This window comes from Perognathus longimembris, chromosome 7 (assembly GCF_023159225.1).
Source record: "Perognathus longimembris pacificus isolate PPM17 chromosome 7, ASM2315922v1, whole genome shotgun sequence".
NCBI classification, from domain to species: Eukaryota; Metazoa; Chordata; class Mammalia; order Rodentia; family Heteromyidae; genus Perognathus; species Perognathus longimembris.
In genome coordinates this window covers 26,333,816-26,404,791 of record NC_063167.1, presented here as the reverse complement: position 1 = coordinate 26,404,791, position 70,976 = coordinate 26,333,816, and the positions used below count along the sequence as shown (strand labels likewise).

Genomic DNA, 70,976 nt, shown 5'->3' with positions numbered 1-70,976 from the left:
AGTGGTGCCCACCTGTAATTTTAGCTACTCAGAAGGCAGAGAGATCAAGGACAGCCCTGCAAAAAAAAAAAAACTTTTGAGAGATTTTTCCATCTCAATAAGAAGTCTCTCATCGTAATAAAAAGCTAGGCATAGTACTTCACACTTGTCAACCTAGCTACATGAAAACTATAAATAGGAGGATCGTAGTCCAGGCCAACCCAAGTAAAAAGTGAGACCTTATTCGGGAAATAAAAACAAAAAGGCCTAGGGGGCATGGCTCAATTGGTAGAGTGCTTGTCTAGCATGTGTACAAATGTCTAGCCCTGAGTACAAATCCCAGTACCGCCACCAAAGGAAAAAAAAAAAAAGATTTACAAGACAGATGCAAACATATAAAAGTATAGGAGAACATAAGCAGAGGACTTCACCTTAGTTCTTTCTAAATGTAAGACTGGTCAAAATCAGCTTCTTAGGAGACTTTTAAAAAAACCTTAAGAATAGAAGCCTACAAAAACAAAGCAACTATGCAAAAAGGCTTGGGAAGGCTGTAGTTTGGTATGGGGCAGCACCACACTGAAAGATGAAATACTAAATACACCAGACTAAAAGTTGAAAAGTTAATGAACAGGAAGTCAGGAATGGTGTCATACATCTATAATCCCAACAGTCAGAGCTGTGACAAGAGAATCAAGAGTTATGGTCGGTCAGTCTGAGCTACATAGCAAGACCGTATCAAGAAGGGAAAAGCAAAGGAATGAGAAGGAAAGATAAGGGAAAGAAGGAATGCAGAGGGGGAAGAAAAGGAAGGACAGAAAAAAAAAGGAAAGAAAAGAAATGGAAAATATTAGGAATATGTTTTTTAAAAACAGTAAGACTCATTGGTTAATACACATGTAGGATAACAACACTACTTAATAAACAATGACTGCTGCTATTATTGTTATTATTATTATTAAACTGAATCAAATAACCTTTGAAGTCATATTAGTCCTAAAAGTCTACTTCACTTTTGAGACATAACTTGCTCCAAGGAAAGTACTTTTCAACTATAGGCCAAGCTATCTTCTTGTACAGCATAATTCTTTTTAAATTTGTAGGCTACAAGAAAACTGCTCATCTGGGTTCTACTGGACACTAGTCATATGAGATGTTCTCACAAATATGATTCCATGGCTAAGAAAGGCTTATAACACTAAGGGTCATAAGGCACATAAGCACAAAGGCTCTGAACAACTGTTGAATAAAGAAATACATTTCCCACTGGGTGCTGGTGGCTCACACCTGTAATCCCATCTACTCAGGAGGCTGACATCTGAAGATCATGGTAGGAAGCCAGCCCAGGTAGACTAGTTTACAAAACTGTTACTGTCAATTAGCCAACAAAAGGCTGGAAGTGGGGGGTGTGGCTCAAGGACTGGAGCACTAGCATGAGCAAAGAAACCAAACAGAGCACTGGTGCACAAGGCCCAGAGTTCAAGCCACAGTACTTGAGCCACACCTTCACTTCCAGGGTACTGTAATAATTTTGAGACAGTTAAAAATGGTAAAGATATTCAACTGTAGTGATAGTGTTGTGGGAAGACAGACTGGAAAGAAACCAAGTGATGGGCTGGGGATATGGCCTAGTGGCAAGAGTGCTTGTCTCGTATACAGGAGGCCCTGGGTTCGATTCCCCAGCACCACATATACAGAAAATGACCAGAAGTGGCGCTGTGGCTCAAGTGGCAGAGTGCTAGCCTTGAGCAAGAAGAAGCCAGGGACAGTGCTCAGGCCCTGAGTCCAAGCCCCAGGACTGGCCAAAAAAAAAAAAAAAAGAAACCAAATGATATTTGGAAGTAGAACTCAAGTTTACTTCATGCTGGCAGATATAGATGAGCTCACACTTGAAATTCTGGGTCCCAAGTAGAGGGGTTACAGGGTTTTTATAAGGCAGTGCAAGGGGCCAGGCCACAAGGACTGTGCTAGCTACTAACAGGTGGGTTTAAATTGGGGGTTGCTCAAGAGAAAACAGGGGTTAGAGCAGTGAAGGAAGCTTGTGGAAGGAAACCTATTTACAGAGCAGAAATGGCTGGTTATCTCTTGCTCAAAACAGGCTTTTAAAATGCATCCTGGGTTTATCCCTGGTACAGCTAATAACTTTCTGTCTTCTGAGGCCTACCAGCCTATACCTGTTTTAAATAATTTTTCCTGTTTATTCTCCCCTTTTGATGTCTAGGCCCATGAAGGAATGATGCCCCTCCTTTTCACTTGGGTTCCTCCTTGTCCGGGGGGGCCTATACTGGGTTACTAGCAGTTGTAGCCTGATTGATTCTACTTATGAACTGATAAAGCAAATAAGAAGACTGAGGGTGGCCAGGTACCAGTGGCTCACATCTGTAATCCTAGCTACTCTAGAGGCTGAGATGAGGATCAGTATGAAGCCAGCCAGAGCAGAAAAGTCCATGATCCTCTTATCTCCAATAAACTACTCAGAAAAAGCTGGAAGTGGCGCTGTGGCTCAAGTGGCAGAGTGCTAGCCTTGAACACAAAGAGACTCAGGGACAGTGCCCAGGATCTGAGTTAAGCCCCACGACCAGCAAAAAAAAAAAAAAAAAAAACGATTGAAGACACAAGGGCCAAATAGCAGCCAAGGGGAGGAGCTAGGATGTCCAACTCCAGATGTTATTCCACTGACTACAGGAATTTGCTAATTCCTGTCTCCTGTGTTTAGCTTGATCTTGTTAGTTGTTGGACCATATCCCTGACCATTCCTGACTGATTTACATAAAAACATCACTCTTCATCTAGGGAGAAAGTCACCCCTTCTTGGCAATGAGCAGGTCCAAGCCCCTCGAGTTCTGTAGGACTACTGTACTGCCACCAGTGAGTCCATCTGGTTTTGAAGGGACATTCAGGACTTAGCCACCCATTTCATATCTTCCATAACATCTGCACACATTGAGAATAATAAGATGATGCAGTTCCTCCTATGCCTGTATGCACTCCAGTCACTATTCCCAACTCGATGAGTAGCATATGGTATAAGGTAGATGGCCCACTTTGATCAAGTACGAGCAGTCAAGGAAGACTTTGATTATTAGGCACTATTGTCCATGTGAGGAATGAGAAAGACTAGTGTGCAAGTGGCTGGTAGGCAGTGGAAAGCATTATGTTCTGCATACAAAGGACTGGGATTGGGGAATACCAGGGTTAATGAACATACAATTGCTAAGTGTTGTGCAGGTATGGTTTTGGATGCACTGGTCAGTGGCCAAACTTCTCACAGAATGTCCTTCTCCCACGTTGTGAATACAATCAGAGCTATTCGGGACAACTGTACATCAGCTGATTTAGAGCTCATCTCTGTGGAATTAGGGATGCTACCAGACGTGGTAAAAGAGGTTAAAGGGGGGCTGGGAATATGACCTAGTGGCAAGAGTGCTTGCCTCGCATATATGATGCCCCGGGTTCAATTCCCCAGCACCACATACATAGAAAAAACAGCCAGAAGTGATGCTGTGGCTCAAGTGGCAGAGTGCTAGCCTTGAGCAAAAAGAAGCCAGGACAGTGCCCAGGCCCCGAGTCCAAGGCCCAGGACTGGCAAAAAAAAAAAAAAAAAAAGAGGTTAAAGGGGCTTGGAAGCAGGCAGAGCCAACAATCACTTACTAGTTGGAAAGGCGGTAGATTTAGCTTAATAATTGATTTCATTGGGGTTCTTAGTTATAAGGCCCCATGTAGAAAGGGAAGGAGCCTTAATGGGGTGGGGAGGGGCACTCTTGGAGGTGTTGGCAGTGGGCATATGAGGCTGGGCCTATCCAGAAGACCAGAGGGCTTAGGAGGGTGAGGCTGACAGTAACAGGTAATTCCCCAAGTTCCACAGAAACCATTCTGGTACATACATTGCCTGTATGTTTGCATGATTGCCTGGAGTGGAGCAGGGTACATGTGCGTGGTTGTGTCGGTGTACTGGGAGCATGTGCAGGGCAGAATAAGGGAGGCTCCTACTGCCACATCCACCTGTACTCCAGGCTCATTTATGTTTAGCATCATAGTTGCCAGTACCAGCATCTGGAGTTTCATATTAGTGCAAAGGGGAACAGCAGCCACGGTGCTCACCCACACTGGCAGGAGGATGTGGGGGAGATGATAGGCTATGACCGCCCGGACACATGGCAGCTACCCTGACACCACTGGGTTCAGGCATTTTGATAGTTAGGCTACAGGCCACTGCCATGGACCCATTGTCTGGGTGAGGACTCCTAGGAGCATGTGGTTCTTTATATAGACAAAGAGGCTGAATAATAGCAATCCTAATACAGGAGCACTGGTCAACAGTCTCCAATTTAGGGGATCCCTGCTTGATCCTTCCAGGGTCTCGTATAGTGGTTTTGCCAGGTTTGCAAATCCAGGTATCTAGATGTGACAGAATCCTGTCCCTCCCAGGAACTCTCAGACTTTCTTCTTGGTCTTAGGCTATGACATAGAACAGATGGCCTGCTTTCTTTTTGGGCCTAGGGTGTGTTGCCCTTCAGAGATGACAAATCCAAGGTATTGGATCTTTTGTTGGCAGATCTGAACCTTCTTCCAGAAGAGGCTGGGTAAGCAATGTAATTGTCTCTCTCCAGCATTACTCTTTGGCTAGAGCTTTCCAGGAACAATTCAACCATGTATTAGAGCAAGGTGTGGTAAGGGTTTTCCTCTGGGAAGGTAGATAGATAGGTCCACTGATAGGGCTTCTCCCAATAGTGTGGATGAGTTCTTGAATCCTTACAGCAACCTATTCAAGCTCACCTGTGCCTTTTTCCCAGTGTGAAGATATTCCTATTCAAAGGCAAACAGTGGTTGGCTAGCCAGAGCCACACAGAAGCAGAAAAAAAGCATCCTTCAGATCCAAACAGGTAAATTACCTTGCTTGTGGCAGCAGAAAGCTCGGAAGTATACAGGTTAGGAACTGCTGGGTAGTGTGATAACGGTATAGTGGACTGCTCGTAGGTACTGAACAGGTCTGTAGTCGTTTCCTCTTGCTTTCTTGACAAGCAACAGTGGGATGTTCCATGGGCTCAGACTTGGGCTTTGGGCCGGAGAAGGCTTGGGAAGCCACCCAGGCTGGGATGCTGCTGAAGGGTTGAAGGGGACTCACTGAGGGCAGTGGGCTGTCTGGGATGTAAGGTATCAGCAGCTCTGTGGTGCGGAATTCTGGGGACATATCACAGGGCATAAGTGGCTCATCTTCTGAGTCCCCTTGCAAGACAGACTTGGTTGTCTCATGGTCTCTGGCATTCTTTGTCTGGGCCACAAAAACTCTGCTCTGTCCCTTTTTGTTGGCACAGAATTGGATCCAGTGGGGAACGGGGTCTAGGCTCTCTCTCTGGAGCCAGGGTTGATTCAGGGAAACGGATCTGGTGTCCAGGGGTTCCTATAAAAACCTGACCGTGGGGGGAGAGGGGGTGTGGTTCTGCTGAGCCCTGAGCCAGAGTCAGTCCTTGGGACTGCTCTGGAGGAAAGAGGCAGAGAAGACAGGTAGGAAGGGCAGGTGACCAGGGGCCCTGGCAGGGACTAAATCAGCACCTTCACTCTCCTCCTTTGCAGGCCCTGAAGGCAGGAAGGAGAGCTGGTGTGTGCATACTGAGTTCAAGCCCCAGTACTGGAAACAAACAAACAAAACCTGACAGGCGGGACTGAAATCTGAGGATCACAGTTCAAAGCCAGCCCAGGCAGAAAAGTCCATAAGAAGCTTATCTCCAACCACCCACCAGAAAACCAGAAGTGACACTATGGCTCAAGTAGTAGAGAATCAGCCTTGAGCTGAAGAGCTCGGGGACAGTGCATAGGCCCAGAGTTCAAGCCCAATGACTAACCAAAACAAACAAACAAACAAAAAAAACCTGACAGCCCTGACAGTAGGTAAATCTAGGGTACCTCCAGAGAGCCACCTAACCCCCAAAGTCAGCCATTCCAATTCACATTGCATACACAATTTTCTTGGAGACATTTTGGTCCTATAGGCTCCTGAAAACCCCTTTTTGGAATTTTAAAGCATATACTCTAGGACTGTATGTTCTGAAAAACTTCTGCTATGGTGGTCAAAAGTACTCCATATGTCCTACTCTATGTGTCTTCCCCCACCTCCTTGCATCAGTAGCACAAATACAAGATTGGATGCCCCTTCAAGAGAAGAAACCAATCAAATGTCTGCCTGGCAGCCTCCAAAAGGAGCTTAGGTACCTCTTAGCACCAGTGGTGTGGTCAGCCTGTGACTCTCGATATGGTTGCTCCAACAACACCCTAAGCTATTTGAGGATACCCAGGGAATCGCAAAACAGACCCACCTGGACCCCACAGCTTTTGGCCATGGAGCCAGAAACTTGAACTTGAGACACAAGCAAGTCAGGCCACTCATTCACATGCACATTCATGCACCAGAGGATATTACAGTTCTACTTCCTCCTCCAGGAAGTCCCTGACCAGTGGAATTCCCTTCAGAAATTCCTGGGTAGTGATCAAACTCCCTCTGATAGGACCTAAAGACTAATTTTTCCTGGTGGCTGAGACAAATTGCCAGGCAAGTTGGTCCACTTTTTCTTGGAGTCCAGCTGGAGCAGGACTACCAGAGGGTTAGAACTCCAGGGTGAAGGAAGACCCAGAATACCTTCAGGTAGAGTGTCTCCTCATTCAGTACTGAGTCCTACTGTGGAGCCTTCAGGCCAGAATTAGAATCTCACTAGGACCTCCAGAAATGTTGCAGGAAGACATGCTGGCAAGAAACAAAACTACACTCAGAGAAGTAGGAGAACTCCAGTGGGCCCAGATGAGCTCACACTAGAAATTTTGGGTCCCGAGTAGCAAGGTTACAGGATTTTTATAGGGCAGTACAAGGGGTGAGGTCACAAGGGCTGTACTAACTACTAATAGTTGGGTTTAAATTGGGGGTTGCTTAAGAGGGAACAGAGGACAAGGCAACAAAGGAAGTTTGTGGGAAGCCTATTTACAGAAGAAGAAATGGACAGTTTTCTCTTGTCCAAGTAGGACCTTTGAAATGAGTCTTGGGTTAATCCCTGGAACAGCCAGTAACTTCCTATCTTCTGGGCCTGCTAGCCTATGCCTGTTTTGAATAATTTTTCCAGTTCATGTCATATGCTTAATTTACTAGCTCTTTCAGTTCTAAGGTAGACATAGTATGTTAGCATTAGAGGAATGTTTTCCTAATACTGGGCAAAGACTCTTACTTTGTATACAACACTGAACAAATTATGGCTTCTGAGTTTATAGATAACAATTATGTATTGTGAAAAACTTTAAGAAACTTCCATCTTTAAGTCAATGACATGATACAAAATATTCTCTACTCCAGTACCATTTCTTATATGAGTTATCCCATTCCTCCTCTTTCCACTCTCAACAACACTGCTCAAGATCACTAACTGTGGTTCATACTCATAAACTACTTAAGAACCCGGCTATTCTGGAATCCTTACTTTTAAGGATATACTATCTACTTTAACTGGAGACTATTCATTTAAGACATTTTTATTTATTTATTTACTTACTTATTTGCCAGTCCTGGGGCTTGGGACTCAAGAGCCTGAGCACTGTCCCTGGCTTCTTTTTGTTCAAGGCTAGCACTCTGCCTCTTGAGCCACAGTGCCACTTCCTACTTTTTCTGTTTATGTGGTGCTGAAGAAGAAACCAAGGGCTTCATAAATGCTAGCACTCTATCACTAAGCCACATTCCCAGCCCACAACTGACAATTTCTATAGTCAGAAAAACTAAACTACTATATGCAAATCTCTCCTTCTGGACAGAAGGACAATACTGGTTGTTCCAATTTTAAAAAGCACTGCTTTTAGCAAATATAAAGTTTTCATTTCATCAGCATCAATACCACTCAGCAAATGGGAATTAATAGGAGAACATGAGACAACTGTTCCCTGAAACAAAGCATTTTACTACTTGGAAGTATTTATAAGTTTAAGACTGACCTTTCATTAGCCCACTGAAAATCAGCTCCTAAACCACAACAGCATAACTAAATTATGTTATTTTATTTCTTTCATATCAAGTGGGGAAACCTTGATGTGCATAACAGCAAGTAACTGCAAAAAGACTTTTTCTGTCTATCAGAACAGATTTTATGCTGTTCCGAACAGAAAATAGCCAGGCGCCAGTGGCTCACCCCTGTAATCCTAGCTACTCAGGAGGCTGAGATCTCAGGATCACAATTCAAAGCCAGCCCATGAGACTCTTATCTCCAATTAACCATCAGAAAACCTTAAGTGGCACTGTGACTCACGTGGCAGAGTGCTAGCCTTGTGCTGAAGACCTCAGCGACAGTACCCAGGCCCAGAGTTCAAGCCACATGACCAAAAACAAACAGAAAATAATGTTTTCTCTCATGTATTAGGTCCACTCAGTGACAACTACCACACACTATTGGAGTCATTTTCTGTAATTACTTTGTTAGACATGCATTATTGCTACTTTACAGAGGCTTAAGAAACTAAGGCACAGAAAGAACTACCATGGCGGTATATATTGCCAGTTGTAGGGCTTGAACTCAGGGCCTGAGCACTGTCCCTGGCTTCTTTTTGCTCAAGGCTAGCACTCTATCACTTGAGCCACAGTGCCACTTCTGGCCGTTTTCTGTATCTGTGGTGCTGGGGAATTGAACCTAGGGCTTCATGCATGCTAGGCAAGCACTCCACTACCAGGCCACATTCTCAGCAAGAATCAGCATTCTTTGAAACTAGACTGCAGAGTATTGCTGCCATAGTCCTGTATAGGGGAGTGATAATGCTAAGTTGTGAAAAACTATACCGCAAATATACCGCAGAAACAGAAGTCCTTCCTAGTTTTGACTACAAAATCAGCAACTACACTACCCTTCCCAAAGGCACGTTGTGGTCAAAGTTTTTTAAATGACCTATAACCTTCTAAACCTGTTGCAGTGCACACATGAAAAATTGAGTAAACAATGAAAGAGAGATTGTAAGACATAAAATAACTCACAGTTTCCTCTGAGAACAAGAAATAAAATGGAAAGTAACAACTTGCTGGCTAAGGAATATTCTTCCTAAATTTTATGTGTGCCTGAGGCTGGAGTAAACCCTCAAGGTTATTTGTAACTCTAATAATGTCCTCTGCCATTCTCACTACAGTAGCCTCCTGAGGTGACTTTGTTAGTCACCTCTGGTGATACATGCCTTAATCCCAAAGCTCAAAAGGATCACAAAGTGGAGGTGTTATACTCTTTAAGAACTATCAGAGTAACAACAGACACAAAAACAAAGAATTGTCTCAGCAAGGCAAATTTACTTTGGAGCAGAAGGGTGTACCATCAGCCAGAAATCAGTAAGAAAGCACACAGAGCAGGCAGGCTGCTCCCTACTTATCCCTAACACAATAGGCCTGCCCCTCTGCTCAGACTGGTTGAGCTCAGGTTCTCAACCTGCTCATGATGAGCCAGTGTGAAGAGGGTAAGATGCATTTATATAAGGTGATCATTAAGACTTTGAAATAAGATTAACAGCACACAAGCTATCTCAAAGCATACCTACGTCCTCTGTTTCTTGAACAATCAGAGGTATGTCTTCTGAGGTATATCTTAATTCCAACTTGGAACAACCAGTTAAAAACAAAACTTTTATTTCAAAAATACTTCCTTATTATCCAAAACGGTTCTTATCCTTTCTTTATTTGCCAACATTGTCTAAGCAGAATAAGCAAAAATAGCTAAGCCACCAGGTCAAAGCAGGAACTTTTAAGCAACCTACTTTGATAGAAAAGACTTTTTCTCACAGAGGTCAGCATGGCTACTTGCAAACCTAGCTACTCAGGAGGTGAGAAACAAGGAGAATCAAGATTTGACAGCAAATAGGGTGCTCATGCCTGTAATCCTAGGTACTCATATGGCTGAGATCCAATGATGGACGTTCAAAGCCAGCTGTGGCAGAAAAGTCTGGGAGGCTCCATCTTCAATTAACCAGCAAATGGCAGACTAGAAGCATGGCTCATGGATAGAACACCATGCATGTGTGAAAAAGCCAAATGGGACCTCTTTCAGCATACACACACACAAAAAGCCAGTCTAAGTGAAAAACGTAGACTTCCATCTCAACTGATACTTTTTAAAGAGCGTGTGTGGTGGTACGTGACTGTCACCCAGCTACATGAGGAGCATAAATAAGAAACATGAATGGGGGAATCTTGGTTCAAATGGCCCAGGCATAAATGTGAGATCCTGCTGCACAAGGGCCTAAGTTCAAACTCTAGCACTACCATTTAAAAAAAAAAAAGGAATGGGTAAGTCATCTTGCCCATCGAGTCAACACTTCTCCAGGAAAAGGTAATGTCCTGCAGAATGAGCATCTGTGTGATCTAGGCTAGATACATCTCTGTCCTTGCAAAGAAAGCTAAAGTGACCTTACCAAGAGTATCTCATCCTTTTGGGCTTCAGTTCAAAGAATACGCTTGTTCTGTGGAAAATCAGAATTGCAAAATGTTTTGACCTATCAAATCTGTTTAATTTTACATATTGTTCAAAAGAAGACTAGATATCCTACAATCAGTATCCCCACAAAGATACAGGTCTCTTGCTTCTGAAGACACTCTAAGGAATAGGTGATACATTAAAAATCTCACTAATGAGCTCTTACACTATGTACTTGGTAGTTTTTCACAACTTAGCATTATCACTCCCCTATACAGGACTATGGCAGCAATACTCTGCAGTCTAGTTTCAAAGAATGCTGATTCTTGCTGGGAATGTGGCCTGGTAGTGGAGTGCTTGCCTAGCATGCATGAAGCCCTAGGTTCAATTCCCCAGCACCACAGATACAGAAAACGGCCAGAAGTGGCACTGTGGCTCAAGTGATAGAGTGCTAGCCTTGAGCAAAAAGAAGCCAGGGACAGTGCTCAGGCCCTGAGTTCAAGCCCTACAACTGGCAAAATAATAATAACAATAATAATAATGAATGCTGATTCTTAAAGTTTCTGTCCATTTATTCCTATTATCTGAGTTTGGGAAAACTTCAAAAATTTATTTTGTAAATCTTCCCTTGCACAATAGAAACCAAGGGATACAATTTAAACACCTAGTTGAAGAACTCATATTCTATATGACTACAAATCTGTGATCTAGATGCTTGAAACAATACAAAAACACTATTAACTACAGTATTTCATCTAATACATCTTTGGTAGTACTAAATAAAGTTTGAACTCAAAGTCACCTACAAGGTAGGCAGGCATTCTACCACTTGAGTCATGCCCTAACCCTTTTGTGCTTTATTTTTCAGATAGGGTCTCAAGTTCTTACATAAGCCAGCCTCAAAACTGAACCTTCCTACCTATGGGAAGGCCATAGGTATTGATGTGAACAATCAGTTCACCAATTTGTTGGTTGAGATGGGGTCTTGCTAACGTTTTGCCTGTCATAATCTTTATCTCCACATCTGAAGTAGCTAAGATTATAGGTATGAACCACCACACTGAGCCTTTACACACTTGTTTGTTTCTATTTTTTGTTATTATAAAGGTGACATACAAAGGAGTTGCAGTTACATAAGTCAGATCAAGAGGATAGTTCTTTTGGGACAAAGTTTCCCCTTCCCTCCCTCTCTCCCAGTTTTTCTCTCCCATTCTCACCCTCAAGTTGTATAGTTCCTTTTCAACATAGTGTCTACTGAATATCACTGCTACACTTTTCCACCCTTTGTCCCTCCATTTCTATGCCTCCCAAGACAGATAAACAAATAAGACAAAAAGAAAACAAAACAACACCAAAAAAAAAATCCTCGTTTCCTGGAGTTTGTTTTTTTTTTTTATTGGTTATTTTCTGGGCAGGGCCTTACAATCTCCCTACTTGCATTTCCCTGTGACACTGGGATGACAGGTGCACACTACTTCACCCAGTCACTGTGCTTCCCCTGGAGCTAGAATACTACGCTCAACACTGCACCAAGTCATTCATCAGTTAAGATGGAGTTCCATAAACTTTAATGACCAGGCTGGCCTCAAACCATAAACTCCTGACTTCTACCTCCCAAGTAGTTAGGATTACAAGCTTGAGTGACCATACCTGGACATTTAATAAACAACACTCATTCAGGCCTTGGTGGCTCACACCTGCCTATAATACTAGCTACTCAGGAGGCCAGGATCTGATGATCATAGCTCAAAGCCAGCCCACAGAGATAACTCCCTGCAACTCTTATCTCCAATTAACTACCAAAAGGCCGGAAATGGCGCTGTGGCTCAAAAGGGTAGAGCACAGCCTTGAGCACAAACGCTCAGAGACAGTGCCCAGGCTTTGAGTTCAAGCCCTAGGACACAGACATACACAGACACACACATACGAAAAGAAAGAAACAAAGGAAAAGAAAAAGAAAAAAAGATAAGACTATCTACTTGAGGGCCATGTACTTGAGACATGATGCAAGTGGCAGAGAGTACTACTAGCACAAGGCTCAAAATGCCAGTACTGCCAAATTGAAAACAACAACAACAACAAAAATCCCTTGGAAACAAACTCTCTGGGAATTTGCCTAGTCAGACTTACGTTCATAATTTAGGTAGAGCTATGTGTTTTGACACTAGGAAAAACATAGGTTTCAACTCCAGCCTAAGTACTGAGAAAAACTGGACAAGTATATGCAGTATAAGAATTGGAATAAGAATGACTATGGTATTATTTCTAAATATCAATTCTCACTCTCTACTAACTTCCCCTTCTCTCTTGAAATTTAGTTGCGTACTCACATAAATGACACATTTTTCTTTTCTTTGCCAGTCCTGGGTGCTGTCTCTGAGCTTCTTTTGCTCAAGGATAGCACTCTTATCACTTTGAGCCACAGTGCTACTTCTGGCTTTTTCTGTGTATGTGGTACTGAGAAATTGAACAGAGGGCTTCATGCATTCTAGGCAAGCACTCTACCACTAAGCCACATTCCCAGGCCATAAGTGACCAAATTTGAAAAAAAGCACAGGTGTTTCTTGAAATTGTTATGAAAACATAAGTGTAACATCTAAAGCTAAAAAGAACCACTTAAAGACTAGAAAAAGAGGTTTACAATAAATGTTTTCACAAACCCCACATCCTAAGAGGAGCAAGTGAATACCAATCCAAGCAACACTAACAAACTTGATTAAAACAAAAGCTTTTTGAAATAGCAACCAAAAAGTGTTGATAAGTCCTCCTAAGGCAAGATGCAAGATGTTATGTACTGGTTTATTTTCATTTGGGGGTGTTACTGAAGGATCTACTCAAAGTACAGGACTGAGATCATAGCCTAGCAAGCATGAAGCCCTGGATTCAATCCCCAGTACCAAAAAGAAAAAGAATTGCATACATACGAGAATTTCTTCAGGCATATGTAAAAGGAAATAACCCAAGATTCATAATCTCTAGTTAGCTCTTCCTCCTAAGGGGGAACAATATCTAGTAACAGTCAAGTGCATAACAGGGCTGGAAAATGTAGCACTCACCTGTATCTTTCTTAGAACAGAAAAATTTCATTCAACCATCTCAAAACTGGCACCATCTTAAAATCCAAGATCTATAACTGCTCTTAACATACACCCCAAGAATGCAAACACTTCCCCAAAAATCTAGAAAGTTGTACATCAGATTTTCTCACTTGGGGCTGGGAATGTGGGTTAGTGGTAAAGTGCTTTGCCTAGCATGCATGAAGCCCTGGGTTCAATTCCTCAGTACCACATAAACAGAAAAAGCCAGAAATGGCACTGTGGCTAGCCTTGAGCAAAATAAAGAAAGAAGGTCAGGGGCTGGGAATATGGCCTAGTGGTAGAGAGCTTGCCTGGTATACATGAAGCCCTGGGTTCGATTCCCCAGTACCACATATATAGAAAATGGCCAAGTGGCGCTGTGGCTCAAGTGGCAAAGTGATAGCCTTGAGCAAAAGGAAGCCAGGGACAGTGCTCAGGCCCTGAGTCCAAGCCCCAGGACTAGCAAAAAAAAAAAAAAAAAAAAAAAAAAAAGGTTTGCTTTCGGGCTGGGGATATGGCCTAGTGGCAAGAGTGCCTGCCTTGTATACATGAGGCCCTGGGTTCGATTCCCCAGCACCACATATACAGAAAACGACCAGAAGTGGCACTGTGGCTCAAGTGGCAGAGTGCTAGCCTTGAGCAAAAAGAAGCCGGGGACAGTGCTCAGGCCCTGAGTCCAAGGCCCAGGACTGGCCAAAAAAATAAATAAATAAGGTCAGGGACAGTGCCCAGGCCCTGAGTTCAAGACCCAGGACTGGCAAAGAAAAAAAATTTTTTCTCATTTAGAGCTGATAGTACTTAGGTTTGCCCTCAGTTACTAAGAGCCAGCACTTGTGGATCAAATATAATCTAGAACCCCGCTCTCCCCAATTACTTGGTGTGGTAACTGCCAGGGCTCCATCAAAACCTGTTTTTTGAAGCTCACACTCTATAGCAAATTCCCTAATCTGATTTGGTCGCGGGAGCTCAAATGTCCTCCTCTTCCCATATCTAATTCTCAGACCACAGGTTTCTAAACCACTACAAACAGGGTGACACTCCAAGCCTGCCACCCCTGGATCTGGGAATCCTTCCTCGATCCTTAAATCGGGTTTCAGGGTTTTCACACGGGAGGAACCTCAGAGCCTCGCATGTCCGTATGCTGTGCATATATGTACCAGGGAGAGCACCTCTGGAATTAGAAGCACCCTCTACTGCAGGCCATACCCAGGTCACTCCCAAAGGGCCTGCCAGGCCACCACCCTCTCCTGGGTCCTGGGACGTCCAGCCTCGCCTCCAGCCTGCTTCCTCAAGCCTCCACCACAAGTGCCACGGCCCCCACTAACTACCCCAAACCCAAGCCCCGCGCGTCCCCGCAGCCGCCCATCCTGCCTCACCCCCCAAGGCCGCAGCCGTCGCGACCAATAAGGTGTCAGGTCCGCGGCCTCCCCGCCACCGACCAATCACGAGCGAGCCCCCCCGCCGTCGCCTTCCGCCAATGGGAGAAAGCCCGCGGGCCCGGTCGACCAGGCGCACCGGCCCCGCGAGCGCAGCGGCGGCGGCGGCGGAGACAGAGGCGGGTTCAGCGACCACACAACATGGCGGCGGCAGGCCGGCGCGAGCTGCAGCGACGGGCGCGGAGGGAAGTGAGGTCTCCGCTAAAGGCGGGAAAGGCTTCCCTCCCCTCCCCCCCCGCAGCCACCCCCCTACGCCTTCCTTTCCGACGCTCCCGCGCGCACACACACACCTCAGCTCCGGAGTCTAGGGAAGAGCAGGAGCCGCCCCCCGCGCTCCTGCGGTGTCCGGCAGTGCAGAGGCCCGGGCACGGCGGAGGGGCGGGGAAGCGTGTGTCACGGAGAACGGAGCGCGCGCGAAGTGGGGTCACAAACAAGATGGCGGCCGCGCCGTTCGCACCGTCTCTCCCCTCCCCTCCCCTCCCCTCCCCTCCCCCTCCCCGGGCGCCTTGACTTCCAGTATTGTGCGGTGCGCAGAAGCTGAGTGCCCCGAGGTCTCGCGAGAATTGGGAAGGAAGGACTGCAGGCTGGGGTGAAAGGCTTGAGTTCTCTGGCTCCGCCCCTTTGCCCTGGGCATCCGGAGGCGTGGCCCGGTGGCCTCTGCGGGCGTTCTGCCCTGGGGCTCCTCTTCGCACCGCGCTCGGTTTTGAACTTTACCCTTTCCGTTTGGAGAGGTAGAGGATGAGGAGGAACGAAGGATGACCTCGGCTGCCGGGTTGAATTTGTCCTTTAAGAAGATAGCCACCGCCGGGCGCCTGTGGCTCGCTCCTGTTACATTTGCTACTCTGGAAACAGGACCTGAGGACTGGGGTTTGAAGCCAGCCCCTCCCACCCCAGGAAGGCCCGAGAGACTCTCTTCTCCGATTAATCACCAAAAAAGCCGAGAGTGGAGCTGTGGCTCAAGTGGTAGAGTGCCGTCCTTGAGCAAAAAATAAAGCTCAGAACCCAGTCCTCAAATTCAAGCCCCAGGACTGGCACCAAGTGAAAAAAAAAAAAAAAAAAAAGCTACAGCCAGCTGCGGATGGCTCACACCCATAATTCTAGCTGCCTGAGAGGTTAAGATTTGGGGATTGCATTTCGAAACCAGCCCTGGCGCAAAAGCCTAAGGGACTCCGTATCTCCTGTTAACTGTGTTTTTTTGTTATTGTTGTCTTTTTTGGTACTTGGGATCGAACCCACGACGTTGAATTTGCTAGGGAAGCGCTGTGCCACTGAGCTACATCCCAGTACATCCCAGCCCTGCATCTCCAGTTAACCAGCATAAAAGCTGGGCTGGAGACCTGACTCAAGTGGTAACATGCTAGCTTTGAGCCTGAGGCCCTGTGTTCAAGCCCTGATACTGTCTCACACACACACACACACACACACACAAATCAAAAAAGTCACAAGCAATATAAATTCATAGGGAGTCCTTAATGAAAGCATGGGTCCCGGCCATCCCAGAGGACCATGTGGAGATAATCACAGGAGAAGGTTCATAAGGAGGTTTATTAGTGGGGCCATAGTTCCCACGGGAGAGGGGGCTACATGGCATCTGCACCTTATCCAGGTGGCAGCTTCTCTCTCTGGGGGTAAAGGGGAAGTAGTTAGGTAGTGAGTAGGAGTGGCTCATTAGGTATGGGTGGATCTGGGGGCTAGTGGGAGGAGCTGAGGACCTGAGGCTAGGGAAATGCTAACACTTAACCCCAAAAATATAGCGATATGTTCCACATTTGGGGGAGGGAAGGACAGTTGAGGACCGAACTTAGGGCCTTGTACTTGGTATGCAAGTGCTCTTCCACTGAGCTAAATCCCAACCCCACAATTTAAAAAAAAAAATACTAATATGGACAAGAAGTGGTGGTATACACCTGTAACTCCAGCACTGGAGAGGCTGAGTCAAAAGGATCATGAGTTTGAGGTCAGCCTAAGCTATATATCCTGGCTCTTTTCTTTAAATAAAAAATGCCAAGAATGATAAATTTGTAACCCTATGGGCATTAATTTTTGTCATTTGAATGCAGAGTGAAGAACATAAATGATAATTGGAAACCACAGTTACAACAACCATCTACTTTTTCATCGTGTCTTCTCCATGGTCACCTAATATAAGGCATTAGTAGTATTTCCATTTTACAGAAAGGAAAACTGAACCTACAAAGGGTAAAGCAACTTGATCAAAACCCCACAGCTACTAAGTGTCACACCAAATTTGGACCACTTCAAAACCTATAGTCATACCCATCAAATATGTATTGGGTAGACTTATCTACAACAAGTAACATTAGTAAGTGCACAAAGGAATGGGACCACCTCTACTGACAGTAACCTTACAAATAACGTGGAACTTTTTTATTTGGTTTTTGAGACAGGGTTTTGCTATGTACCCAGGCTGTCCTTGAACTCACTATCCACCATTTACTTCAAGAATGCTGGGATTACAAAGTAATTTACAAGTGTATGTTGAGAGTCTCCAGACAAGCTCCATGGCATAGTCAATGATTTGCATTTTAGAGGCCCTGGGTTCAGGCTCCAACACGGAGGAAAAAAATTGCATGTTGAGATCTCAGAGAAATTAATGTAGCTAGGTAAGTCTTTGTATAAGTATTTACTGTGGGATTATTACATACAATGATTTGTGAAAAATGTAAAAACGTGGATAAAGCAGCTCAAATTAGTCCTAAAAGTAATTATTGTTAGGGCCGAGGACTTGGCTCTGTGGTAGAGTGCTAGTTTAACATATGCAAGGTCCTGTGTTCACAATCCCTAGAACCACAAACAACAACCAGAAGATCCAAAGGAAGAAGTAGTATTGCTACACTGTAATAAATATCACAAACATATAGGAGCAGCCATTGCTTTCCCTTCAAGAACCTGAAAATATATTGCCCTCAGAATTAAATACAAATCTACATAGTAGAGAAAACTAGCCCAGGGTGATAAATTTTAAGTGTAAGAGGTGCTTAAAAGCTACTTTTGCTTGGCCCATAAATTGAAACTTTTTTTTTTTTTTTTTTTTTGGCCAGTCCTGGGCTTGGACTCAGGGCCTGAGCACTGTCCCTGGCTTCTTTTTGCTCAAGGCTAGCACTCTGCCACCTGAGCCACAGCGCCACCTCCGGCCATTTTCTATATACGTGGTGCTGGGGAATCGAACCCAGGGCTTCATGTATGCGAGGCAAGCACCCGTGCCACTAGGCCACATTCCCAGCCCCTGGGCCCATAAATTAACTAAAAGCAAGAGCTTAATAGCTCTGCTTCCATTTTGTATATGTCTTCGTTTTAAACCATTGTGTAGTCACTTGGAATCCAAGACTTTATCACTGATCGATACATCTTTATGGGGACAAAATGACCCCTAAGGAATAATAGCGCTTCCTCAGATCAGAACACCCACTAGGCACTTGTTTATTCTGACCAGTGATAAATTCTCTAGAGCCCCTCCCAAAACAAGGACTAAAATAATTATCAACCAGGTTATACTTTGACCTTCACCGTTTAATAATTATGGATATTTTTTCCAACTCCCAATTTCTTGTCTAAGTGTATAGCTCATGTCTGTACCCCAAAAAGACAGATGAAGATGTACTGACTAAAGTGCTGTCTTCCCATTACTGCAATATAATAAATCTCCTTTCTCTGTCTTTCAACATGTCTCTATTTGGAGTACAGGGGTAAGTGGCTACACCTAACATAGAACTCCTGAAGTTTGAAACTGTGGTCTAAAACTCCAGTTTTGTAAGTATCAAGCACTGATGATACAGATTCGAATGAACTTCTAGAGCATGTATGTCCCACGCACAAGGCCAGTATTTTAGTGCTATTCTAACATTCTGGTGCGTACAAGCTGAACATTAGTGCTTGCTGTACAGTGCATTTTTTATCAATGTTCTTTGCCCCTTTCTTTCCCTAGAGAATTACCTTTCTCATCTTATTCTCATCAAGTTTGGCCTTGTTTTGATCACGAAATGTGAATAGAAATGTTAAGAGCCACTGCTGAGCCAGAGTTTATGAGCTATTCCATTATTCGCCATATTATTGTTTTTCCTCTGCTGTGGAAGCAGTATGTCATTCCCGCCCCCCCTCCCCAGAAAAAAAATGCTGCTTCTCCAGCTGTGGTCTCGAAATGAATATATAGAGAGCCATAGTTAAGGTGTATGTCATGTAACATGACCAGGAGATAAACCTTTGTTGTTATAAGCTGGTACAACAGATTTGGTTGTTACACAGTACAACCTAACTAGCCTGAGCTAATATAGTCTTGACATTAGCTATCCCTGAGAATAAACCAAGAACCTGTCTATAAACAGGATTAAAAAACAAGAGATCAGTCTGGGAATGTGGCTTGGTGGTAAAGTGCTTGCCTAGCATTGCACAAAGCCCTGGGTTCGGTTCCTCAGCACCACCATAAACAGAAAAGGCCAGAAGTGGCCTGTGGCTCAAGAGATAGAGTGCTAGCCTTGAGCAAAAAGAAGCCAGGGACAGTGTTCAGACCCTGAATCCAAGCCCCAGGACTAGCAAAAAAAAAAAAAAAAAAAAAAGATCAGAGAGGTAGTGCATCCATCAAGAGGTAGAGCTCTTGCTTAGCACACCCAAGGCTCTGGAGTTAGTCCACATGAGGGAGGGGGATAAACCCCTGCACCTAGGAGAGAAATGTTAGGCAGTAAGATAAGAAAGCTCAGTGAAGTCATACACATCTGTATTCTCAACACTCCAGGAACTGAGCAAGAAGATAACTGAGTTTGAGGCCCATCCAGGCTACATAGTAGGTCTCAGATTAACCTTAACTATATAGCAAGACTCTTAAAAATTAAAAGGCAAATGTGACTAATTTAATAAATGGAAGCTTAATAATCATCTTGTCAACCAATCTATTTCCTTGAAAGAGATTACTTTTTGTTGTTTTTGTGCCAATTCTGGGGCTTGAAGTCAGGGCCTGGGTGCTATCCCTGAGCTTTTGTGATAAAGGCTGATGCTCTACCATTTGAGCCATATCTCCACTTCCACCTTTTTGGAAGTTAATTGGAGATAAGAGTCTCACAGACTTTCCTGCCCCAGCTGACTTCAAACTACAATCCACAGATCTCAGCCTCCTGAGTCGCTAGGATTATAGGCTAGAGCCTGGCACTAACACTGCCCTTCTGGGCCTTGTCTCAGTAAAGTAATCATTTTTGTAAGTCTTTGTCACCTATGTGATAAATGAGATTATTTCAAACTGCTTCAGATAATGAACACTTTTTCTTTTCTTTTCTTTTTTTGGCCAGTCCTGGGCCTTGGACTCAGGGCCTGAGCACTGTCCCTGGCTTCTTCTTGCTCAAGGCTAGCACTCTGCCACTTGAGCCACAGCACCACTTCTGGCTGTTTTCTGTATATGTGGTGCTGGGGAATCGAACCCAGGGCCTCATGTATACGAGGCAAGCTCTCTTGCCACTAGGCCATATCCCCAGCCCTTTATTTTCAATACTAAGGTTTGATGTCTGGATCTTAAGCTTGCTCAAATGGCATTCTTAGATGGAGCCATGTATGCTTCCAGCCCTGCAGTTTTGCTGGTAATTTTGAAATCTAGCAAACTTTTCTGCCTGGGCTAGTCTCAAACTTCAGTTCCCTATATCAAAGCCTCATGAATACCTAGGATTACAAGTGTGAGCCACTGGCACTTGGGTTAACAAAATGCTTTATGATCAGTATACTTTCCTTTTTTTTTTTTTTTTTTTTTTTTGCTGGTCCTGAGGCTAGAACTGCTCAGGGTCTGGGCTGTGTTCTTGACCCTATCTGTACTCAAGGCTAGCATTCTGCCACTTGAGCCACAGAGCCACTTCCGGCCTTTTCTGAGTAGTTTATTGAAAATAAAGAGTCTCACAGACTTTCTTACCCAGGTTGGCTTTGAACTGTGATCCTCAGATCTCAGCCTCCTGAGTAGCTAGGATTACAGTTGTGAGCCATCTATGCCCAGCTCAGTATTCTTTCCTCATGTGATTGCATGCTCACCCAATAAATGTTTTGTTACATAGCTTTACTGTATTGTGACAGCTGGTCTTCAAACTCCTGGATTCAAGTTGTTGTCTCATGTCAGCCTCCTGAGTAGCTAGGACCACCTCACCCAGCCAGTGTTCTCAGTAATTGTATTTTTCATTGTAAATTAGATTCTGGTTTAAATGTTTCTTTGTGTTCAGTGAAGAGGCACACACCTCCTTGCTCCAAGCACTTTTCTCCATTCTGCTTACTATTAAAAGCACACTTTAATGATCAGTTTGGGGTCGATGATAAACACTAGACTACAGCACAATAGACTTATGGGGACAATAGCTAGCTAGACTTCCTGAAGCATATACCTTTTATCTTACTATGTGCTGCCTTTGACTTCCAGCAGGAAGTCAAAATAGAGATAGCCCAATACCAGTGGCTCATACCTATAATCCTGGTTACTCAGGAGGCTAAGATCTGAGGATCACATTTTGAAGCCATTTGGTGCAGGAAAGTCCATAGGTCTCTTATCTCTGATTAACCACCAAAAAACCTGAAGTAGAGCTGTGACTCAATTGGTAGAGTGCTAGCCTTGAGCACAAAAGCTCAGGGATAGCATCCAAGCCCTGAGGTCAAGCCCATGTCAAGTACCAGAGAAACAGACAGACAGACAGGGTGCCTGTTTCCTCTCACAGGGTCTTTAAACAATAAATTCCTTGTATTTCATCTTGTCTTGTGGAGTCTGACTTCCTGAGGATGTGAAGCTGACACAGATGTAGGGAGGATGGGATGCTTCCTACTACAGTACTTCTAGTGTGCCCTGTCAGCCACAGGAAAAAGCACATGACCCCATCTGGCCAATGAATGAGCCCCCACACCTTGGCTGAGTGGCTCTTCATAATCTCTCAGCATCATTTAGTTCCTACACCATTAGCCACTTGATCCACTTGCACCATAGGCAGGGCTGACAAAGTGAACACAGCCTCTCAGTGCTGCTCCCTGGGCCCAACTGGTGTGGGATGTGGATTTATGCTTCTGCAACTTCCTGATCCTAATGGCATGCCACCTCACAGACCACGGTACTGGGCTTCCTAAGCAATGGAGACAATAGGATCAATAAAGCCACCTAGTTCAAGGGATTCATCTAACTGCAGAACAAATTGATCAGTGGGAAGCAAGACAGAACAGCCCACTCCCCCTCCCTTTTGATGGACTTTGATGTTTCAAGGCTTAATTCCTACACATAACATGTCCAGAGACATTCTATATGGTCATATGGGTGCACCAGTCAAAACTAACTGTTGTCTCTTCACAGCTCATTATCTTGCTTTCCATTGTTTCTAGTTTTCCCTTGTTCCTCATGTGGCTCCCACATGAGGCTTAATTCCTTCAGCCTTAGTTTTCTACAAGACCCAACTGAGCAAAGCAAAGCTTTCCTAAAGATTTGGAATATCGATGTTAGAGAGGATTTTTCTTCTGGAGATATTGAGTCATGAGGAACTGAGGGTAGCTATCATTCCTACTTCATGGAGAATGCCTGGCCTGAGCATGAAGGCATCTGAGGAAGGCGGAGCTCAGACAGAAGGAGACAGAGAACTGACATTATCTGGTGTAGATCAAAGTACATGTATCTGTTTGGTCACTTCTTTTTTTTTTTTTTTTTTTTGCCAGTCCTGGGCCTTGGACTCAGGGCCTGAGCACTGTCCCTGGCTTCTTCCCGCTCAAGGCTAGCACTCTGCCACTTGAGCCACAGCGCCGCTTCTGGCCGTTTTCTGTATATGTGGTGCTGGGGAATCGAACCTAGGGCCTCGTGTATCCGAGGCTGGCACTCTTGCCGCTAGGCTATATCCCCAGCTGTTTGGTCACTTCTTTTTTTTTTTTTTTTTTTTTTTGGCCAGTCCTGGGCCTTGGACTCAGGGCCTGAGCACTGTCCCTGGCTTCTTCCCGCTCAAGGCTAGCACTCTGCCACTTGAGCCACAGCGCCGCTTCTGGCCATTTTCTGTATACGTGGTGCTGGGGAATCGAACCTAGGGCCTCGTGTATCCGAGGCAGGCACTCTTGCCACTAGGCTATATCCCCAGCCCCATGGTCACTTCTTGATCTCTCTGAAGACCAGTTTTCCCAATCTTAATCGTATGAAACATGGCCACTCATGAAGCCCAGTTCACTTACACTCAAAAGACCATCCTAAAGCCAGGCATGGTGGTACCCACCTGTAATCCTAGTACTTGGGCAGTTGAAGCAGGAAGATCATGGTTCAAGGCCATCCTAGGCTATAGTCTCAAAAAAAAAAAAAAAAACAACGCCAAAAAACTACAAAACAAACAAACAAACAACAACAACAAAAAAAAGATCACCCAGATAACTAGATTCTTAGGATCCGTTTCAAATTCCTAAGAGGAAGAACTGCTTAGGTTAGCTTTGGCCAAATGTGAACAGAGTCATGGGCTGCCATTCTATAAATTAAATTCTATGAAAGGGAGAGGATAGGGTAACACTTTACAGAAAAGTGAGAGTAGAAGTTGGGCAGACCAAACCATAACTCTCCACAACTGGAGAATAAATAAAGGAAATTTGTCTCTCTTTAGTGTAAAGAGATCAGAAGACAGAACTTTATACCAGAGGTGTTTAAAGCCATGTTTTCAGCATTTCCAATGCTGAAAATAGTTTACATTGTTACCACAGTAACCATTAGCCATAAGTAGTGAGAAATTGATTTTTGTAATGTCATTTCATTTAAATCTAGCCTTGTACAGTGGTGCAAATCTGTATTCCTAGCACTCCATAGGTTGAGGCCAGCTTGAACTACATAACAAGACCCTGCCTTCCTAAAAACCAAGGGCTAAGTAGATCAGTGATATAACACTTGCCTACTAATCTACACTGCCAGTACTCCCAAAGCAGTGGCTATAGCATGTGGTTTACATATGTGCCAAAAATTAATCTCCTGGTATTCAGGGCTACTCTTCCTTCCTAGTTTCCACTTCACTTATTTTCCCAAGATGACTGCCAACGGCTCCTGGGAATTATATTTTCCTATTTATAATTAGCAAGGATAAGAATCTCTGTGGCAGACTTCCCAGCACATATTTTGAGAGCCACTGTGATTGCACTGCCTGAGTTCACATGACCACCTAACTGGTGGAATTGAGCGCCTGAGTCTATGTCTGATAAATTCAGCTCTGCTCTACATGACATAGGGGCTATGACAAATGAATACAAGGTCTAGAGGTGTTCTTCCAAGTGGTAGAATGCCTGCTTAAAATGGGAGAAATGGAGAAACGATCAATATATATGGTCTTTAATAATGATGCCAAAATTAGTTGAAAATTTAAGAATTTGTTCTGATATTCATTTGTCTGTTTTCTATGTGCTCCACTCTAGACTTCCCATACTGCTTTGTATTAAACAGCACGAGCCCCCAAAACTACATTTCCCAGACTCTTCTGGCTTCTAGTCAGATTAGGTCCATCGCCGTGCAAAATACAGGTGGGAACTGGTGTGACTGGGAAAAGGGAGAAGCCATGATTCCCTTGCACTTGCTAGAGATTTTGCCAGCAGCTAGTGGTTAGGGTTTGGAGACCTTCAGTGTCTCTGCAGTGTTGGTGACATGGAGAGAAGGGGCAGCAATGGATACTGGTAGGCTCCAGGAACCCCTAGCAGTTCTGCCAGAAGCAGCATTGTGAAAACAATGCTCTAGTAGTGTCTGCAACAAATGCATCTAATCATCTCCTCCCATTGGGTTGTCCAGGCCGTGGAGCAGGAAAAGCTCTAGCTCACCCAGCCCACTTACACTTTCACTCCTTCAGACCTTCTAGCATATTTCTAACCAGTTTGCTGAAATAATTTCCCTTCATTTAAAAGTCCAGGTTCATGGGGAAAAGGGTGAAGAAGTGCAGCAGGGGAGCTCACTGGACATGGATGAAAGTGAACTATATAACTCATGGGTGGAGACGGAAGGGAGGGGCTGGGAGGGAGAGAACAGAAGACAATGTACAGAAGGAAATGTACTCATTACTTGACTCATGTAATTGTAATCCCTTTGAACATCACCTTTATAGTAACAATAAAGTAAATTAATTAAAAATAAAATTCCAAGCACACCTACAAAGCATTGCCCATGCCTCAAGTAGGCTATCTGCTATGGCCAACTTTCTAGCTGTGGGGGTTTGTGATTGTTGAATTGGGTGATACTGTAGAGGGGCAGGCTAAGTTCTCAGCTATGAAATTTGAAAAGAAAAGGCAGACCCCAAACAAGGATAGGGGAGGTTGCCTACTCCTTACCTTCTGCTTCTTTTTTTTTTTTTTGGCCAGCAGTCCTGGGGCTTGGACTCAGGGCCTGAGCACTGTCCCTGGCTTCTTTTTGCTCAAGGCTAGCACTCTGCCACTTGAGCCACAGAGCCACTTCTGTATATGTGGTGCTGGGGAATTGACAGGGCCTCATGTATACGAGGCAAGCACTCTTGCCACTAGGCCATATCCCCAGCCCAGCCACCTTTTGCTTCTTCATCTCTCTACGTGAACTTTCTGACGGAGAGCTCACTGCTTATCTCCTAAGATACCTTGACTCTATTGCCAGCCAGAGGCCTGAGCTCTAGAATGACCAGGTAGGAGGACAGCAAGGAATAAAATTGAAAAGAGGGCCCCCAAACAGAGGGTACAGAATAGGGTGCCTTGCCAGGCTCTGGTAGCTCATGCCTAGCTACTCAGGAGGCTGAGATGTGAGGATCCGGGTTCATAGCCAGCTGGGCAGAAAAGTCCCATGAGACATTTACCTCCAATTAACCACCAGTAAACTGGAAGTGGAACTGTGGCTCAAAGTGGTAGAGCGCTAGCCTTGAGCATAAAATCTCAGGACAGCATCCAGGCCCTGAGTTCAAGCCCCATGACTGACCAAAGAAAGAAAAGGTTGTTCTGGCTGCAAAGTCGAGTTTAAAGAGGGAGGAGAAGCAGAGACTATTAGCCCTGCTTCCTCATATTTCAGTACTATTGGTGGAGGGATAGACAGATGGTTCTCCAAATTCTGTCTTTCCTTGAACCAATTTCCCTGCAATCAAAACAAGAAACCAGCATTCTAATAACATTTCTCTATGTGAACACCACAGGAATACTACAAAACCTTTACTTCAGCCAGGTGCAGTGCATATACCTGTAATCCCAGCTACTTATAAGGCAGGGTCAGGCAGATCATGGTTTGAGGTCAATATAGGCAAAAGGCTAGTGAGACCCCTATCTCAACAAGCAAGTGGGGTATTGTGGTTCACATCTGTAGTTGCAGCCACATGAGATGCCATTGGTAAGAGGGTTGTGGTCTAGGACAGCTCCAGGCAAGAACACAAAACCCTTCTAAAAATAATAGTAACAGGTCTAGACTTGGGGATCAAGGGGCAGAATTAAGCACAAGGCCCTGAGTTCAAACCCCAGTACTACCAGAAAAAAATATAATCAACAAACTTTATTTCTATAGCCTCCTGGTAGTACCCAAGCCTCTGTGGAGTTGCTAAGCCTCTGTAGGAAATAACTGTGAATGATCCTGACAGGCCCCAAAGGGACATCAGTGGCAAGAACATTCTATCTCTTAGCAGTCTCTAACCAAGTCAGAGACTACATTTGGGTTATTTAGGCAAGTCCCAAGGAGAAGAACTACACATTTAAACAAGACAATGATCAGAAACTTGCTTGCTTCCTTTCTTCTTTTTATTTTTTGGGGTTTTTTGTTTGTTTGTTTGTTTGTTTGTCCTGGGCCTTGAACTCAGGGTCTGAGCACTGTCCCTGGCTTCTTTTTGCTCAAGGCTAACACTCTACCACTTGAGCCACAGCACCACTTCTGGCTTTTTCTATATATGTGGTGCTGAGGAATTGAACCCAGGGCTTCATGTATACGAGGTGAGCACTTTACCACTAGGCCATATTCCCAGCCCTTTTTTCTTCTTTCCTTCTTTCCTCCTTCTATTCCTCCCTCCTTCCCTCTGTTTCTCTTTCTTTCTTCCTTTTTTTCTTTCTTTCTTTCTTTCATCCTCTTTCTTCCTTCCTTCCTTTCTTTCTTTCTTTCTTTCTTTCTTTCTTTCTTTCTTTCTTTCTTTCTTTCTTTCTTTCTTTCTTTCTTTCTTGTCTTTCCTTCTTTCTTTGTCTAAGACCAGGATTCTAACTCTTGATCTGACGCTTTCCCTTACGGGCTGATGCTTTATTATCTGAGCCACACCTTCAATCCCTGGAAAGTTTATAGATCCTACCTAGCTTATTAACTTGTTCTATGATCTGGGATCAATCACTTAACAAGTTCAATCTCAATATTTCCACCTGCTTTTAAAAATAGCATAAAGGTAAGGAAAATATTTTAGAATGAATTGTTTCAAGAGGATGAGAGTTGGGAGAAATGATCGGCGTTTTCCTCTACCTCACCTCCTTACCCATCTTGTCAAGGTTTTCATAAGTACAAATAGTATAATAAGCATACAAATGAGCTGGGAAGTACAATGCACCTTACAAAAGCAAAGAAGTATTATAGTCAACATAGTTTTTGGCCTAGGATGAGAAAGGCAGGGCACAGGCCCAGAGCCAAACAGCTGGAGGGTAGGCTGGAAGTCTTAATACTAAAGAAGAAAACTTTCTTTGTTCTAATTCTTCCTGAAGTGGCACTTTCTTTGTAGCAGAGCTGGCACTGAAACCTTCTGAGATGCTGAAGTGGGCACAGGAAGGTGTTTAGGGGGCAGGGAGGGCACTTTGCAGCCAGATGACACTAGAGAAACTGCCGCCTTGGATCTTCCGTTCCTTTTGTGATTCAACAAAAGCACACAATGGAAGAGGGAGGCAGATTGTATCAGCAGGGCTCAGGTTCAAAGCCAGGTATGTGCTGGATTCTCTAACAAGCTCTTTAACCAGTCACCAAGCTATTTTGGGAGCAAGGATGTCAAGGGTACACTAAGACTAAATTTGCTTGCCAACCACCTAAAAAAACATTCTTGATGTACAAGGTTTAAAAAGAACTTTGATCTGGGGGGGGGGGGGGGGGCTTTAGAGATAATCCAGGCACATGGCAGAGGCTTGAGGCCCAGAAAGGGACGGAGACTTGCTAAGATAACACGGAAGAGTCAGGACCAGTGGTCTTCAAGAAATGGAAACCTACACAATCAAGCTCCCCTACAAAGAACGTTTTGTGAGGGTTGGAACTGAAAAGGCCAGCAGGGAGAAGGCAGCTCTAAGAGACTCACTGTTCTGGTCATTCTTTCTTCTTGTTTCATCCATCTCCGGACAAGATTGTTCCTTTCTCCACTATCTTAACTCAGACCTCTTGCTCACTCTGTCTCCAGCTCCTCTTCTTTTTCTTCTTTCTCTTTGTTAGACAGTCTTATTATGTTGCCCAAGCTTAACTAGAACTCGTGAGCCTCCAGTGTTTGTTTCCTTAGTGGCTAGGACTACCGGGGTATGCTAATTTGCTGGTGGTTCTCTTCTATCTCTTTTATTGGCTGGCAAGTAAGTAGCTTTCCTAGCCAAGGCCCAATTGGCCTGGTTACTTCAACTTTCTCTGTCACTTAGCAATTTCCTTCAGTCTCATGGTCCTAGAGAGATCTGATTGGCCAGTCTCAGATAGCTGATGAGGCCAAAATTGGTCAAAGGTGAGCAGCCTAGATAGGAAATGGTGATCCTCACTTCAGGCATTGGCCCCATTGCTCAAGTCTAGAAGCTGGAGGGGCCAAGTGCTAAAAAGCATGCCAACATTTGTGAGCTGGGCAGCTTTCCCCACTCAGGTCTTGAGTCAGTTGGAAACCTCACTGTTACTGGGAGCATGATTAAAATCCAAAGTCTGGATTTCCTGCCTGGAACTTTCATTGAATTGTCATAGCTCTCCCTTATTTATTTATGTAGCAGACCGTCTTTCCCCCCTTTGGGGTGGGGGTTGTTGGTTTGTTTCTTTTTCTGGAGCTTAAACTTAGGCCATTTGCTCAGCTCTCTTGTTCATAGGCTGGTTCTCTACCACTGGTGCCACACGTCTGACTTTTTGTAGGTTCATTGCAAATGGAGTCTCATGGAATTTTCCACCCAGTCTGGCTTCAAACCACAAATCCTCAGATCTCAGCATCCTAAGTAGCTAGGGTTGCAGGTATAAACCACTAGCACCTGTCTCAAAAAAAAAAAAAAGTTGTCAGTACCATGCTAAATACAATTATGGATCTCCTCCTCTTCCTTCTCCTCTGGAACCTGTGAGGTAGAGAAGACAAAAGTAGCTAAAGAATTAGGACACCAGATTGCATTAGAAGTGCTGGATGCTGGGTGCTCATGCCTGTAATCCTAGCTACTCCAGAGGCTTAGATATGAGGATGGGGGTTCCAAGCCAGCCCAGGTAAGAAAGTCTATGAGGCTCTTATTGCCAATAAACTACCAAAAAAAAAAAAAAAAAAAAAAGAAGTAGAGCTGTGGCTCAAATGGCATTGTGCCAGCCTTGAGCAAAAAAAGATGAGGAACAGTGTCCAGTCCCTGAGTTCAAGCCCCAGGACTGGCAGCAACAACTACCACTTACTAAGTACTGTGCACTAGTCACTGTGGAGGACATATGTTTTCCTGTTAAGTCTTTACAACTTCCCTACGAAGTTTTCACCTATCAGGCTCAGAAAACAATTCCCAGAAAAGCCACAGCACAGCAGCAGGGATGCCCAAAGGCTGCCCTGTTCACACAGTGCTGCACAGCCATGCTCTGGAGCGGCAGCACCAAGGACCACCTTGGCCTAGGAGCTGGGGAGAGCAGTGAGCTTCCAGAAGGAGGGATTTCTGTGCTGAGCCTGGGCAAGTGTTCTTCAGACCAATGCAGCTTGACATCGTAATCAGAGGAAGCAGCAAGACTCAAGCAGAACAGCCTGTAAGACTGGAGCAGGGTGTGAGCAGGACATGCTTCATGAGCCAAGAGACAGTGTTTGCCTGCTCAGTCTATTTCCAGCCCCATGAGGAAAGTGAGGATGAGGCCAGGGCAATGTGGAAGACAGGGCTACAAACTCAACAGACCCCAAGGGACAAGCTGCTATTGCCTTTGACCCTGGAATGGATCAAGGATACATGGAAAGAATCCAAAGTGAAGGAGGATCTTTCAGATATCAATGCTAAGACTGGAGGCATGGCACCTGCCCAGCAGGCACAAAACCCTGTGTGTGTGTGTGTGTGTGTGTGTGTGTGTGTGTGTGTGTGTGTACACATCAATACTCAAAACAATACTAAAACCTCTGTGCTCAAAGTTTCCTGTACCACTTCCCTTTGTCATTTGACTGACTCAGGTCTTGCCCTAGGTGTCACTTCCTCCAGGAAGGCTTCCTTGGTCTGCCAAGTCTGCTTTAGGGAACTTGGTATACTGGTTAGAATTGCCCTTGGCCTTCTCTGTGTCCTCACCCAGCTGTAACTTCTTTGAGGAATGGGCCATAGGGTATTTTTTTTTTTTTTTGCTGTTATTTTGGTGGTACTAGGGTTTTGCACTCAGGGCCTTTCCATAGCTAGGTAGGCACTCTGACATCTGTCTTTCAGATAGGGTCTCCTGATTTTTTCCAGGCCAGCTTTGGAAGGTGATCCACCTATCTCCACCTCCAGCATAGCTGAGATCATGGCACTGGAGCTGGATCTTGTTCACTTTGTCATTCCTAGTAGAGCATGTGGCTCTTAGTAGCTGCTCAGTAAAGGACAGATGAAAGGATAATGGGTAACCTCCAGGGATCTGCTAAGTCTTCCAGGCCATATGGATTTTTTGGGTTCTGGGGTACTACTAATTCAGCTCAACCCTTGGGAATCTTATACATGTTTCTTTAAAAAAAAAAAAAAACCTTCAGGCTACTTCCTCTCTCTTACTTTACAGATAGGGTAATTCAGATCCAGCTACCACTTTTGTGTTTCATTGCTGAGTGTGAACTCCAGGCCTTGCACTTGACCCTTGAGTCAAATGCCTAGCCTTTTTTGCTTTATTTTTTTTCTTTCTTTTCAGATGAGGTTTCATAATTTTTGCCTGGGCTGGCCTCTGACAGAGATCCTTCTACCTATGCCTCCCATGTAGCTGGGATTCTATAGACACACATACCATACCTGGCTTGATTGTTGAGATAAGGGTCTTCCTAACTTTTTGCCTGGATTCAAACCTTGACCCTCTTGATGTCTGTCCACCTTGCCCACCAAGTAGTTGAGATTACAAGTGGGGGGCTAGGGATATGGCCTAGTGGCAAGAGTGCTTGCCTCATATACATGAGGCCCTGGGTTCCGTTCCCCAGCACCACATATACAGAAAATAGCCAGAAGTGGCGCTGTGGCTTAAGTGGCAGAGTGCTAGCCTTGAGCAAGAAGAAGCCAGGGACAGTGCTCAGGCCCTGAGTCCAAGCCCCAGGACTGGCCAAAAAAAAAAAAGAGATTACAAATGGGAGCCCCAGTCCCCAGTCCCCAACTATCACTTATGTTTGCTAACAATCACAGTTTCATAGCTTGAATTATATAGGTACCTAGCCACAACTTCACCATTGAGCTGACTACATGGCCCTCATTTGGGGTGTCATGAAGTCATGTCAGAACTGGACTTACCATCTCCCCCAGGACTGGTCCTCCAGTCTTGATGAGGAAAGTTACCACCCACCCTTCTGTCGAGACCACAAACTATTCCTAGTTTCCATCCCATATAAGTTCACGCCACTAGTAAAACATCAAGTCCAGAAGTGTCTGTAGACCACCTAGATCACAAACTGTCTCCATTTTCTTTCTGCTGCCCAAGTCTAAATGCTATTAAGTTTACAGCTCTTAAAGGACCCTGGTAAAAATCACCTCATTAGTTCTTCCTAGTCTTTTTTGTGCCAATCCATGCTCTTCAGTGAAGCTGGAAGGATGTTTTAAAATACCACTTTCCAGCTGGGCACTAGTGGTTCACACCTGTAATCTCAAGAGGCTGAGATCTGTGGATCACAGTTCAAAGTCAGCAGGGGCAGGAAAGATTGTGAGACTCTTTATCTCCAAATAACCACCAAAAAAGCCAGAAGTGGAGCCGTGGTGCAAGTGGTTTCTAGCACATGTCTGGAACATGGTTAGCACCTTCAGAAAATAGCTTTTTATTTATTTTAAGAAAAAAAAAATTCTCCAACGTCATTGGAGTGTGCAGGAAAGGAAGGTTGCAGTTCCAAGGATGGCCGTTCGATGGCAGTGGTGAGCAACCTGCAGGCAGACTGGCTCCGCGATGCTGTCACCTGCTGAGGACCCAGATGGCCGGGCTGGGATTTCCGGGGCTTCCCAGTCCTTGAACAGGTGGGCGCAGACCAGGGAGCCGTGGGAGGAGCCTCTGCTTCGTGCTCTGTCTCGGCTGTCTCATTTCCGACAGTCCCTTCTGCTATCTCCTTCCCAGCTTAATCTATCTCTTCCAGATTGTTGTGATTTGTCTTTCAAATTGACCACAGTTCTTTCTTTATGAGAGAGCTAACTTCTGTTTTCCATTAGGTTCCATTGTGCCTAGAAAGACTTTTCCATTTCCAATATCGTGGAAATGTCCATTTATATTTGTATTGGTGGTGCTAGGGTTTTGAACTCAGAGCTTTGCATTTGCTAGTCAGGTGCTCTGTCACTTGAGCCTACTCCTTTCTCTCTCTCTCTCTCTCTCTCTCTCTCTCTCTCTCTCTCTCTCTCTTCTTTCTTTCTCTCCTCTTTCTTTGTGCATAAGTTATTCCTTTTTTGTGTGTGTCAGTCTTGGGGCTTGAACTTAGGGCCTGGGTGCTGTCCCTGAGCTTCTTTTGCTCAAGGCTAGCACTCTACCACTTGAGTCACAGCACCACTTCTGGCTTTTTCTCTTTATGTGGTACTGAGGAATTGAATCCAGGGCTTCATGTATGCTAGGCAAGCACTCAGCCATTAAGCCATATTACCAGCCCTAAATTATTCTTTTTTAACAGGGTCTTATATTTATATCCAGGCTGGACTGAACTGTGATCCCTTGAATAACTGGAAATGACAGGCACTTGCCACTAACTCTAGCTTTCATTGGCTGAGATGCAGGTCTCTGGAACTTTTTGCCTGGGTGCTAGCCTGGGACTACAGTCCTAATATCCACCTTCTGAGTAGCTGGGACTATAAGCATGGAGCTACCACACATGATTTCTATACTATATTTTGTTCCACTCGTTTATCTAGTCCTGCTTCAATAACATATTGCCTTAACTACAGGGACCTTATAATATTATTATTATTATTGCTATTATTTCTGCTGGTTCTAGGGCTTGAACTCAGGGCCTGGGCTCTGTCCCCTAGCCTCTCTGTGCTCAGGGCCAGTGCTCTACCACTTGAGCACAGCTCCACTTACATCTTTTTCTGTTTATGTGGTACTGAGGAATCGAACCCAGAGCTTCATGCATGCTAGGCAAACACTCAAACACTAAGCCACATTCTCAGCCCTGATAATATATTTTAATATTAGGTAAGGTGAATCTTTTGCTATAGTTTTTTCTAAAGTATTTTTATTTTTGCATATTTAGAATCAACTCTTGATCTACCTCATCCTTTTGTAAACCAATATGGATATTTAGAGTCTCTAAGATGATATAAAATGTACATTTATGTTTCTACAGAGAGAAAGCCCAAAATTTTCATAAGATGTGCAAAGGGACATGATGCCAACTGGAGTGCCTGGCTAGCTTGTGTGTTGACAGGGGCAGGGCACAGAGGAATCCCAATTCTCCTCTTCAATCCCAATACTCGAAGGCTCTGCCCTTCCAGCCTTTCACTCCCACCACTGTTTCAGATACTCTCCTGGTCCACATCTTGCCTGCCCTAATGTAACTCCTCTAGTTGACCCAAAGTAACTGTTCTACCATACAGGCCACAGATCTGCCTGTGCTGTAGATTAGATGATAAAATTTTAATTCATAAGTAAATAAAATTAGCCCCAGATTTACTGGTGCCCAGCTCTGGGACCCAATACTAGGCTCTGCACATTGCAGGGCCTCCTGTGTATTGATATTTTGAACTTGATAATTCTTTAGGGTGGGGGCTGGCCTGTTCATCCTCTAGGGTCTCTTCTCATTGAATGCCAAGAACAATTCCTCAGGTGGTGAAAACAAAAAATGTCTCCTGACATTGTGAAATGTCCCTTGGGGAGGGAGGTGGAGAGGAGGACAGTCGGTTAACTTAGGCCACAGGGCAAGATTCTACTCCCTTACTCTCTGTTGGAAGGGGATCTTGTAAAAGTATTCTTCCTTCGCAGCAGTACATGGGCAAATCTTTTCTCCTCTTTGAGCTTCCATTTTGTCTTCTGTAAGATGGGCACGTTTGTCAGTCGTTTCCCTTTCTCTCGTCCTCTGATGTTTCTGGGCCTCGCCCAGTAAAAAAAGCGGGGGGTGGGGGGAGGAAAAAAGCGGGGGGGGGAGGAAAAAAGCGGGGGGGGGGAGGAAAAAAGCGGGGGGGGGAGAGGGGGGCGGGGGCACAGTAGTGCCAGTTTGGTCCTGGGAGGTGCCCCAAAGACAAGGAAGTATCAGAAAGATCGATCAGATGGCAGGAGTGGTGGTGGAGGGTGGATAGGCCGGAGCTCCTTGGGCACAGAGAGGCTTGACAGGTCTCCAGTCCTACTCCTTAGGCCTACCCTTTTGAGGCCTTATTCACCTAGGTTCCCTCAAGGAGGCAGAGCCTGGCGCTCTGCATTTCCAAGGCTCCGCCCACCACCAAGACCAGGCCTCCGCTAGCCCCGCCCCATCCCACTAGCCACGCCCTCAAGGCAGAGGCCCCGCCCCCACAGGCCCCGCCTCCCTCTTCGCCTCCCGCCAGCCGGGGCTTGGGCTTTGCACCCGGCGGCGACTGAGAACGGTGGCGGCTGCGGAGCTGGCAACGCAAGCGGGTGGAGAGAGCTGCCCAGCCCGGTGGCGGGCGATGCCCCCGTGAGAGTGTCGCCGCCCCTCCCCGCCCCGCGTTCCTACCTCCCTGAGTCGGTGCCCGCCTGCGGCCGGGCCGCGCCTACCGCCGGGTCCGCGGGGCGGGATCCCGGGGCAGCACCTGCCCCGCCTTGCGGAGGCCTGCCGAGCCCCCCACCCTATCTGGACCCCAGCCCCACCTCCAGGTAAGTCTGAAGGCCTTGCTTGCCCTGGAGTGGGCGTGGGGAGTGGGCTGTGGTCTGGGGGATAACAGAGGGTGAAGGGTTCGGGCGGTGAAGAAGCAACGCAGGGATGCGAACGTGCGGGATCTGGGGGGCGGGGGCCCAAAGATGAGCTCGGTGCGCGTCGTGGCTCTGGGGCGGGGGCTTGTGCCAGAGAAGGGGCCATAGGGTGCTTGAGGGAAGCCTGGAAAATGGGGTAGGAGCCCCAGAGTCTGGAGTTCTTTGCTGACGCTCAGAGCACCTGGGGCCCTTGTCTTCAACAGCATTACCTCGCCTGGCATTTTTGGAAAGTGCTTAAAATCCCTCCTGGAAAGGGAGCTGGAAAGCAGCCTGCCTTTCTCTCTCCTGCCTGTGCCCTGGTCCAGAAACGGCCACTTTTTCCTTCCAACGTGACACCCACCATTGTGGCACCCAGAGACGTACCCACCCCCCCTCCACTCCGTGAAAAAGAAAGGGGTGGTGCTCACTCCAGCCTTAGGTTGGAAAGAGGGGGCTTCTGGGAAGCTGGGAAAGATAGTTGGTGGAGAGCCCAGGGTTCAGGGAGGCTTGGCAAGATTCTTCATGGGCAACTTGGGCATCCTCTTGTTCTTGGGGAGGGTATCATCCCTGGCTAGCCTTCTGGTGTGAGGACCCCATGCCTCTGTCACCTTCTCTGGATAGCCTAGTCCAGGGGCATTTGTGTCTCTTTTCAGTGTCCTGGGCCTGGAAGTTCAACAAGAGTCCATGGCACCTATGGCCCTTGACTGAGGTGGGCAATAACTTACCTAAGGCCAGAGAACCAGGGGCCTTGGCTGGCCAGCACTAGCCAGGGGCAATTTGAATTCAGGGCCTGTGAGCTTAGGTGAATGTTACATCTAACCTTAGCCCCAGAGATGCTGTTTGAAAATGAGGAGGAAAGCTATTCCTTTACCCTTTGGGCCTGGCCTTTACCCATGATAACTTCTCAAGGTCTCTGGGTTTGGGGCCAAGGTGGGAGGGGGATCTTTCTGGATTAGGACTGGTCACCAAGGGGTTAAAAGCCACCTCCATCGTTGCTGTCAACCACCAATTAGTCTGTAATCATGCAACTGCCAACTGTCCCTTGGGTTTATGGGCAGCTAATGGGCATTCTCTGATTGGGTTGGGGTCTTCTAAGGAGGAGGTCCATGAAACTTGTGCCTACACCAAACACCAGGCCCTTTGGAGTTTATTTAGGCATAATAGATCCCTTTTCTACTTCTGCCTGACTTACAGACTTCCTGGGGCTCTACACTTATCCCACCCTTTGCAGGCTATGAAGCCCAGAGTCTATTAAACTTGGCTTCAAACCCAGGTTCTGCCACTTTTTGGCTGTGTGATATTAAAGAAATCACTTCCCCTCTCTGAGCCTCTCTCAATAAAACAGACCTACCTACCAGGAGTAAATGAAATGATGGATTTGAGCTGCTTACCCCAGTGCCTGGCACGCAGGAGAGCTCTGTAGATAACTGCTGAATTACAAGCAACTGCATGCCAAGTGCTTGCTGGGGCAGGGTTGCAGGAACCAGGGGATGAGGACCCAGCAGGGACCATGTTCCCTTCCCTTGGGGCATGTGGTCTGTGTCACTGTCTTTACTATTCTCTCTCCCTTCTTGCTTGCCTATACTCCTAGTCTAAGAACATTAATTGGATTTTACTCTGCAGAGCCAGCCTGGACGCTGCTACTCTCTGGGTTCCACCTTTCTCTGCCCAGGTGCTGAGCTGGGGGGAGGGGGTAAGGGGGGGTGTCTGTTAGGGGGTCTGGGTTAGTCTGCAGCTGTAACAGCAGCTGGCCCTTTAAGGAGTGAAGAAAACAATTATCCAGCCTGGGCATTGCATCAGCTGGAGCCTGGAGGGTCCCTGGGGAAAGGGGGGCAGGCTGGTGGTTGATTTCATTAGTGCCATGTGAGAACTCTCACCTGAGTCTGCCCCCACTCCCCAGCCACAGGCTTCTCCCCCCAGGCAACAGCAGCCCAGGGGTTCCTGCCACCCCCGGGGCCACACCTGGGAAGACTCTCTGTGCACCCCACCCATGTGAGGGGCCCAGGCAGAGGAGGTGTAGGAAAGTGTCTGTCACCCTGGCCTTTTGCTGACTGTGGCACTGTCTCTCCTACCAGCATTCTGCTGACTTGGGGTTCAGAGTGTGTCTCCTTTACTGGCATTTTTTTTGTCATTTGGGGTGCCTCCTCCATTTGTATTCCTCACACAAATGGCATTTTGCTGACCTAGGGGCGGGGTGATGTCAACACTAGCCTCTCACACACCATGCTGGCAGAGTGCGGGCCTGACGAGGAACTTTGGGGGGTAGGGTGTGTAAACGGGGGGGGGGGTGTGGGTTAGAACCAGCTGTTCTCTGCATGGAGGTGAGCTGGCTGGGAGTGGTGGGTCATAGGGGTGTTGGGTCTGGGGGAGAGAAGAGATGACATACCTAGGCATCAAACAGACTAGGGCTCCAATCTTCCACTTTCTAAGCTGTGATCACTTTAGGTAGTGGCCTCAAGTCCTCTGGAAGGCTCATCTCCTCATCTTCTCTGGAAGACAGGAATACTTTACACCCATACCGGAAGGACGATGATTTGGTGATTAAATGGAGTAGCCAGACAAACAGTCCCAGCCCAGGACTGGCAGGTAGAATACACACAGAACACACACACACACACACACACACACACACACACACACACACACACACACATTCTCTAAAATTCTCTTCCCTTTAAAATTTTGATATCTTCACAGCTTGAGCTCAAGGCACCTGGACTAGAAAGGAAGGCTGGGGAGGAGTGGCAAGAAGGGAGATAGAGTGCAGAATCTTCCTGCCTCTGTTTCCAGAGAGTGCATTAGTCCACTGGGTACCACTGAGGTACCAAGTTCTGTTAGCCAGGAAGCCTTTGTTCTCGGCATTCATGACCCAGAACAGGTAAATGTACAAATGACAGTATTGAAAGGAGGGGCCCAGGGAGGCCCCAGAACCCATCACAGAAGGGGCTCCCTACTGTCTGGAGTGTGAGAAGGGCTTTCTGAAGAAGATGACGTTTTAGTTGAGGCATGAAAGATGCCAAGAACTTGAGGAGGCAAAGAAACAGGGATGAGTTAGAGGGTGAATGAAGTTCAAGTGGTAGAGCATTATTAGCCTAGCATGTGAGAGGCCCTTGATTCAATCCCCAGTACCACAAGGAAGGAGGGAGGGAAGAAAGGAAGGGAAGAAGGGAGGAAGAGAGGGAGAGAGGGAAAGAGTAAGGAAGAGAAGAGAATCGGGGATAAGAGAAGGAAGGAAGGAAGAAATGTGTGTCTAGGGCCTTGATGACAGTGAAAACATGCCTGGGGTGGTGTGTGTGTAAAAGTGTGGACAGGCCTAGGGACAGCCAAACTGCACCAGTGTGATCTATTTATCCTGAAGCCACTGTCAGTCCTCAAAGAATCATTAGAGAAGCAGAGTCAGATATCCAGCTTGTGGGCTGGGATCTATGGCCTAGGTAGACCTGTGATGGTGACCTTTTGCCTTCTCCTACCCCAACCCTGTGGCACCCAGGGAGCACTTGTTTATGTGCCTCTCCCCAGGAGGGGGAGGGCTGGTCCTAGTCCCTCCAGCTCTCTCTCTCAGGGCTGAGCTGCATCTCAGCCTTGTTGATGAAGCTCAGCCCTTGGGGCCAGGTTTTCCCAATCTCCCCTGGGAAGCAAAGGATAAGAGGCAGGGCTGGCCTGTGTTCTCACAATCCTTGCTCTGCACTTCATGAGCAAGGCATACCCAGATTTGAACTTTAATATTCTCAGCTATAAAATGGCATCAATGTTAACCCCTTTATAAGAAGGATTAATGCAATTCTGGATGGAAATCCTAAATCCCTAATATCAGTTGGCACTTTTACTCCATTGTATGGGAGTTGGCACCAACCTTGGGTAAGGCCCAGAGCTGGTTGAAGGTTGAGTAGAGTTTATGATCATACAGGGTCCCATACTTAATTTTACGGTCACTAGCTTGAAAGTCTTAATAGTTGTTGTTTTTTTAAAACAACTGACCTATTAAACAGTCCAAAAATCAGGAGGGGAAGGGAGAAGCCAGGAGAAATACAGAACTAGAAATAGATCCCAAGCAGAGGATGTGGACAGTGGAAGGCCTAACTGCCCAAAGGTGGGTGGGATGCTAACACAATAACTCTTACTTAGTACATACTATCTACCAGTTGTCTGCGAAGTGCTTTGTATGTTTATCTTTGAGCAGCCTTAAGACAGGGGTCCATGGTATAGATGTCTCCATGGTCTAAAGTTATTTGGCTAAAATCATAGAGGTAAAAGTGGCAAGTTGGAGCCAGGAAACAGGAGCCAGTGTCTCATGTGCCTGCTATACTAGCTACTTAGGATGTTGAGATCTAAGGATCATGGTTCAAAGCCAGTCTGGGCAGGAAACTCCATGAGACTCTAATCTCCAATTAGCCAGCCTATAGCTGAAAGTGTAAAGCTGGAAGTGGTTCAAGTGGTTGAGTGCCAGCCTTGAGCAAAAAATAAAAACAAAAAACAGAAACAAACAACTAGGGGACAACACCTAGGCCCTGAGTTCAAGTCCCAGCACTGGTAGAAACAAACAAAACCCACCAACTGGAAGAAAGCCTGCCTGCACCTGGATGAGAACTCTGAAGCTAGGCCTGAAGAACTTGGCTTTGCTCTGAGGGAAGAAGGTGCAGAGGGGGAAGGGTGGGTACTTGATGAGCTGAGAAGGTCTGTGCTGAGGTTAGACTGGAGATGAGGACCTAAAGTCAGATGCCTCCAGAAACTGTGTGAAGGGAACCCTTGTGTTTCCTGGCTCTGATCTGCCAAGCTCAGAGCCTCTGGTCACTTTACACAACCCCATCCCCGAGGTGCTGTTTATTCCATGGCTCATGAGAGCTAACCTCCTATCCATCTTCTCACTGCGTTTCTGCATCCTTCACCACCCTCTAGGTCATCTCATTTGCCACCGTGACCTTAATGATCTCTTCTGGGTTCAGGATCTGCAAGTCTAAGTGCATCCTGGACACAGACAATCAGATGCAGGTCCAAACTAAGGTCCCCAGCTCCACCACCCACACCTGCTCTGCTTCCAGGGTCTCCAGCTCATCTCTATCACCGTCACCCACCCACTTGCTCAAGCTGGAAGCTGGAATTTCTCCTGGATGCCTCCCTCTCATCGCCCCCACAGCCTACAACCAAGCCTAGCAAGTCCTTTCAGCTCCCCTGCATACCTTCCTAGACTCCAGGACCCTTCCTGCCTACAGCCCCCTCCAGAACACTGTTGTCTCTCACCTGGACAAAAAGGGCAATAGCTTCCTTACCTGAGCTCCTTACATTTCTGCTCTCGCCACATTTGGTTTCACTCCCCCCTCCCACCCCCCTCCCCCACTGTAGCCAGAGCCATCGTCTAAAGATAAATGTTTGGTTGTGTCATTTCCCTGCTTACGACTTCCAGGACTTTTTAGAATAAAATCCAGACTCACTGACGCAGTCTCCAAAGTCCTGTGTGTTCTGGTCTTTGCCCACCCTTTTGCATTGCTTTCCACCATTCCCTGCAAGACTTAGTGTTGTCCCTGATACTGGAATGCATGCCCCTCTTCTGGGGCTTTGCTGACTCCCGCTTATCTCTCCTGCGGACACCAGCTCCAGCATTGTTCTTGTCATTTCCCTTGTTTCCACAGGGAAGCCTAAAACCCAGGAACTAAATACCACCTCTCCATAGGATCTTTTACTTCTTCATGAAATTTTCTCACTTGAATTGTTTTCTTATCATTTCTTTCTCTTGCTTGCCCCTATATTCTGTGGTTCAGAACAGAACCCCCCCCCCATTGCCTCACCCTGGCACAGAGTAGGTACACATGAGTTTGGGGGAGCACCATCCTGCAGCGTCCTAAGTGGTCTGTGTGGCCCCAGGCCTGCCTTTTCCAGTCCTTTCTTCATACAGCCCCAGAGTGATCTTTCGAAAACATAGAGCTGACCTTGTCACCCCTGCTACTTAAAATACTTCAATAGCTCCCCATTGCTAACAGGAAAAGGCCTCTGCTTCTTATCATGATATTCAAAGCTCTTTATGATCTGGGCCCAACTCTCTGTCCAGCCCCATCTCCCTTGCTTCCGCAGCATGCTTTGAACACCTGGCAGTTCCTCTAACACATTAGGCTGTTTGGTGCCTCTGTGTACCTTGCCTTGCTGTTCCCTCAGCTTGGAATGCCTCCCCATACCTCCTTTGTGTCCACAGAACATCCTTGACTCTCTAAAATCAGCTCAGCTTTTGCTGTGAAGTCTGAATGGAGCCCTTCTCTTCTGGGCAGTTAGGCAACCCTCCCTCTGCCACATCTGTGCAGAGCCCACATCTCTTGCTCACTGTCTCCTGCTAAGCAGGCCTCCAGTGTAAGCACAGTGATTTTTTTTTTTCATGATTGTTCATCTTTGTATCTCCAGCTCCCAGCTTCTTGCCTGTCCTAATTAGGTCTCTGCTTGTATACAGAAACCCACTCAAACCAGCTTCTGTAATAAAGCTTTATTTTTTACAAGGACAAACAAGATTCCTGGGAATCAAGGGGAAGGAAAATGGTTAGCCTCAGCAAGGCCAACCCTTTGAAGGTGGAAGGTGAAGAGAACTTGAATCAGTTGTTTTCTGTACCCTGCCGCCATCTTTTCCTTTCTGTCTCACAGACTAGAGCTCTCTGCATTCTTAGGCACCAAGTTACATAGTTTCTGTATGTGACTGAATTCTAGCCACATACAGAGTTAGAACACAGATCCAATCCCAAACACCCAGGAGATTATCTGATTGGCTCTGAGGGAGTCAGGTGCCCACCCTGGGCCAATTAATTGCACCCTTCTGGGATGGAGTGCAAAGTCAGACATGTGAACAGGCTATTGGTACCCTCCTCTGGGAGAAGGTCTTTGGTAGTTGTACAAATACTTTAAAAGACAATTCCTAGAGCCCTTAGAGTATCAGATGATACAGACAGGTGGGGCTGAATCCCTGCCTTCCATGTGGACAGCATCTGGAGAATAGGGAACTGGAGGTGGCTTAAAGAGAACTCTTCCTGAGCTAACAGTGGCCAAGGCAGACTCTGAAGAACCTGTCCTGTATAATTTACAGAGAGGGAGGGAGGGACACAAAGATGGAGAGAGGTGCTGGGGGAACCCTGAATTTCTTCACCTCTCTTTGGAATGGAGAGAGAGAAGAAAAAAGCATGAAAAAGATCTCAACCGTCTTCACTGCTAAATTGTTTTTATTCTCCAAAGGCTTAATTCATCCCCTTTCCTTGATGACAAACCATACTTTGCCCACCCACCCTCCAACCAGTCAGCCATTCTTCTATTGATTCTATTCTTTGTCTTTTGCTGGTAATAAGCCTTCCCTGAGCACTTACTCTGGCCACATATGTTGCTGCACATGATCCTCACATCCTTACTTTACAGAAAAGGAAACTGAGGTTCAAAATGGTGGTGTTTATAGATTGGAGCCACACACTGTGTGACTCAAGAGTAAGAGGTTTTAATCTTGGCTACTTACTTGTCCTCTGCAATGATGAGCCTCACAAGCTGATACCAGGTTTCCATCCTCTTTCTTTCCCTACTAACCTGCACAGGGGCCAGCTCAGAGCAAAGGTTCCTGCCTATAGTACAGGCAGGCAGGGTCAAGTAGGGAAGGCATGGAGAAGGGTCAAGACTCTTATTCATGTATCTACCCTATGTAGCTGTGTGACTGTGGGCAAGTCTCTCTCTCTCTCTCTCTCTCTCTCTCTCTCTCTCTCTCTCTCTCTCTCTCTCTTTCTCTCTCTCTCTCCCCCTTTTATTTTGCCAGTCCTGGGTCTTGAACTCATGGCCTGAGCACTGTCCCTGAGCATCTTTTGCTCAAAGCTCACACTCTACCACTTGAGCCACAGCATCACTTCTGGCTTTTTCTGTTTATGTGGTACTAAGAAATCGAACCCAGAGTGCTAGGCAAGCACTCTACCACTAAGCCACCTTCCTAGCCCCCAGGTCTCTCTTCCTGAGCCTTTTCTTAGGAAAAATGGAGAAGATAATTCCTGCCATGAATTTCGATGAGAGCTGTGGTGACAATTTGTAAATATGAAAAGATCAAACACTTTACAAAATTGTTCTTATAGAATGAGTAGTAGCAACAGGGTGCCAGCTGGCCATGGTGCCCAGTTCCTGCAAGGCATGAGCAAGACAAGGGAGCGTCCAAGCATGTGGAGTGTATAGTACTCTCCGTGGGATTCAAGAGGGCTTCAGGAACTTTTGGACCTGCCACTACTCCCATGATGAAAAAGTTGCTTCCCTTTCCAGTCTAGCAAGCTCAAGATTGCCCCAGGAAAGAAGTGTCTGCATAGCCACTAGTGTCTTTCACAACTTCCCACCACGCCTACCCTCCATTTGTGAACAGAGAGAAATCTCAGCCACATCTGAGAGCTTTGATTGGCAACTCCATGTAGCTAAAATGTAATCATATAGCTTTTTATTTTCCTTCTGTAGTTTGCTGCCATTTTCTATTTAGTAAAAGTTTATCATGCTTTCTGTTTACAGGAGTAACACAGATTCTATTTTAAAAGATGTATTTGAGTTAAAAATGTCAATTTAAAGATAATAAATAATGTGCTGTAGGGGAGTGTGAAGTTTGGCAGAAGTAATAATTTGGCATACGGCGTTATGTGAATAGTGCAAAATTGCAAAGTGGTACAGCAATGCCACAGATGTGTGCCACTGGCCTAACTTACCTTGAAGTTGTCCCTTCCAGTTCTTCTGCCATCCTGGCTCCCATGTGCCCTGGCTTGGGTTTCTCTCTTTCATTTCCCCTCCCTCCCTCTCTCCTTCCCTTCCTCTTTCCCTTCCTCCATCTCCTCTCCTCTCCTCTCCTCTCCTCTCTTCTCTTCTCTTCTCTTCTCTTCTCTTCTCTTCTCTTCTCTTCTCTTCTCTTCTCTTCTCTTCTCTTCTCTTCTCTTCTCTTCTCTCCTCTCCTCTCCTCTCCTCTCCTCTCCTCTCCTCTCCTCTCCTCTTTTCTCCTCTCTTCTCTTCTCTCTCTTTCTCTCCTCCCTTCACCTTTCCATTTCATTTTACACCTCTCTTTTCTTTTCTCCTTCCTTTCCTTCTTTCCTCTCTCCTTCCATCCCTTTCTTCCTCTGTTCCTGTCTTTCTACCTTTCATTTGAGACACGTGCTCTGCTACTGAGCCATACCACCAGCCCTGGCTTGGGTTTCTTTTGAAGAATCCTTCCATAATCATCCTGTAATCAGAAGAGTTTGTGTCATAGTCCCGGCAACCTGTTTAAGAGGGGGCTGTTATAGTTGGGGGTGTCTGGATAAGGGAAGGATGTGTTCTCATCTAGAGGCTAGGATTGGGATCTACTAAAGGGAGCAGGAGCCTCAACTGTACAGTGCTCCTAGTCCCCATGCCCAGCACAGGCCTTGGGGCTTCCTAGAGGCCTGGAGTCCCTGGGAGCACTGAGGTCTGGGAGCCACAGGTGAGGGTGAGGCAATCTCTGGGGCTTCCTGCTTGTGAGCTTAGTGCCTAGGGCTAGCAAAGCTGAGAGGCTTTAGACTCTCAAAGGCCCCTATTGTGTCCTCCCTCCCCCTTCCTCCCACCTCGCTGTGCTGTTGACTGCTTGCCCTAGGGACTAGGCAGCCCATCCCCAGAGGCCTTAGAGTACATAGCAGATTTCTCCATAGGGCCTACCACCAGGGCCCAAGAAGCAGAGAAGCAAGACAAGAGGAATCCCAGTGTGCCCCCCAGCCTGGTTGCATTCCTAGTGGGACACTGGCCTGGGCAGAGTGGGGTGTTTGTGTATGTGCGTGCACATGTGTGTAGCATGTCTGTGATGAATGCATCCATACATGATAGTTCTGAGGTTCTCAAAAGGAGTTTTCCTGCAGAGAGAGAGAGAGAGAAAGAGAGAGAGAGTGTGTGTGTGTGTGTGTGTGTGTGTGTGTGTGTGTGTGTTAGAGGTCTCCTGTCTGTGTGACATGCATATGGGTCTGTGGTCACATCTTAGTGTAATGTGTGTCTGTAATGCCTATTTGTGTGTGTGTGTGCACGCGCGCGTATGCTGCATGCATGTCTGAGTGCCCTGTCCAGCGTGTGGTGTGTGCCTGTTGTTTTGTGTATGTGATCGTCTTTGTTCAGTGTGTGTCTGCTTCTGTGGTTTGCTTCTGTGGGCTGTGTGCCTGGAAAGGGACCAGGGATGGAGAAGGTGCAGGGAGCCTCCTCTGCTCCGGTAGGGGTGGTGTCTGAGCCTGGGTGGCTATTGCTCTGTGTGTTCCCAAGGAGGGTCCCCCAGGGCAGGCAGCGGGCACAGCGGCGCCTTCCGGCTTGGCGCGGGGAGGGCCAGTAACTGGAGCCCCTTCCCCCTATGAAATATTAATCAGCCTCATGGCGGCCCTGGTAGGGGAGGGGAGGGCAGGGCAGGACAGGGCAGGGAGCTAGCGAGCACCGACCGCTGTCCTTGGTGCTGCCTTGCCACCACCCCTGCGGGGCTTCAGTGCTATGCTGAGAGCCAGTCAAGGAGAGGGGACCATTGCTCCATTCACCAACACCTTCTGCAAGACCCCTACTGTCAGGATAACCTTGCCTGTCCCTACCCTGCTCTGTCAGTTCCCTCACCCCACCTAGAAAGAGGGAGCAGAAGAACCAAATAGGTAGCTATTGGGATCTAGTAGCCCTGAGGGCTAGGGTGGCCTTATAGCTATCATTGCCTGGGGCAGACCTCATTTACACATTTGCCTATAGTCCTGGTGTGAAGGTTAGTGGTTCTCTCTTCCTCTAGAATATGTCCTAACTGGTTGATAAATTAAGTACTCACCAGCTTTGATTCAAAGTCTTATTGCTGAGTAGGGGCGTGATGGTATATATCTGTAGTCCCAGCACTAGGGAGGTTGAGATTAGAAGGATCCTGAGTTCAAAGCCAGGCTGGGTAACATAGTAAATCTAAGGCCAGTCTGAGCTATTTAGTAAGACCCTGTCCCCATCCAGATAAAAAAGAGAAAAGCACCTCTTCTGCTGTTATTTCTGTGCTGCGCTAGGGTTCTGTGTTCACAGGAGTGTGCTCAGAGGAAGGGAGGCTGCTCTTCCTGTGTTAGGGCTGAGCTGACATAAGTGCTTGGGAGTGTCAGGGCCCTTTGGGATCCTGCGGTAGCCCAGACTTTCCCAGAGTATCCAGCCCCCATCTGCACCAGCCTAAACACTGCTTTCCACTTAAGCTGTGCTCCTCAGGCCTGCGCTTCTTTCACCCTTGAGTCTCCTTCCTGCCTTGGGGTAACTTCTTCTTGGTCCCCACATCAGGGTGTGTTGGGTTGCCAGGCCATCCATCTGAATGTCCATGGCATTTTCCATCAGTTCTCTAACCAGAATGGCTGACGTTTTCCTCCTCTGGCAGATTCTATTTTCCTCTTAACTCTGACTTTGAGTATTACCTCTCAACCTGTCCTCACCTATGCGGACAGGTTCACCCTTCTACGCTGCTCTCCTCTGGGCATTCCACTTCCTTTTCACACCCTACTTTTCCCTCTGGGAACACATTCAATTCCTGCCTACCTACATAGCTCTCTGAGCTCAGAGGATCTGCTACCTGCCCAACACCCCCAGGCAAAGCCTTCAATTTTATCTCAAATGTGTCCTGACTAAAATGGAGACTCATCTTCCCCTTAAGCCAGGTTTATCCTCTGGGACTTCAGGCTCTGCCAATGATGCCTCATTTCCCTGTCCTTCCTCTAAATCACCCAGAATTCCATTTTCCCCCTCCTCCCAACTTTGTTCCTTCACCACCACCTCCGGACAGCATTAGCCCCACTTAAGCCTCCCAGGCCCCCTTTCCTCTTCACACAGCCATGTCAGCAGGGCAGCCCTTCCCACCTGTGAGGCTATAGCAGCAGCTTCTTGGCTGCTCTTGCTACTGTCAGGCTGTCTTCTGATTGTGCGCTCAGCATCAAGCATAAGCTTGATCCTTGTAAAGCATTACGCTAAATCTTGTCAGATTTCACTCCTACAGGATTAAAGATACCCTTCATTGGTTGCTCCCAGCATCATTTTCTAGCCCCCTATTTTACGGTTGTACTCCCCTCTTGCTCTAGCTTCAGGGCTCCATTCTTCAGCCTCTGAATCTGCCCTTTGCCCTCCGAACCTTCCTAGTAGTTCCCACTACTTTCCTGTAGAGCTGCCTTGGTCTCCCTAAACCTTTGAGCTGCACTTCAGTATGCTTCTTCATGATGCTTTCTCTGGTCTCTTCCATCCTGAAGTGTTCCCCCCTCTGTAGAACAAGCGGAAGTGTGTGTGTGTGTGTGTGTGTGTGTGTGTGTGTGTGTGTGTGTATGCCAGTAAGGCTGCTGTTCTACCACTTAAGCCATATCTCCCCCTTCTGGCTTTTTGCTGGTTAATTGGAGATTAAAAGTCTCATGCATAATTCTGCCTGGGCTGACTTTTGAACTGTGATCCTCAGAACTTAGCCCTCTGAGTAGTTAGGATTACAGGCGTCCAGCCAAGCAAGATATTTTGTCTTTACCTCTCAGTGCCTTTGGTGGTCCATGGGCTAGCAACATGAGCATAATTGGGAGCTTGTGAGAAATACAGAACCTCAAGCTCTGTCTGTGATCCACAGAATCAGAATTTGCCTTTTTATCAGGTCCTCAGGTATATCCACTGTTCTATTTGAGAACTGATGGACAATGTGTTCATTGAAGTCAGTACCTTGCTTCTGTTTTGGTTATGACCTTTGCCTAAAGTGGGTGGTCTTCCTAGGTACCAAGTTTAGAAGCCCATCAGGTGGTAGGTGCCACATCTGTCCAGATGTCACAGGTTCTGAGAGGGTGTGAGTGGAGGAGATGGCCAAGAAGGATGTGTACTTTGCCTGGACCCAGAGCTCAAACTCTATAAATCAGACCTGGGAAAAGCACTCTAGCAACATGAGGAGGAATCAATTAATCAATAAAAGGCAGTTAGCAGGCATGCAGCAGAACTTTCCCCTGTTCACAAAATGGACATCCGTGGAAATGTCTGTTATTTAGTGCATGTTTTGAAAAGAAAAGAAAATATTTATTGTTGTTTCTTCTTTATTATAGAATTAATGCAATTTCCAAAGTAGCAACTTTTAGAAAACACAATATGTCACACGAAGAAACCAAAATGACTCACGATTCTACTATCCATCTATAAATACTGTTAGTAGTTTTTGCTTGCCATTCATTCATTCGACAGATATTGGCAGAGGCGTGCTGTGTGCCAGGCTGTAGGGATTTAGGGTGAAGAAGACAACATACTTCATATTTTTATGCACCTCACAGCCAAAGAGGGAGAAGGTGGGAGACAGACCTTGAGCAGGTTATCAACAGCAATGCATTTATTTCCTAAGCTGCTTTAATAAAGTACCACAAACTAGGTGGCTCAAAACAACAGAAATTCATTCTCCCACAGTTCTTGAGGGTAGAAACCTGAATTCAAGGAGTTGGTAGGTTGTTTCTTTCTGAGAACTGTAAGGTAAAAATCAGTTCTGAGCACCTCCCCTGACTTCTGGCAGCAGTTGGTGGTGGTTGGTATTCCTTGGCTTGTGGAGACATCGCTCCCATCTCTGCTTCCTTTGTCACAACGGGTGTTCTCCCTTGATCTGTTTCATGGCGGTTCTCTATATGGATACTCATTAGGATAGGAAGGAACCCTATTCCAGGATGACTTCACATCTTCAATGACCTTGTTTTCAAATAAAGCTAGATTCTAGATACTGGGGGTTAGGACCTCAATGTTTTGTTGGTAGGAGGGACCCAATTCAACCCATCACATGCAAGGGTAGTATCAGAGTTCTGCAGAAGCATTAGAGGGGACAAAACTTACCTAGGAAATGTCTTAGGAAATGACCTTCAAGTGAGGACTCAAGGAAAAGTAGAAATAAGCTAGACAAGGATGGAGGTTCTTGGGAAGTGGAGGTGAGGCTGGGCTGCAGAGGACCAACCCAGGCAAAAAGGAGACTTTTCCTTATTCTGAGGGATGAAAAGAAGCAAAGTGTGGCCTGGATTCTGACAGAGTCTGGACAAGAGACCCAGATAAGGTAAGACCTGGGAGAAGTCAGGGGCTGACTCACATTGGCTTGGAGCCTTAGGTAGAGACTAATTCTTTACCCTGAAGAAACGGGAGCTGTGGCAGGGCCAAGCATGTGAGGTTCATCATGCTTATAGGCTATCTCTTCATAAGGCCCAGCACTCTGAAGGTGGTGTTGCTCCTCTAAGTCTCTGGTTCTGAGGGAGGACACAAAGCCATGTCCTCAGGAGACCTCTGGCTGGATGAAGGTATGGAGAACAGCTCTGTCCTAGGAAGGAGGCCCGGCCTTTCCTGCAGCTTCTCCATGGAGGTGGAGAATAGGTACTGCCTTTAGGAACTTTGCTCTGAACTGGAAACAGGGCTCCTGGGGCCCTGCATCTGCAATCCCTTTAGGTTTGCTGAGTCTTTGGAGTCTGAGGTCACAAGGTGGGGCTTGGCCAATCGCACTCCTGAGGGAGTCTACTGAGGGCTGTGAGTGAAGATGTATCTGGGGCCCACGTGGCTCCCTGAAGCCAGAGGCCTGGATACTGGGAGAATTCGGGCCCTAGCAGGCACCCTGCTCCCCACACCTGTGGCCTTCCCACACAGAATCCAGCCTCACTGGGCTCCCCTATTCCTTATCAGACCTTCAGATGGCTGTCCCCCTTCTGCATGTAATGAGAGAGTGCCCACCCTGTCCAAAGCTGCCCATTACTGCCTCGCTAGGGCTGGGTGGGCCAGCCTGGGTGGAGGAGAATTGGGTCAGCTGGTAGCCATGGTGACAGCAGCTGCTTCCTGCCAGCCTTCCCATCTCCTTACCACAGGCCTCACCGAAGAGATCCTTTGTCCAGTCTGGCAGGGATGAAGGCTAGGAGGGTGGGGTTGGGGGTGGGCAGAGCATGCGGGAGTGGGTTTGTATTCAAGCTTACACAGACAGCTGCTTGGAGCTGGGGGGCAGGGGGGCTGTCCTCAGCCCAGAGACCATGCTTCCTTGCTCACAGAAGTGATGAGTTTTTGTTGCCCCTCTGGCTGGGCAGAGGACAAGGGGTAGGTATGTGTGAGGGCTGTGTGGGTGTATACATCTCTGAGTCTAAATGTCTGTGTCTGTCCCTGTAGCTGCTTCTGTGTGTCTCTGTGTGGGTGAGCGTCTTGGAGGGGATGTGTGCTTCCAGCAGGGCCTCTGCAGCTGAGATAGTACAGCTCAAGTGAGAGGTACAGGGACCCTCATCTCATTATTATCCCAGGCACCTAGGACTGCAGTGCAGGGTGGTCCTGTTAACTCTGGGCCTACCCCAGAAGTATCTGTTGAAAAAGAACTAACACCTGGTGCTGGGAATGTGGCTTAGTGGTAGAGTACTTGCCTAGCATGCATGAAGCCCTGGGTTCAATTCTTCAGTACCACATAAACAGAGTTGGAAGTGGTACTGTGGTTCCTGTGGTAGAGCACTAGCCTTGAACAAAAGAAGCTCAGGGACAGTGCTCAGGCCCTGAGTTCAAGCCCCAGGACTCGCAAAAAAAAAAACACCCAACACTTAGAGTTGGAGCCGTGGCTCAACTGGTAGAGCTTTAGCCAATGAGTGAAATCAGCAGGTACTGAGTTCAAGTCCTGGTCTCAGACCTAAAAAAAAAGGGAAAAGAACTAACACCTTTCCAGTTGTTTACCATGTACAAAGCACCATTGTTAGTAATACCCATGTACTCACCCAACTGGATGTTGAGCATGTAGCAATCCTTACTTTTTAGTATTTTATCTAATACTCCTGAAGCATTGTTATGCTCACTTTAGGGATGAGGAGCAGTAGGCTTGGAGGTTTGTATAGAAGCCTTCTATCTCTGGCTTAGGAGTGGCAGGTCTAGGTTTTCACTCCGTCTGTCTACCTCCAGAGCATGTGTCTTTATTATTCTGCTCTCCTGCTCCTTATTGACTCACCTGAGTCCCACTCCAGCTGAGAGAGTCCAATGGGGACCCAGTGGCCATTGGGGTCATTTTAGGGAAGAGAAAGTAGAGGCTCAAAGAAACTGAGTGGACGGGAAGAGTCACTTGGCTAGGGGTAGAGCCAGAAGTATCTCACTCCCCTGCACAGCTGTTGGACATGTCCTAGGGCATCCAAGAGACACACAGACCCCGCTAGTCAGATGGAGTATGGCAAAGGGGAGCTAGGTCTAAGGCTCCTTAGCATTTCATCTTGGGTGAGTCTGTCATGTGTTAAAGGATTTCATTGCTCTTCGTGTGTGATCCTGGCGATGGAATTTAGGACCTTGTACACTGCTCAGCCACCCCCATCTCTAAAAAAAAATCTTAAAGTTTACAGGACTTCAGCAGTTTGACATTAAAATACTAAACACAGATTAGGGAGCTAGTTTTATGAAGGAGGAAACCAAGACTCAGGAAGCCAGAATGATTTATTCAAGTTCTATAGCTATCTCCAAAGTCTGTCTTTTTATTCTATAAGCTATTAGAAGCCCTGGGGGACTGATGTCTTCTATAGCCCTTCCTCTGAGTTCAATTCTTCCCTTCTAGACCCTTTTATTATATCGCCTCCTCCTGGGAGCCTGCCCGATTGCCTTCACTTGTCTCCTGAAAATTGGTATCCCAGCATAAGTGACGTGTTACACAAGTGCCATAGGAGTGTGCTGATGGGAGGGGCACAGCCCCCTGGGATGCAGAACTCTGTGCTCACATTCATCAGTTTGGTGAGTTTGGGGTTTTCTTCCAGGGTGAGGAGGGTGCTCCAGACAGGTGATGTGGGATTTAGGAGACTCAGGTTGGAACTCTGGTTTTGCCATCAACTTTCTGTGTGGCCTTCATTATGTCTCTTCTCCATTTTGGATCACAATTTCCTGATCCACAAAATGAAAGGCTCAGCCAGGAAAGTCAGTTTTAGCTCATGAGCTCATTCTTGTCAGCTGGTACTGGAACAGTGCTGAAAGGGACTCTGAAGGCAACTCTGAGCTCTGAAGGAAAGAGATAGATTAGTGATGTCTGCCTTGTGTAGAGATGAGGAGAAATAGGATAGACTGGTGATGTCTGCCCAATGTAGAGATTAGGAGAAATAGGTGGCATCTCAGTCCCTTCCAGCCTCAATTTTGATTGATTTCTTGGTCTTTCCTGCTGAAAGAATAGATGACCGTGTCCATCTTGGGTGCCTCATTAGTTGGTTAGATTCATGATCAAAGAGACCAGAGGCCAGAGGACCTGATAGGTCACTGAAACCTGCTGTTATCAGGATCAGGAGAGGGTTGGAGACCCCATAGAATAGTGAGAGCCCCTGGCAAAGGACACATTGATTCTTGTGGAGCTTAGAAGGCATCTCCTGAGTTTGGGTGGGAGGGAAATCAGTAGTGCCCTGTCCCTGGAGGATAAAGGAGAGCCACTTCCTCTGCCGCCACAGAAGTAGAGGGGAGTCAGCTAGAAGAACTTGAGAGGTCTCTATGGTCCAGCAAGGTCATAGGAGGGTCTCCTTACTTGATGTACCATGAACTGGACCAGACATGCTTGGAGACAGGAGAAGCGACTTTGGGTCAGTAAAGTGACTTTTCATGGAACAAATGAGTTTAGTCGGTAATTGTTGGAAACCATCAGTATATGTCTGCCATATTCTAGGCCCTGCTGCCTCACTACGCTGCCCTCATCTCCACCTCCTATCCCTCTTCATAAGCACCCACTAGCCATCTCTGTCTTTATCTCTGGCTGTCCTTCCTGAGCCAGACCAGAGCCAGAGCCCTAGTTCTAAGCCCTCCACTAAGGCTCATACTCAAGAACAAGCTCTGTCAGCAGCAGGAATTTTTCCAGAGCACCTAATCTGACCTCTTTATTTAACACGTGGATGAGGATGCTAAGGCCCAGACTGACACACAGGAATCTGTTCCCATTGGAATGGTACATCTTAATTCCTACCTCCCTCCACCCACCCCCCTCCCCTGCCAGCAGAGGTCAGGCCTCAGAGCGTTGGATTTCCCTTGGGAAACAGCCAGCGGGCTGGAGTCCCCCAACATTCATCAGTTCTCCAGGTCCCCTGGGTGATCTCTGGATGGGTGAAGATGAGAAAATAGCTCTGGATGGTGCAGAGTCCTGGATGTCAAGCCAGCTGCTTGTCAGTTCATTCATTATTCATGAGGAAACATGAGCACCCAGGTTGGCAGGGTCAGGAATTCTGTCCCTTATCCTATCCCTTCTCACCCCCTCAGGCGACACTCTCAAGCATCCTGTAGGCTCACAAGCAAAGCACCTGCTTCTCTAGCTTTGATCTGGGGATGGAGTTGGGATTCTGCCCCTTAGATGCTCCCACCAGTTGGGGGGAAGATGGCCAGACAAAGGATCCTCTCATTGTGCACATTGCTCTTGGTGTTTTCTCAATGCGTCCAGAGACCCAGGGCCAACCCTGAGCTTGAAGGATTGGCTGCCCACCTTTGGGTGACATTTGGGTTGAGGATCAGAGCCTCTGAGCATTCTTGCCTCTTTGTAGAAACAGGAGAGCTGTGTTCAAGTCCACAATTTGGTGCTTCCTAGCTAAGTAGGCAAGGGCAGGTCTCTTTATGTTTCTCAGTTTTCTTATCCACGGTATGAAGATAACAAAGTACCTCACGGAAGAACTGTAAGGAACAAATGAGTCTGACCATGGCAGACTCACAATAGCAGATAAGCCCTGTCCTATCTTCCACCAGAAGACCATGCAAACTGGCACCAGAGCTGGAAACTAAAGAGAAGAGGTCATCATAGGCCATAGTCCGGGGGGACTTTCCATTAGTGCAAGGTTGATGGAGGGGGTGGAGAAATATAATCTGGGCCTCTGAATACATCACAGAGTGAGTGAGAACACAGCAGACAGCTACAAATAAGGCAAAACCAGGCATTGACTCATCTCTGCTGCTAGCCATCATTCTCTGGGCTGGCAGGAGCCATGCTGACGGTGAGACCAGGTGATCATTCTCGGCTGTCTGGGGACTGTCTTCCTCATTGGCCAGAGTGATGACTTTCCTTTCCCACCCTTGTTTTTTTTTTTCCCCCCTCCTCTTTTCCTATCCTTTTGAAAAGCTAGAGTCCCTCAGGGTGACAGGCCTGAAAGCAAAGGATCAAGCAAAGTGTCCTAAAGCCAGTGAGGTGCAGCTACCCCAGGGAGGGAATGGGGCTGGGACAGAGCCAAGAGGGTCTGGGGTTCAGAGGAATATGTCTTGGATGGTGGCTTTCTTCTACTCTGCCTGAGACTTGGCAGCCAAGAGGTAGAGGCGGACAGCTGGAGACCCCACCTCTGTGCAAAACTGGGCTGCAAAAGCTGCTGTCCCTTCCCCCAGAGTGGTTCTAGAGCCCTCTGTCCTCTCCCCAGCACTTATCGTAACCATCATTAAATATTTAATGGTATAATTAGTTATTTACTGTCTGTCTCCCCTCCTGGACTGGAGGCTGTGAGAGGGCAGGACCACGTTGGCCTGGCTCACTTCTATAGCCTTAACATTTAGCTGTGGCCTTGGGATTTTAGGAAATTAAATATTTGTTGAATGCAGCTAATGAGGAGAGTAAATTTCTATACTTTGGAAAGGAATTTGGCAATATAGTCCAAGAATACGGGGGAAAAATTATTCCCTTGGTATCAGGCAGGATGCTTTTGGATAGAACAGAGGATACTGATCTAAACTGGCTGAAGCAGTGGAAAATAGATTCAAACTGGAAGAGTAGAGGAAGGTAGGGCTCCGGGTGTGACCGATCATCCTTTGTTAGGCCACCTCTGTGCACCTGTGGTGTGCTGGGGTCCGCCTGCTCATCAGTTCTCAAGGCTGAGTCTGTCTGGGACTGGGCTCCTCTGGGTCCTTGGGAGGAAGGAGTGGGGAGGACAGAGAGAGAGGGAAGAGAAACTTGGACTTGATTCAAGAGGTACCTATTGAAATATTTAAGTCAATTATGTTACCTCCACATGGTGGACTATTATGGTGACATTAAAACATTTATACAAAGAATTAATAACACTGGGAAATACTTATATATTAGGTTAGATGAACAATGCCAGAACTTACCATTGTATTTACTCTGTGAGCCCAAGTATTTCTTTAAGTACACAGAAAGGAACTGGGTTAAAATGCTGACAGTGGCCACCTGTGGATAATGCAGTGGAGGGTGATGGGTTCCTGCTGCTGTAGACGTCTCTGGACCGGCCTGTTCCCAGAGGAGGGCGCCTTCCCCTCCACAGTCTGCCCTGATTGGAGCCTGCTTGCTTTTCTGTTCTTATTATTTGCAATGAGAGTAATCATCCCTAATACACACTGAATCTTCTATGGCTTGACATTGTGCTTGGCATTTTACATGCATATCTAATTTAATCCTTGCAGCATCCCTAGAAGGTAAGGGCTTTTACTTATCATGTTATTGAGGTGGCTACTAAGATTCCATATGTGGGCTCACAGGCTATCCTACTAGTGGGCAAAGGCTTTTGGGAATTCAAGCCAGGCCATCAGAGTTCACCGAGCTGGTCTTCTTTACCCCCAAACCAGGTCATCTTTGGGGTTTTTACATCTATGTGAAGGAAACAAAAAGAGCCCTATTTTGCTTTGAATTATTGGTGTGTGTGTGTGTGTGTGTCTGTGTGTGTGTGTGTGTGTGTGTGTGTGTTGGTCTTTGTTTTGCCCCTGCTAAGCTGGAGATCAAACCCAGTGCTTCCAGCAGGTGTGTCAATGGTAAATAGCCCTGTTTATTGAATCAGACCCTCTGCACATCCCATCCTTGAGATTTATTTGTCCATTTTATCCTTCCAGTCTCAGAGAGGCCAAGTGACTTGCCCTAAGTCACACCGCTGGGAAGGGGTGGGGCAGCAGTGGTGTCGGAGTTGCTGGAGTCTGATGCAGAATCCCTTTGTCTTCCACTCTCCACTCACCTTCAGGGTTGCCTGAGGCTCTGCTGCCCCGGGGACCATGTTTAACGGGGAGCCTGGTCCAGCCTCGGCTGTGGCCGCCAGGAACGTGGTGCGGAGCTCCAGCATCAGCGGTGAGATCTGCGCATCCCAGCAAGCTGGAGCAGGGACAGGGACCACCACAGCCAAGAAGAGGCGCAGCAGCCTGGGCGCCAAGATGGTGGCCATTGTGGGACTGACCCAGTGGAGCAAGAGTACACTGCAGCTTCCCCAGCCTGGTAAGAGGCGCGGACACGACGGAGGGGTGAGACCTGCCGAGTCCCCGGGGACAGAATGAGTGGAAGTACTCCCCACCTTTCCCAGGACTGGCACTGCTCAATGGCCAGTGCATGTGCTGATCCTGGAATCCTCAGGTAGCCCTACCTTGTCATGCACAGACATAGATGGACTCCACATCACAGAGGAGCCAGCCCTCCCCACCCAGACCCCCTCACTGTGGCATCAGCCCAGATACCAGCTGGCTTTGTTTTAAAATCTCTTCCTGCTTATTTTGTAACAACTTCCCTAAGAAACCTTCAAATAGGTGGCTGCTTGGGGGTGCGAAGGGTGGGGATGCCTGTAGAGGCTCCCACTGGGGTGGGGAGTGGGGGCTTCTGCAGGTCTTAAAATAGATTCTTATAAAGCCCTTCACAGACACATGTGCAGTCTCTTCCAGCAGCCACTCGGCCATGCGCTTTCTGCATGGGGAAGGGCCCAATAGGGAAGAGCTAAAGGTTAGTGCCTCCAGGTGGGCAGGGGAGGCCTGGGACAAGGGAGCCAGGGAGGTGGAGATAGGGAGATCCAAGACTTAGATTGGGATAAGACCAAGAGATGGAATTAGAGTCAGGAAAGTAAGAATAGGAGGTTATGGTGCCAGGCATTGGTGGCTCACACCAGTAATCCTAGCTACGGAGGAGGCTGAGATCTGAGGATCGAGATTCAAAGACAGCTTGGGCAGGAAAGTTCACGAGACTCTTGTCTCCAATTAACCACCAAAGAGCAGGAAGTAGAGCTGTGGCTCAGGTGATAGAATGCTAGCCTTGAGCAAAAAAAAAATGAAATAAAATAAAGCTAAGGGACAGCACATAGGCTCTGAATCCAAACCCCCATTCCAGCACCCCCTCCCCCTCAAACAATAGGAGTTTCTAGAAGTGTTGGACTCCAGGGTTCTGGCCCTGGGAGACCAAGCTGAGCAATCCAGCTTCAGACTCCAAGGCTCTTGTGCCCCCCACGTGACTGGGAGAGAGTCTTCCGAGGCCACAGCAGGGACTGAGTCACCAGGAGACGCTGCAGCAGTCTGCCTCAGCTTCACAGACAGCAGGCTAGGGTGGAGCAGACACCAGGAAGACCTTTTGCCTGGGGAGGAGATGAGTGATGTTAGGGCTTTTGGATCGCTTGTCTCTGTGGTATGTAAGGGCATGGCTGAAGGCCCAAGGCCTGGGGCCAGGGGAATTGCCCAGATGTCCTGCTAACTGCAGGTCCCTGTGAATCATCTAATCACTGAATGTCAGAACAGGAAGGGCCCTTGGGGTCAGCCTGCGTGTACTCATTTGTCTTGAGGCATCCAGAGCCTGAGAATAAGGTGCTTTCTGGAGAAGGACCTCAGACTGGCCCTCAAAGCCACACTCTGTCATTTACTGGCAATTTGTTTCATGGTTCCAAGCCTCCCTTTTGTTTGTAGGAGGACAACACATATATTGTGCAGAGCTGTCCCAGGGATCAAATGAGAGTCTCTGCAAAAGTACCCAGCTTCATGCTTGATACATGGGAGACATTAAGCAAAGTGTTGATGCTGTTATTGTTCCTTGCAGTCACACAGTAGAGCCAGAAGAAAAGTGAGCTTCCTGACTGCACATCTGTGTGGCAAACCCTCTCCCATCCACACTTGTCCCCCATCCCTAGTCTCAGGTGCACTAGCATCCCAGCTTAGAGCTCTGTTCTGGGTAGCACAGTCAGGCACTACAGGGCCGTATAGGGCAATCATTGGCACTGGAATCACTGATGGGAAAGAAGCCCAGAACAGGTGGATTTTGACCTGGGAGCCTAAGGGACATCCTTAGGTTGACCTAGCCCCTGTTTAAATTAGGAGCTTCTCTTTTCAGTAGCCTCTGTCTAAATTAGGAGCTTGTTTTTTCAGTACCAAGGATAGCAGCCCTTCTCTCCATAGCATTGTCTGGGTCCTGGATCTCAGGACCCAGGACCATTTTGGAAGACATTATAGGGAATATGCTGTTGCGGGCTTTGGCTGCCCTTGCCTTGTATGTGAAAGGATAGATGAGATGGTTGCTTGGTTTGTCTCCAGGGGCCACAGAATTATTGCAAGCAACTTGGCCTGGTTCTCTAGACAGAAGCTACAGGAAGTTATTCTTGAGATCAACAAGGGTTGCGACTGGTCAGGTAGGAAGCCAGTAGAGGAATTATTTCTCTAAATTTCTAAGACCTTTCCCCTCACCCTGAAGAATGAATTTTATCTCTGCTGAGTCACATCTCAAATAGATGGGGCATTGGAAAGGAACAAAAGAAGTAGCTGGTCAGCAGACTGAGAGTCTGAGGACCTGGCGTCTAGTCTCAGTTCTTTTGGGACTAGGACCTCATGATCCCTATCTGAGAAATGCTGAAAGGACTAGAGAAGTATCTGTAATATTTCAGGATTCCCAGTCCCCCGCTCAAGGGCTCACATTGAGTTGGGCAGTCTTATCTAAGAAGGCAATTTCACTCCCAAATAGGTCAGAGCTTCCCCAAGCTCTAAAAGAGTGTGTGTTGAGGAGGTGAAGATGAGGGGGAGGGAGGAGTGTCTTGCAGCCCCCACAGCCATCTGTTTCCTAACTGAGGTAAAGGGGATGTGGCAGAAGCCAAGCACAGCCATCATTTTCCCCAGCCCTCTGTGTGTATGTGTGTGGTGGGTCACCCCACACCATGTGTGAGTTTGCATGGCTGTGTGACTAAGCCGACAAGTTGAATTTGAATATATGACTTGACGATTCGACAGAGCACATTGTGCACGTGATGAAGGCCTGGTAGCACTATTTATGATTGTGGGACTTTGCATACCCATACACATGATCTTGTATGTGAGATTTTTTTTAATTTCCTGTATGTAAATGGTGGCACTCGTATTCGATAATGCACCATCCATGTGAAATAAGTAGACATGAGATAACATGACCCTGTATGTGCATGAGATAGACTTATTGATGACCTCATTGATTCATGGCTATGCTAGTTACTCCAATAGCCCTGAAGTAGAGCTGAGGTTACAGAAGATAGGCCTCTCTTATCATCTCCCCTTCCCTGCCTCCCATCCACTGAGATACTCAGCTTTCCCTCCACCCCAGTAGGGACTTTCTACAAGATAAGTAGGACAAATCAAGAGGAACAAAGTCCTTCTTTCCCCAGACTGGGGTCTTGAACATCCCTTCCCCAACCCACCATTGGTTGTGAGTAGGAGAGAGGATCACCAAGGTAACTGGTGTTCAGGGCTGTGCTGCCTGCCTTGGCCCAGGCTTCTCATCATTCCTGTAAGGCAACTCCACTCCTAATTTGCTTGAGCCTCTAACCAGAGACAGCAGATGGCTCAGTTCCTGTCTGAGCCCCACTTCCCCATCAAGTTCCTCCAACAGGAAAGCTTCAGCAAGGGAAGTCCCTGCAAACCCCTAATTCATTCCCTGTCCCCCTACCCCTCCCGCTCAGGAGGAAGGGCATCTAGAGGGACCATGCTGCAATGCTAAGGAGGTTGCTATGGAAACCCAAGCAGGCTGGTGCTGCTCAGAGAGGGAAAGTGCCCTCTGTTCCCTGCTAGGCTGAAGAGGGGGCTGGGGACCCTGAACAGGGGGCACAGAGACACTGAGGGAGGTGTGTGTGTGTGTGTGTGTGTGTGTGTGTGTGTGTGTGTGTGTGTGTGTGTAGCTCATAGTGCTTTATCTCTGGGGCTCTTTTGTAGACCTTTCTCCCAAAGACAAAGTCAATTCAGGTCAGGCTGGCAGTCCCTCTCCAATCTCACCTCTCTGAGGGCCTCTGCAACTCACCACTCCTGCCTCTCTATCCATTCAGACCCACCTCAAGGAGGCGACTGTGTTTGAGTAGCCAGGCTTTGTGGGGTTTTCTGGGGCCTGGGAGGTGTCAGAGGCGTGGGTTGTGTGATTGGAGTGTAGTGTCCCTGAGGAGACCTGGAAAGGGGACTGAAAATCTGGCAATCCCAGATAAAAGATCTTCCAAAAGAGAATGGGAGGAACGAGTGTGAAGCAAGGGCTGAAAGTCTTCAGGGAGCCTATGGGGGGTGGGGGTGGGGCATGGCCCTCCCCCACTCCCAACTTCATTCTTATTTTTCCTCTGGTGCCTGCCCTAGGGCTTGAACTCAGTGCTGTTTCTGAGATTTTGTGCTCAAGGCTCGCACTCTACCACTTGAGCCACAGCTCCCACTTTTGGCTGGTTTTGGTGGTTAATTGGAGATAAGAGTCTTGTGGACTTTCCTGCCTAGGCTAGCTTCAAACCTTCATCTTCAGATCCGGGCCTCTCCAGTAGCTAGGATTGCAGGTGTGAGCTACCAGCCCCAGCTCAGGCTCTCAACTTCCTTCTAGATCTGTGGCGGGCATTCTTTCTGGTCTGCTTTGTGTGTGTGTGGCTGCCTGGGGCCGGCAGGATGTCACACTGCAGACCAGCTTGGGGGGGGGGGGGCGGGGACAAGGGGGCTCAGCAACGCCCCGCCCACCTCGCCCACCGCCAGCGCCTTCCCAGAGGGTGACTGGCAACACTCTCCAGAAATCACAGCCCGTGGTCTGACCTTGTTCCCTCTCTCTTCTTGGGGTGTGTGTGTGTGGGGTCCCAGAAGGGGCCACCAAGAAGCTGCGAAGCAACATCCGGCGGAGCACGGAGACGGGCATCGCCGTGGAGATGCGGAGCCGTGTCACGCGCCAGGGCAGCCGGGAGTCCACGGACGGGAGCACCAACAGCAACAGCTCGGATGGCACGTGCGTGCGCACCCCCGGGGGGGGGGGGGCCTGCAGCCCGCGGGCACGGCCGGCAAGGCGGGCAGTCCCACCTGGGGAGCTTTGAGCCCAAATGTCTAGGCTCCTCTGTGCCTCTGCTTCCTCGTCCCTGCCTCTAGATGCCTGGTATCTAGGTTCTAGGTCTGATTATTGCTCCCTACCCCCCATCCCACCCCACTCCTCAAGCTGTCCTGCTCCAAGGGAAAAGGGGGGGAAAAGGAAAAAATCTTCCTAAGTCTAAAACAATCGTCATGGCTGAGATGAGTGGAGCTTTTGCTGGAAGGAGCCTGGAACTAGATCTGTGTTTTTATAAACCGTTGGTGGTGACTTGGAGGCCAGAGGTGACCTTGCTGTAGTAAGTTAAAACTAGCCTCAGTAAAAGAAACCAAAGGCTCAGGTGGATCCTGCGTGGTAAGGAGGACATACTTTGTGAACTTGCATCTCAGTTTTTCATACATAGGTTGACAGTGAGTTGTGATGTTGAAGTCTCATCTTACATCAGAGTCACTAGGTTAAATATTCTCCCAGATCTGCTCTAAATCAGTGAAACTATAGTTTTATGGCTAAGATTCTCTCCTTCTGTTTGATTAGGACCCTCTAATCTCCAATCTGATGATTTTGTGGCTTCATTATTTAGTATTCAGTAATTATATCTCTCAGTACTGAGACTACTCTTGGTAACCACCAAGAGTCCTGGATTGGTTCCAGGACCCCCATTTCCCCGCCCACAAAAATCCATGGATTTTGAAGTTCCTCATAGTAAGTAGTATAGTATTTGTATTTGAATTAACCAGCACACATCCTCCTGAATATATCAGATCATCTCTAGGTTATTTATAATACCAGATACAATTGTAAATGTAATAGAAATAGACTAACATTCGTTGTTGTTGTCAAGACAGGGAGGGTCTTGTTATATATAGCTGAGGCTAGCCTTAAACTCTCCATCCTCCTACCCCAGCTTCCTGGGTGCTGGGATTACAGGTTTTTACTACCCTGCCATTGTAGACTATTGTTTAGGGTAGTGATCAGAAAAAAAAAGTCTGTGTATGTTTAGTACAGACACAACTTTTTTTTTCTGTCACATTTTCCATCTGCATTAGTTGAATTCATGCATTGGGACCCCAAGGATGGCAGGGTTTAACTGTACCTTCTTCCCTGAATGCAAAGAGCCACTGGCATTTAATACATCTTAGCTAGTGCAGCGCATCATGGGACATCTCTGAACAGTGATTCCTATTCTGGAAGTAGGGCTGGGAATGTGGCCTAGTGGTAGAATATTCACCTCGCATGCATGAAGCCCTGGGTTCGATTCCTCAGCACCACATATATAGAAAACGGCCAGAAGTGGTGCTGTGGCTCAAGTGGCAGAGTGCTAGCCTTGAGCAAAAAGAAGCCAGGGACAGTGCTCAGGCCCTGAGTTCAAGCCCCAGGACTGGAAAAAAAAAAACCAAAACAAACAACAATAACCTACTCTGGAAGTAATCATTTAACATTTGTGACTGCCCTGATGGATGTAGATATCATCATTATCTCTGCAAGTGAGGAAACAGAGGCAATTCCCCCTGAGTTACAGCTATAAAGTGGTGGTGGAGGCAATGTTGGCACCCCAGTCATTTGACACTCTTACCTCAATTCAGCTAAATCTCTACTCCTCCTCACTAAGCTCTGAACTTCAGTGACCTTAAGAGTCTACATTTCTTTATTTAACCTTCTCAAATCCCACTAGCCTAAGAATGTGATACGAGGCTACTGCTGGTCACAGTCCACAGACACAAGGGCCTTGAAATCACCTTTTGCGGACTAGGAGTGGTGGTTGAGCCACCCCTAACCTGATAAACATGCATTGGCCAATGGAGGCTCTAGGCCCAAACTCTGAAACAAAGGATTCTTTCCAGGCCAGCCTTTTATCTCTCTAGCCAAGAGATATTAGTACTTTGTGAGGCCCATTGTGGGCCCCAAGCAAGCTTGAGCCAACCCTCTCTCACCTGTCCTTTCCTTACTGACCATACCCCAGAACATTCAGGCCTAAGAATGTGGAAAGCAGCCTTTCCCTTGGGTAACAACATAATAACTATCATTTGTTGTTTCCCAGTAGTCTGGAACCTTTTCTGCAACATCTACCCCAACCCACATCATAACACTGAGTGTTCTGGTTTGCAGACAAAGCAAGTGCCTTACCTCTCAGAACCTCCATTTTATTATCTGTGAATCTACATAATGGTTCCCACCACATGATATAATGCACGTGGAACATTTGGTCCACTGCCTGCTCTTGGCCAGCTTTCAATCACTGTTAGTTTTTCTTGATACCATTTCTGCCCCGCCTTCCCCAGCCATAGAACATCCACCATCACTTGCCATTCATCTCAGCCTTGTAGCTCTGTTATTTTAGTCTCAATTGCTGTTTTGGGCATCACCTCATCCTCTTGACTTGGATCTTAAATGTATAGGCAAATCAAACCTCTGTTCTTGGAAGTAGCTCCAGGCATTTAAATGTCTGGCTTGTGTCTCTGGCTCTTGGCCTTCAAATTGGTGAGGACACAGGTGTCCAGCAAGCCCTGCTTTTTGAGGGATACTTCAGAAAGCCCTACGCTTCAGAATTAAGTACTATCAGTGTGAGAGTTTTAATATTAACCTCTTTAGTGACATCCAAGTATTTCTCTTCATTGTGCAGAAGTGTAGATTTGTCAAACAACATACAGTATTGAGTGGTGCACTCATACTCTATGGAGGAGAAACTCAGGCACAGAAGGAGTGGCAGAACCCCTAGCCCTACTCCCTCGTTGAAGGCTACCCAAAACCTTTGTGCCTCTCTGCCTCTTCCTGCAGGTTCATTTTCCCTACTACCCGGCTTGGAGCTGAAAGCCAGTTCAGTGATTTCCTGGATGGGCTGGGACCAGCTCAAATTGTGGGGCGACAGACACTGGCCACACCTCCCATGGGTGAGTGGGGTATGGCAGCTGTGGGCAAGACGGGTGAGCTCAGTGGGACCCTGCACAGTGTGGTGCCAGCAGGAGCCTTCCCCTAGGCCTTTATACCAAGGTGGAGGAGTTAGCAGAGAGTTTACAGGTCCCTCATTGAGCAGAGAAGACAGGTTGCCTACCTTCCCCCCCCCCCGGGGATTTTACAGTGTCTCTTCATTGCCTGCCCCCTCCCCACCTGTTGTATAAAGAAGAATAGTCACTGCCTTGGCTGGGGTGAATTAATTAATTCTGTGGGATCTTTGAACCGTTGGACAAGTAGGTGAATTTCCTCATCTATAAAATGGAAACAATAATAACTTCTTTAGTTGTACAATAGTACCTGGTTTATTGTGCTTCTTGTAGTTGCTTTGCATGAACTATTTTAATATATCCCTTAAGAGCTGTGGCGGATAAGACTTGTTATTCTTTTTTTTTTTTTTTTTTTTTTGCCAGTCCTGGGCCTTGGACTCAGGGCCTGAGCACTGTCCCTGGCTTCTTCCCGCTCAAGGCTAGCACTCTGCCACTTGAGCCACAGCGCCGCTTCTGGCCGTTTTCTGTATATGTGGTGCTGGGGAATCGAACCTAGGGCCTCGTGTATCCGAGGCAGGCACTCTTGCCGCTAGGCTATATCCCCAGCCCCAAGACTTGTTATTCTTAACAGTGCTGGGGGCTGGGAATATGGCCTAGAGGTAGAGTGCTTGCCTCGTATACATCAAGCTCTGGGTTCGATTCCTCAGCACCACATATACAGATAAAAGCCAGAAGTGGTGCTGTGGCTCAAGTGGCAGAGTGCTAGCCTTGAGCAAAAAGAAGCCAGGGACAGTGCTCGGGCCCCGAGTCCATGTCCCAGGACTGGCAACAAAAACAAAACAAATAAAATTAAGGTATCTTGCTTTTGGGCTGGGAATATGGCCTAGTGGTAGAGTGCTCACCTAACAGTGCTGGACACCTGGGAACCTTTTCATAATTTTCTCTCCCTGTTCCTTCCAGCTAGGAAGAACTTCCCTAAAGCCTACACTTGGCCCATTTGGCTACAATATAGCTCATTCCAAGACTTCTCAGAGCCCCTCCCCTCTAAAACCTGTAGGTATTGGCTTTAAATGGCCCTTTCCAGGGGCTGGGAATGTGGCCTAGTGGTAGAGTGCTTGCTTAGCATGCATGAAACCCTGGGTTCAATTCCTCAGCACCACATACACAGAAAAAGCCAGAAGTGGTGCTGTGGCTCAAGTGGCAGAGTGCTAGCCTTGAGCAAAAAGAAGCCAGGGACAGTGCTCAGGCCCTGAGTTCAAGCCTCAGTTCTGGCAAAAAAAAAAAAAAAAGTCCTTTCCAGGAGCCAAGCCAGCTTCGTCAGAGGTGCTTCCTCCCTCCCTTCCTGTACAGCACTCTGGCCTGAGCACTGTTTGATCCAGATGTCCAAATGTAGCCCCTTACCAGTGCTTGACCTTTGACCTTCACAGCCAAAGAGAAAGTCAGCTGTAGCCCTTGGGTTTCTGTTCCTAGTCAGGACTCCTACCACAGCACTCTTTTGTCTTCCTTGGAAGAACATGCATAGGAACCTGTTCTGAAGGGGGGGGGGGGGGGTCTTTGAGGACCCTCAAAGAGTGAGGTCTTCTGGCTCTTTAGTAGGATTTGCCTAATTCCAAGCTTTTGCTTTCAGGCTCCTACGGGCCTGGGGAGTCTTTCTCCCTCCCCAACTTAGCTTTGAATTGGGAAGCAGTGAGTAGAGCCACCCACTTCTATAAGGCTAATGCGCCATCACAATCTAGAACATTTGTGTGTGGGGTGCCCCCTTGTGTCCTAAACTTGGAAAGACAGGTTTGCATATGTTCTCTTGGATTGGGAATGTTGCAGTGAGAGAGGAGATTAATTCCCAAGACCCTCCCTTCCATGAAGAGGTTATATATCACTGGAGGGAGGAAGCTGAATTCCAGGGGGCCTCCTGAACGTGGTAAATCCCTGTTCTTCCCCGGATGCAAACCCAACCAACTACATGCTGGCTAAGAGAATCTAAAATGGGAGGCTGATACCAAAGTCTGGCCCACCTGATTTTTCTAAATCAGGCTTATAATTCCCCATCCCTTATTCCAAGTGACTACTGCCTACTTCTAAATTCTGTGAATCCATTGTGAACGAAGATAGTAGTTTCTAGAAATCAACAACATGACTCCACACACAGGGTTTACCCCTACTGAATAACCTTTTTGGAGGGAGTCTAGTGAGTGCCCAGCAGTCTGCTCCCAAGGGCTGCCAGCTTCCCTTCCCTATATTGGCAAGGGCTTACAGTGACCCAGTTCCCAGGTGGTGACTTGTATCCTGAGCATGCTCATAGCTCAGCATCTCTGCACTGACATACGTTAAGGGGAATGACTCAAGGCTGTTGTGCAGAGGCAGATGAAGAGCCAGAGCCCACAGCCTTCCTGACATGAGAGGCTGTGGCTCACAAACCCCAACCAGCTAGATGTAGGTGGGAGCCTGACAGCCATCGGTGTCAACCTAAGTGTGTCCCCCAAGGTCCTGCCCCCTCCCTACTCCAAGGGGCCTGTCACAGTATGTCTTAGGCACACCTTAGTCCTGCTTGCTCCACCCTGAGCCCCTCCCAGGGATCTGCAGTATCCTCTGTAGACTGGCATTCTGTCCAGTAGCTGGTTCTGGCTCGAGCTGGACTCTAACTCTTTTCCTTTGCAGGAGATGTGCACATTGCCATCATGGACCGGAGTGGCCAGCTGGAGGTGGAAGTAATTGAAGCTCGGGGTCTGACACCCAAACCAGGCTCCAAATCCCTCCCAGGTAGGGCTAGGAGCTGAGAGAAGGATTTGGAAAATAGAATCCTGACAGGGAAAGGTGTACACCTGATCTCCTGATCTAGCATGTCCCTAATGTCCTTAGCTCCACACTGGTCTAAGTGAGTAGTGGGGGAGGAGGAAAGAGGGAGGGAAAGAGATGGTATTGGGACTTGAACTCCAAGTCTCATACTCTTTTTTTCCCCCTTTCTTTCTTTTTTATTTTTTGGCAGTCCTGGGACTTGAAATCAGGGCCTGGGCACTGTCCCTGAGTTTCTTTTGCTCAAGGCTAGCACTCTACCATTTGAGCCATAGTACCACTTCTGGCTTTTTCTGTTTATGCGGTGCTGAGGAATCAAACCCAGGGCTTCATGCATGCTCTTAGGCAACACTCTAAGCCACGTTCCCAGCCCCAAGTCTCATACTCTTGATTGGCTTTCTTTTGGCTCATGGCTGGTGCTTTACCACAGGAGCCATGCTTTCACTCCTGGTGATTTGGAGATGAATCTCTTGGATTTGTCTGCCCAGGCTGGCTTCAAACTGCAATTCTCAGGCCTTGATTTTCAGATTTCAGCCTCCTGAGTAACTAGGAATATCGGTGTGAGCCTAAGTCAGTATTCTTGACAATCATTTGCACCTTGGCTGGAAGGCCAATGAGCAAGGTGAGGGCAGAAGAGGAAGAAAGCCATTCTACTCATGTTATTCACCATGCTCAGCCCCGTGATCCCAGAGATTGGGGACAGGGCAGACCATGACTGTCTTTCCTAGAGTCTCCCCGTCATATTCTCTCTCACCTCTCAGCCACCTATATCAAGGCCTACCTGCTTGAGAATGGGACCTGCCTGGCCAAGAAGAAGACCAAGGTGGCCAAGAAGACCTGTGATCCTCTGTTCCAGCAGGCTCTGCTCTTTGACGAGGGGCCCCAGGGCAAGGTGCTGCAGGTAAGGGCCACAGGCGAGTAGTCCAAAAAGCATCATTTTAAGGTCATTAAAGATCATTAAAGATCAGAAAGCATTCTTTAAAATTAAAAAAAAAACTTTTTATGTTCATGTCAAGCACTGTACCGGGTACATTAATTTATACTACCACTTATTTTTACCACTCAGTAAGGTTATTCTTGCCCAATATTGATTTTTAAAATTTTGGGGGGATGGCACTGGGCTTGAACTCAAGGCCTTGCACACTTGCTTAGCTTTTTCACTCAAGGCTGGTGGTACTCTACAACCTGAACCACACTTCCACTTTGGTCTTTTTGCTAGTTAATTGGAGATAAGGGTCTTATAGACTTTTCTGCTCAAGCTGGCTTCAAATTGCAATCCTTAAATCTCAGCCTCCTGAGTAGCTAGAATTACAGGTGTAAGCCACCAGCAAGCACCTGGCACCCCTAGTTGATTTGTCTGGAAGCTAAGGTTCTCCTAAGAGTTAAGTGAGGTTGCTCTGCAGGTTGCTCAACTAGTAGGGAGAAGTAGGGCTGTTTGTCTGCTGCCTTCTCCTCCTACCTGGTGCTAGCATTCATTGTACCTCAGCTGGGAGCCAGGCTTTGGGTTAAGTGCTCTCCAGAGTGACTTCATGTCATCCTGTGATTGTCCCCATTTTTCAAGCCAGTAAATGGGATCTCAGAAAGTTGAAGTGATTTGTTGGGGTTTCAGCAAGTGAATAGCACAGCCAAGTGGAGCCCAAGCCCAGGTGACTCATCCCAGCTATTTGACAGTGACAAGCTCATTAGCACATGTGTTCTTGGTCCTTCACAGCATTCTAATGAGGAAGCTCATTGTGCTCCTTCTATGGAACCTGAGCTCATGTAGGCCTACAGCACAGTCAGTGAATCCTGTCTTGGGTTCAAATTCTAGGCCTGGGTGGAGAGAAGACATAGAAGGCCTAGCAGTACTGGACACACTAAGCATTAACAATGGTGGTGGTGGTGGCTGGTAGCCTTGCCTGAGGCCATGTAGGTGACAGATAAGAGGCTAGAGCTGCCTGCCTGAACTTCTCAGTTGGATTGTGTGTTAGTCAGCTTTCCAAGTTATAACCAACTTGTAAGCAAATGCCTGAGATACACAGCTTGAAAAGAAAAAAAAGGTTATTTTGGCTGTTTAGGAGGTTTCAGTCCACTGTCGATTGGTTCTGTTGTTTCATGGCAGAAGTGAGAGGTGCAGGAAGCTGTCCACCTCATGGCAGCCAGGGAGCCAAGAAAGAAGGCAACAGGAAAGGAGGGAGGGAGGAAGGGCAGGCGGGCAGAGAGAAGGAGACAGGGAGGAAAGGAGGGCAGAGAGGAGACAGGGAGGGAGGAGGGAGGGAAAAAGAGAAGGAGGAGGAAGGGAAAGGGAGAGGGGGACAGGGAGAGAGGGAGGGAGGGAGGGAGGGAGGGAGGGAGGAAGGAAGGAAGGAAGCAAGGAAGGAAGGAAGGAAGGAAGGAAGGAAGGAAGGAAGGAAGGAAGGAAGGAAGGAAGGGAAACTTGAGTCCTATAATCCCTTATGAAGAGGGCACACTCCCCATGATTTAAACCCTCCCACTAGCCTTACATCTTGAAGGTTCCATCACCTCTCATTAGCAACAACTGAGGACTGAGTCTTTAACACAGAAGCCTTTGATCACAGAAGGCTGTTCCTTCAAGATGGTTCTGTCACCAAGGCTCTTGGGGTTGCAGACCAAAGAACTGCAGGACACCAAAGGGTTCTAAGCCAGGACCCCATATTGGATGTCCTAAAAAACACAAATTGGAAAAATCGCTGAGCTCATTAAGTTGCTCCTGCCCCAGTTGCAGATGGAAACTCTGAGGTTCAGTGAAGGCCAGGAACTTAGGTAAGGCCCACAGTAAAGGAGCAGAGGGCAGCTAGGACCCAGGCCCTGGGCCCTCAGTCTGCTTCATCATGAGGAAAGTGATGAACTGGGATGCTCTGAGGTCCTAGAACCAGTCACACCCAGGCTGCCACAATTCACCCAGTGCCTTTGGTTTAACCAGCTGTTCAGAGCTGCAGCTTCCCCTGAATAGAAATATTATACAGCTCCCCAACCCACATAGCAGGATATACTGCTGAGACAATGCATGCAAAGTCCATAGGACTGAGTCAGGCAGGCCTCAAGGGCCCCGGATCAGTCTGAGTTCTGGCTCTCCTTTGCATCTGTGCTTTGATGAAGCTTGTAGGTTCCAGCCCAGTCCTGCAGCGGGGAGGTGGCTCAGCTTCTCACTCTTCCTCCTCACCGGTAGGTGATCGTCTGGGGTGACTATGGCCGCATGGACCACAAGTGCTTCATGGGCATGGCCCAGATCATGCTGGACGAGCTGGACCTGAGTGCTGCAGTCACCGGCTGGTACAAACTCTTCCCCACCTCCTCCGTGGCTGACTCCACCCTTGGATCCCTCACCAGGCGCCTGTCCCAGTCCTCCCTGGAGAGTGCCACCAGCCCCTCATGCTCCTAAGGACCTCACTCAGGACGAGAGGCCAGGGGTGTTGTGTGAAGGGAGCCTATGGGTCCCGCCTCCCCCTGTACATAGTCTGTGTCCTTCTGGGCCCCTCATCCTGCTGCATGCCTGTTGGCTACTGGGCTTGTCCCAGCTGGCAGTGGAGACTGTGGTCTGTGTGTGTGTGTGTATGTGTATATATATGTGTGTGTGTGTGTGTGTGTGTGTCTCTGTGTGTGTCTGTATGTGTGGCCACATTGTATCTGTTCATTTGTCTGGATATAGTCCTGGTGACCACATGGGCTGAAATCTATGTCTTTGTATCTTGTTGAAAAGAAACCCAAAGGAGTGTTGTGTAGACCCAACTCATACCCGGAGTCTCCAGGGGTAGAAGTGGGGGCGGGGCTTGGCCACTGGTTGATCTTGTCTGGCCCTCTGCTTGGGACAGAGCCTGTGCATTCCCCGCCTGTGCCTCCTCTTGGTAGTCTCTGCTCAGTTTTCTGTCTTGTCTTTCTTCCATCCTTGCCTCTCTCCCAGCATTGCTGCTGTTTTTGAGGAATGTAGCATCCACTGCAGCTGGCTACACCTGGGCTCCTCTGGGAAGCCCCACTTCCTCCTGGCCCTAGCCTCTCCTACGGCCCTCCTCACTGAATGCCCCTGCAGCATGTGGCATGTTCATCAGTGCCCTGGCCAGGGCCCCAGTGGAGCACAGGATGCCCAGGAAGGGCAGGGCTTCAATATTGTTGGTTCCCTGGGGCTGGAACCACTTCCTTCTGACAAGTGAGCAGAAGGAGGTGGTAGTTCCCAGGGGTGCTGGCAAGATACCTAGAGGGAAATGCCAGGTAGTTCCCTTGGTATTTATTCCCTACTTCTCTTCTAGTTGCCAGTCTCCTGTCCTCCAACATGCCAAAGGAGCCCTCCTGGTGGGCCCAGGAGGTTTTCCTTAGAGGGGATGCCATCTTCCAAAATAAGCAGTGCTCCCCAGGC

General features: G+C 47.4%; 2 protein-coding genes across 2 annotated transcripts in view; one reads left to right on the top strand and one right to left on the bottom strand.

Annotated features, from left to right (window-relative positions):
- The window catches only part of Nfyc (nuclear transcription factor Y subunit gamma), a 75,024-nt gene extending 59,551 nt beyond the window's left edge, over nt 1–15,473 (bottom strand). Inside the window, exon 1 of the mRNA XM_048351006.1 lies at nt 15,192–15,473. The gene's annotated coding sequence lies outside the window, so the exon portion shown is untranslated. The remainder of the gene's footprint in view (nt 1–15,191) is intronic.
- A 40,395-nt stretch (nt 15,474–55,868) lies between these two features.
- Nucleotides 55,869–70,055, top strand: Rims3 (regulating synaptic membrane exocytosis 3). Its single transcript, XM_048349888.1, has 6 exons — nt 55,869–56,093; nt 60,680–60,821; nt 63,672–63,784; nt 66,491–66,592; nt 67,387–67,526; nt 69,795–70,055. The coding sequence occupies exons 1-6, from the start codon at nt 55,877–55,879 to the stop codon at nt 70,005–70,007; spliced, it is 927 nt and encodes a 308-aa protein (XP_048205845.1). The 5' UTR covers nt 55,869–55,876; the 3' UTR covers nt 70,008–70,055.
- The last annotated feature ends 921 nt before the right edge of the window (nt 70,056–70,976 follow it).

Bases quoted from the DNA above. Each gene is read 5' to 3' on its own strand.
- Rims3 (XM_048349888.1), top strand. From the start codon at position 55,877: ATGTTTAACGGGGAGCCTGGTCCAGCCTCGGCTGTGGCCGCCAGGAAC. The intron at 60,822-63,671 runs GTGCGTGCGCAC...CTCTTCCTGCAG, and splicing joins AGCAACAGCTCGGATGGCAC to GTTCATTTTCCCTACTACCC. The intron at 67,527-69,794 runs GTAAGGGCCACA...CCTCACCGGTAG, and splicing joins CCCAGGGCAAGGTGCTGCAG to GTGATCGTCTGGGGTGACTA.